Source organism: Amblyomma americanum, chromosome 9 (genome assembly GCF_052857255.1).
Source record: "Amblyomma americanum isolate KBUSLIRL-KWMA chromosome 9, ASM5285725v1, whole genome shotgun sequence".
NCBI lineage: Eukaryota > Metazoa > Arthropoda > Arachnida > Ixodida > Ixodidae > Amblyomma > Amblyomma americanum.
In genome coordinates, this window is record NC_135505.1 from 27399202 (window position 1) to 27471290 (window position 72089).

A 72089-nucleotide genomic window follows, 5' to 3' on the forward strand; every position below is an offset into this window, starting at 1 on the left:
CTTCCCGAGTACGGCCGCAGGAAGTTAGGCCGAAGCTGGAAGGCTTCGTCCCACCAAAAAACGTGGGGTGCAATAGTCCCGAAACCTGGGAGCTGCCTGGGAGATGGAAGACCTAGAACTCCTTTTTCGAGGCAGCTGCCAAACCTTGAGGCACTCTAGGTCCCTTCATCGCTCTGCCGGCCATAGCCGCCGACGTCAACCGTAACAAATCTGAGGTTGCTGTCGGCGACAGCCATTGGCACGATGGAGTATGTGCCCTGCAAGCAACCAGCACCATAAGAATTGCTGCTAAAATTGACAAATTACAATTAGTACCTTATAGTTGTAGTACAGGCTCCCATAGTGTGATGGGGCCTGGATTTGCACATGCTTGCCATCAACTGCACCGACGCAGTGAGGAAAATTCCACTTGAGGTGGAAACCTGCCGCCACCTCTAGCCACTTTTCGGTGGTTGGCATCTGAAACAGAAATTGGCCATGACATAAGGCGCGCAGTAATACGGGCCATAGTGAAGTGCACGCCATTTTCAGTATTAAATGAGGCAGCTAAGCATAGCAGATATAGGTATGCAAATAGCTAAGATACATGTATGACTAAGAAAGTAAGCACGGGCCTTAAATGGAACTGCAATGCCTCATACTTTTAAGCAGACAGGCTGCAGCCCCTTCCATAGCAGTCTGCACGTAAAATGGATGATCCCTGCTACAGTTGAAATTCCCACCCTAAAACAAAGGGCGACATCTTGCATTTGCATGCGAGATGACAAGTATCTGGAAACAGAAATGGAACAGACTTAGCGCAAATGCAACATTTGTGGCTGTGCGCAAAACAACAAGAAAACTTGTGTACCTCCCAATAAAATTAAAACTATTGTGGGCTATTCACGTGATTGTCGCGAAAGCGGTTATCTAATACATCCTGACAGCAGTTTCCCGGACAAAAAAAAATACTGAGAAGCAGGCACACAAGAATCCTGCAACCAACCGACTGACCTCAGAGTGATGGTCAGCCTCATCCGAGAAGGGAGCGGCTCACGAACGCAGTGCTCATTCGTAAGCGCTTCCTCAAGAAGCGCATGTCGCTCCTCGAATTGTTCCGTAGTCATTTTGTAATACTTCCAGAAAAAATCCCGGTCTCCGGAAATCAGTAGTGGCATCTGCAGCGAGCAACGTGCGCGTAGAAGCACATACGTTGAAAGCACGCTGTGCAAAGTATACACGCTATGCCAAATATATATTTCAACTCACGGCAGTATAGAACTCCGACTCCGACTATCGGTTCTCCCAGATAGGGCGAACCCACCAACGCCTTGCGCTCCGCAGGCTCTCAAGAAGCTTTTTTTTTCTCTCAAGCAGGAAGTACTCCTCCAGTCATAAGACGCCGATGGCGGAAGTCGAGCGGAGACGCGACCGCTGGAGTGTCGACGTCGTCGTCGCCGCCTTCCTGAAGAAGCAGCTTCTTCTTCTCCAACAAGTAATACTCTTGGAGAAGAAGCTGAACGCTACCGGGCCAGAGCGTTGATGCCATCGCAGAGGTTGAGGAACTTACGGAGCTGAGTTATCGCATGAGTGCACACTCCAAGCTCCGCCAGTGGAAAGACAAAGAGCGAGCAGACGCTCTGTTAGCTGGCGTTATTTACACGTCCCGACAGTTTGAAGCAGCCCAGCAACGTAATTGTTGATTAATACGAAATCATTTATTCCATTGCAAGCATGTGAAATGTTTTGTTATAACTAAAAACACGCATAACAATAACAACGTCGACACACACCCTGCTGTGTTAATATTGCAAAGAACCAACGGTTGCCTATGCATGCATCAAGCAACCCTGCCTGTCGTTCCAAACGAATTCGGTGTGTCGGTGTTGCATATGAAAGCAGTGACCGAAAATCGTACTGCGGCTACACCGACTCACCGAATATTTTCGGTGCAGTCGGATGCATGTGAAATGGGCCTAAGGTAGCAATGTTTAGTGTATTCATTTTAGGAACACGTTGTAAAAAAACAAAGAAGCAGAAACTGCAGTTGCCCGACAAGAAACGCCAGGCTGTGGGAAAGTGCTACAACGCAGGAAGAGACGGCAACAGAAACCTGGGCGCCCTTGGAGACGCCTGAACGGCGGCACCCAAAAGGGAGCGGACAAAAGGCCACCAGCAGCACGGCGCCTTTAATTGGCAGCGACATAGGGGAGAACCGCGCGGTCGGCAACAGACGTGGTTTTTCAGCAGCGCAGGGGACAAAGGACGTGACAAGCGCACAGACACGGCGCTGAACTTACAACTGGTTTATTGAGGTGATTTTCACTACTTAAATACAGTGGCAACCTATCTCAAATGAAAAGACAGATACACAAAACAGATTTACGAAAATGATAATTCCTGAGCACAGGTCTACAGTGGCACAAGACCAGCTGCGCACGTTTTTTTATTCTCATCAAGTAAACGTAGTTCTTTATCAGACAGAGCTATTGAGGCAACGCTTACGCATTCATCTTTGAATTTATGGATTTCATGAGCTTCAATGATTTCACGAGTGATTTTTGTTCTATTATCTGACAGCACTCGACACTGAGTGAAAACAGGATAACACGGCAGTTTTTTGTTCTTTTTTCTTTCCTCTGTGCAGTCTCTGCAATGAATGCCAAGGTGACGGGAAGCGGTGCCGCTCACGTTGTTGTTGTGTTCCCGCAACCGGTCGTTGAGGCAACGACCAGTTTGCCCCATGTAGTGCTTGCCACATGTAAGCGGAAACCTGTACACAACATTGCTGCTACATGGTACAAGGCCTTTCTGGTGTTTCTTATCGCAGCCAACCATCCTTTCATTGCTGCTGTTTATAATATGGCAGAGTTTGGAGAGCTTATCGGGCGCGGAAAAAACAACGTTTACATCGGCACGCGCTGCCACCCTTTTCAGATTATGTGAAATGCGGTGTAGATAAGGAATAACCACATACTTTCTTTTTTCTTCCTTGTGCCTTTCAGTGGAATCTCTGCGGCCTGAATTAATGATTTCTCTTAACAGGCCCTCTGATATTGCAATCAGAAGGTCGGAAGGGTATCCTGCTGCTTGTAAGCGTACCACCTGGTTTTGATAGCTGTCTTGCATCGCATGATGGCATGATTTTTCTAGGGCATTTCTTAAACACAACTTTGCGATGCCGCGCTTTACAAGCTTAGAATGTACAGAAGCGAAAGGCGTGAGGGGATTCTGGCATCGTGGCTCGTAACGCCAGCACACATGGCTATTGTTGAGGCACATGGCAAGATCTAAAAAACGTAACTTTCCTTCAGAAGGCGTTTCATGCGTCAAAACAAGATGGTCAAGACAGGTGTGAAAAATTGATAAAACTTTCGAGACCGAGGCCTCTGCGTCAGTAACTGCACATGCCATAAAAACTAAAAAATCATCTAAAAACCTAGAAACACGAGCCACGCTTCTGTCTAGTTGACTATCAAGGAGCCTGTCATGGCGCGCGAGATAAATGGCGCTCAGTATCGGAGCTATGCATGAACCAATGCAGACGCCATTGCTCTGGAGGTAAACAGATTCATTCCAGGTGGAAAATGTCCAGTTAAGGTAAAAAGTAAGAAGTTCCAAGAAGTTGCTATTGCTGATGCCTGCAGAATTCTGGAAAGCTACCACACCAAAGGAATCAATGCATTCTTCAACGCTTGCCAGGAGTTTATTTTGCGAAAGGGAATAATATAAATCTTTTATATCAATAGAGCAGGCCGAAAAGCCTTTCCCTGGGTTTTCTTGCAAGAAAGCGATTACCTGGTTAGAACTCTTCACCTGAAAAGGGTCGTCAATGGTTAATAGTTTCAGCTTGTCTAGCAAAAATAACGCGACAGACTTTTGCCATGTGCCATCCTCGGTGACTATTGCTCGAAGTGGGCAGTCCAGCTTGTGAGTTTTGGCTGTGAAGAATATCTTTAAGCAGGACCCCTTGCTTTTCTCTATACACTTGGCTAGGGATTCCGAATTCATTTGTGCACACATTTTCCGTGCTCGGGCTTTCACTTTACTTAGATCGACATCGCTTCTCAGCCGGAGAGTTGAACTGATAGCATTTTCTGTTTTCGATAAGTAGAGCACTTTTGGCATCACAAAACTCCAAAACTAACCAAGTTCTAACCATGTAATCGCTTTCTTGCAAGGAAACCCAGGGAAAGGCTTTTCGGCCTGCTCTATTGATATAAAAGATTTATATTATTCCCTTCCGCTAAAGAAACTTCTGGCAAGCGTTGAAGAATGCATTGATTCTTTTGGTGTGGAAGCTTTCCAGAATTCTGCAGGCATCAGCAATAGCAACTTCTTGGAACTCCTTACTTTTTACCTTAACTCGACATTTTCCACCTGGAATGAATCTGTTTACCTCCAGAGCAATGGCGTCTGCATTGGTTCATGCATAGCTCCGATACTGAGCGACAGTTATCTCGCGCTCCATGACAGGCTCCTTGATAGTCAACTAGACGAAAGCGTGGCTCGTGTTTTTAGGTTTGTAGATGATTTTTCAGTTCTTATGACATGTGCAGTTACTGACACAGAGGCCTCGGTCTCAAAAGTTTTATCAATTTTTCACACCTGTCTTGACCCTCTTGTTTTGACGCATGAAACGCCTTCTGAAGGAAAGTTACGTTTTTTAGATCTTTCCATGTGCCTCAACAATAGCCATGTGTGCGTTACGAGCCACGATGCCAGAAGCCCCTCACGCCTTTCGCTTCGGCACATTCTAAGCTTGTAAAGCGCGGCATCTCAAAGTTGTGTTTAAGAAATGCCCTAGAAAAATCATGCCATAATGCGATGCAAGACAGCTATCAAACCCAGGTGATACGCTTACAAGCAGCAGAATACCCTTCCGACCTTCTGATTGCAATATCAGAGAGCCTGTTAAGAGAAATCATTAATTCAGGCCGCAGAGATTCCACTGAAAGGCACAAGGAAGAAAAAAGAAAGTATGTGGTTATTCCTTATCTACACCGCATTTCACATAATCTGAAAAGGGTGGGAGCGCGTGCCGATGTAAACATTGTTTTTTCCGCGCCCGATAAGCTCTCCAAACTCTGCCATATTGTAAACAGCAGCAATGAAAGAATGGTTGGCTGCGATAAGAAACACCAGAAAGGTTTTGTACCATGTAGCAGCAATGTTGTGTACAGGTTTCCGCTTACATGTGGCAAGCACTACACGGGGCAAACTGGTCGTTGCCTCAACGATCGGTTGCGGGAACGCAACAACAACGTGAGCGGCACCGCTTCCCGTCACCTTGGCATTCATTGCAGAGACTGCACAGAGGAAAGAAAAAAGAACAAAAAACTGCCGTGTTATCCTGTTTTCACTCAGTGTCGAGTGCTGTCAGATAATAGAACAAAAATCACTCGTGAAATCATTGAAGCTCATGAAATCCATAAATTCAAAGATGAATGCGTATAAGCGTTGCCTCAATAGCTCTGTCTGATAAAGAGCTGCGTTTCCTTGATGAGAATAGAAAAACGTGCTCAGCTGGTCTTGTGCCACTGTAGACCTGTGCTCAGGAATTATCATTTTCGTTCTATTTGTTTTGTGTATCTGTCTTTTCATTTGAGATTGGTTGCCACTGTATTTAAGTAGTGAAAATCACCTCAATAAACCAGTTGTAAGTTCAGCGCCGTGTCTGTGCACTTGTCACGTCCTTTGTCCCCTGCGCTGCTGAAAAACCATGTCACACCAACTTGCCCAAGCTTCTACAGTATCGGCAAAAGACGGCGCTTCTGCTCTACACACCCGCGAGCGGTGTTTCCAAAAGGAACTCTAGGTGTCGGCCACAGCGCAAGTGTGGGGGCGGGGACGCGACCACCAAACCATGTGCACCTGCGGGGAAACAGAAAGAGTGCCTCGTGGATTGAGGGGAAAAAGGGGTAGACGGGGTCTGTGCGAAAAGAAGAGTCGTCGAAGGAAAAGGTGTGTAATGTTTCATAATATAGCCAATGTTTTTGTTATCGTTTTTTCGTTTTTGTCCCGGTGTGATTTATCCGCTATTATTCGAACCCTAAAATTAAAAGTTCAGATTTGTAACACGATCTCTAGATTCAGAAGAAGCTGTTATACATTACACATGTTTTTCGGTGGATGCTCCCACACGACATGGTTCAGAGATTCGTTGGCAGCTTGGGTCTTCCCGTGAAGGTACTTTTTGAGTTGCTCTGGGTGAGCTAGTCGATGGAAAATTGGCTCCATGGTAAGAAGGACTGCAGGGTACAAGTAATCCTTGCGCACAAATGGCTCCTATGCAAACTGCGCCCGGTTATAGGCGCACCAAGGGGCGGCGACTTTCAGGCAGAGCCCATGACCTGGGTTCTTATCGGTGGACAAAATATGAAAATATGTTGTTTAAAGAGCCTTCCGCATTGTTTTCAGATGTCCAACATTTCATCTCATTGCAGAGCCATAATAAGTTTGTATCCTGTAAACGAAAGAGCCAGTCTCACACGCGTCTCACAGTGGCAAGAACAACACGGTATTAAAGCCATCAGTGTTCAATAAATACTACCACGTGCATTTTTGTTGCCAGTCTGCTTTATAAAATACGCTAAGCTTCGAGAAAAGTGCAGCTTTTATTCTTGACAGTTTTGTTTGGAGCGGAAACGTGATTGACAACCACGTTGTACCAGGTACAAAAAATGAAGCGCTGCCGCTCGCTAAATGATTCCGAAAACTTGGTTGTGTTTGCTCAAAAAAAAAAAAACGCGCAGAACCACGTGGGGCACTGTGCATTGTTGAGGGAGGACTGGGAAATAAAATAAACACTAATAATTTTCTTTTTAATTGTAGCCTGCCCTGTGTCCTTAACGGGGTACTTAATGAACGCAGTTTTGTTCGCATATCGTTAGACTTCACTATTCAATATATAGTGTGGTCTTTTCCCGGGCGCTTGTAGATTTCTACCATTTATTGCCAAAAACAGAAACCATTGTTTTTTTATTTACAGTCTTTACTTCTCGGCACGAGCACAGGGCATACTTTAAAAGGCAGATTTTGCTACGCGGCGTGAGGTAAGACCGTTCGCGTCAATAGCTTCACAGCAGTATCCTAAATATTCAACAGTTGGCTCACAGTTAAAAGGGATAATTAGAAAAGCTAGACTTCAGAAGAAATTTTATTATTGCCGTTTCGTAACTAGACTTCCACGGATGCTACAAGACGCCCACTTCACGGTCCAGAAGGAACCCCGTTGGGCTCTACACTTTTACAAAGGCTGTGCATAGAAACGGGCTGCATTTTCCAACACGGCCATCTTTCGCTCGCAGCGCTGGCACAAGATTCCGTGCATTGTCAACTTGCTCACAGTTCCGTTCTGCCTCATTCGATCATTAACGTCATTCCTGCCATTATTGCCGATGCGATTCTTGCCATTCTGCTTGCAACATAGCGGCTTAGTGGACGTTGGCACTAATTAGTACTCGAGAGTGTTCTTCAGGCTACAGAGGGAAGAGGAGGTGAACATGACAGTTCTGTCGACTAGAAGGCCGCCTCTCTTAAGAAGCATATTCCGGAATAATTTTTCCGAAAGCTTGTTGAGCCTCGGCCAGCTGTTAGATAAGTTGCAGTCGCATTTGAGGAGGAGGAGTTGGTATGCGTCTACCTCCCGGCCTCTTTCTTTTTCGGCAAGTAAAAACAATTGGAATACCTTGGACGAGATGTTCGAACCTCCGGTAGTGTTGAGGACAAAAGTAAAAAAAAATAGAAGCGCCGCATTTTACTCTCGTGGAAAATTTGCTCACACTGCAAGTTTTCAAGACACAGATTTATCCGTTGAAGCATTCAACGCACGTGCTGCTATCGGCGCTACTGAATTCTATTCTTAGCAGCAAAATAAAGGGTTATTTTCAACGCTAGCCCACTCTCTCCACCTGTTGCCAACAGCATCCGCGCTGCGGCCTGATGTCGCCTTTTGTTGGCAGTTTTGGTGTTTGGTAACTCACAAATACGGATATGTTCCAGTGCGTATTTTGTCATCATCTGAGCGACTAATTCCTGCTTTGTTGAGTGGATATTATTGAAAAATCCACGCACAAAATTTTAAACTTGTGTTTTCTTATTACCTTCAAGACGCTTTCCGAGCCTTATAATAAGGATGACCCGCTGTCTGTTATGCATGTATTTAGCCTTGACAGGGAACGCAGAGGAGTTCCAACACTTTTTGCGGCCTTTTCTTTAGGCTACATATGTAGTACAAACGGGAACAAAACGAGAGATAAAGGAAATAATTACGCGCCGAGGCTAACCACACAAGTACTGCTTTCCTCAGCCGTCATTGGTGGACACCAACTGTAGCTTCTAAAATTGGTGAAAGATCATTAATTGTTACGGCAGATTTCACGCTTCCGTTTCCTCTTTTTCTTAAATACTTAGCTTCTGACAGGACATTATATGCGTCGCTTCAGAGGCAACAACAACGACAGGGCATGCGATGGGCCGGAACGTGCGCTGTTGAGAAGGAAGAAGACAACTCTCGATGGAAAACAAGGTTCAGTCGAACGAGCCTCCGCTAGCATCGCCGCCCCTGCCTGAGGCACAGCAACAGCCTTCTTCTGAAGTCGGGAATACTGCGGTTGGACGCATGAGCAACAACAAAGCGTTGTCGCCACCAGCGACCACGACGCAGCTGTTTTCGCCATTTGAGCAGATTGCAGCCGTATCCCGCACAGGCACTGCGAAGGTCCTGCTGGCATTCCTAGGCGTTGCATTTGCGGCCTCTCTCTTTGCCCTGGTGATCGTGGTCGTACTCGGGAAGCACAAGGCTCATCTCTCTCCCAACGGCTCCTTCTGCTGCCCGAACGAGTTCCGCATGGTGCAGAGGGTACTCAACCTGAGCGTCGACCCTTGCGAAGATTTTTATGCCCACGTCTGCTCCAGGGTGGACGCGGGCACTCCCGAGCACCTGTCGCCCATGTTCAGGGTCGCCTTAGAAATGAGGGTCTTGGAACCAGAGGCTGTGGGGACAGACACAAGCGCTGCTGGTCAGATGCTGGCCGCACTCAGGAAGCGCTTTGAGGAAGACAAACCGCCAGAAGAAGACATCGCCGATTTAGTGACCGGCATCGTACAAGTTGTAGTAACCAGACCACCGACGGATGCTGTTCATACGGTTCGCCTCTTTGCTGACCTGAGCCTCAAGTATGGCCTGCCATCTGTGCTTTCTTTCTCTATCTCGAAAGAAGGGACTGTCGTCGCCGTCGAAAGAAACGACGGCTGGGCTTCGGATCCGAGGTTCGTCAATTTTTCGGCCATTACGCTTCAGTCCGCTAACAAAGCCCTTAATACGTCCCTAACAACCAAACAGCTTCTAGAGCTTGAAGATGCCTTGCGCATTACCAAAGAAAGTAAAAATTCACAGGGCATGTCTCGAGATATTGCCATCTCCCCTTTTTCGGCTGTAGGGACAGGTGACTGGGCGGTGATATTGGGGGACATTGTCTTCCCTGCACATCCGAAAGTCACAACAGTTGAATTGCAGGAAGATGACGGCCTAGACGAATTTTTAAACATTTTGGTCAGTGCTGGTCGCCAGCGTTCATCTATAGCTTACGCAATCTCATACACCGCCTTGAAGGTTCACTTCGACATAGAAGGCGCTTCTGCGAGCAAGAGTACACCATCTATGGGCATATCATGTCTGCTGCTGGACGTCTGTGAACTTGAGGACAGATTCCTAGCCGAGGTAATGAGCACTGGCAGCATGAACGCTCACATCCGCCTCTTGTTCTCTCGGATACGCTTGAATGTTATCGACCAAGCTTCAAGGCATCCTCTGTTCAATGGGACATTTAATGTGGAGCTCGTCCAGCAACTGAACAAATTAAAGCTTATGCTACCGGAGGAAGTGGCCGTATCAGATCTTCCCGTCCAGGAAGTGTCGACAAGTTTTGCCAGGAACCTGCTAGCCGCCCGTTCTTACGGTTTCGATAGTCGGAAAAGCAAGGTTGCGCGAAAGGTACCTTTTACTGACAGCCCTTTTCTGCCCGTTATGGAGAGGCGTGGTGATGTCATTTTCCTGTCAAGTAGCCTGTACACCCTACTGAATCAAACGTCGAGCAATGCTGGACTCGACATTGCCATCGTGGGAGTGGACACAGCGGCTCTAATGTGGTCTTACCTCTTGAATTCATCGTGGCCGGCTGAGACACGCAGAAACATCGAAAGTCGCCTTCAGTGCTTCAGGGACAAACACTCCAGCAAGCACGACAGCGGCGACTTTCTAACGACGGCCACTGCTGCACTGGGCGTGGTGTCGGCGATCGACGCTATGATAGATCCTCAGTGGAACACCATGGTTGCTGTCGACGGCAGAAAAATGTCCATCGGACGGCTCATCTTCCTCATGTGGGCATACGACCGGTGTGCAACGCTCCCGGAAATGGTTTCGCGTTTAGACATCAACTTGGCGTTGCGAAATTCGCCGGCTTTTGGGAAGGCATTCGCTTGCCCGAATGGGTCGCCCATGTCTCGCCGTTTGTGTTGTTTTGAAAATTGTTGAAGTTTATTTGTAAAAACAATATCTTAATCTCTTTTCCCACTTAAAAAGTTCTGTCCGAAAAAAAACGCTCAGTTTGTAACGATAGTATTTTGTTAACGAGAGGAGCCAGAGAGCTTATTTTTTTCTGGTTCAGAGATCTGCATGTGAGTAAATGCATTGGGGTTAAAGTGTGTCACTTGCGTTTCATTAAAGATGCGACCTTTGGTACGTTGCGTTACCGGTTTGCAGTTTGCAGCAGCCAATTCTGAGCACTTTTTGATTATTTGCGAAAGAAAGACAACTATGGTGCATCCTGCAGCGGCGGTGGCGGCCTGCGGAACCTTGTTGCACCCGTGGTGTAAGAGGATTAGCGCTGGTGCTGATTTATCGCAAAGTGCTGTGATTGTGGTACATCTAAAAAGATCGAGGGCGTGTCACCCCTTACATGCGCGCAAATGGCAGGTGTCGTATTTCGGATGCCCGGGCATACGGTTATATAAACAAAGGTAGACAGGATTTGTCTGCGACACCTATGGCTTCTGCGGTGCTTTCCACATAGTGCACGCTAATTTTAGAACACCTGCACTAACGAAAATTGCGAAAAAGGTGGAGAATGATTGCGTCACCGCTTCCAGCGTGCATGCACCAAGTGCAAAAAATATCTGCAGTTTAACTACTGTTGAACCTCTGTAGAGAGCGAAAACTGTGTTATATCGGGCAACTTGACGCGGATTGGCCTCGGTAACGTTGAGTGCGTTCCGTATACACTGGATAGGCAGCGCGCCCACCCTGCCACCATGGCAGGTGGCAGTCAAATTAGTGGCTGATCGCGAGAGGTTGCTCATGCAATTCACACTGCGACCTACTGGTGCAGTACCGCGTGTCTGCCACGTTTCTTAGCGCTAGTTCGAACGCTCGGAGAGAATGGACGCACCTGAAATGCGTCTGTGTTTCTTCGAAAAAATTCCGTGTTCCCGGCAACTTAAAGTTAACCTTTTCTGCCTTTGACGTACAACTAGCGCTCCGGACCAGGTGGTGGCATTTTGAGACCCAGAGAGGCAATATTTCATGAATTTTCCACCAATTTCGTTTGGCCACGCCATCTTCGGCAGCAAAGCCGAACTGCTGTCGCATGTCCTCGGTGCGTTCGCGCGCAGCTACGGCGGCGACGCAGCACCCCGCCGAACCCAACTACGCCTCGACTATGCCGTACACTGTGGAAGGCAACGACATTGCCACCGCGGAATACCCGACGGCACTTGGACGGCGCTCGAGATGAAGCTCCGATACCAAAGAATATCTCCGGCTCACCAACAACCTGCCGGATCCCAGACCCCACCACGACACCGACTCTCCCGAATTCACGGCGTCGCTGACGCTGTCCCCCGCCGACCAAGAAGCGTCCGCTTCTCCTCCCGCCTGCCCTCAGAGGACCTCAAAATATCCTCCGTACGAAAGGCACACACAACCTCCACGCCGTCTGTTGCGAAAAATTTGTGTGGGAGAGTCGAATCGTGCGACGGTGAATATTCAGGAAACAGTGACGAATCGAAGACGCATTCTTTAACAAAAAGGCATGGAAAACTGCATTGACTTTGCGGATACACAAAGAGTGGTTAGACGGAACACCCGACACAAACGCTCTCTTCTTTGCCCTCTAAGAAGCCACTGTCTTGCCGAGAGTCCGAGGGGCCCGGCCGCTTTCAGCTGCATCCGGCCGTTTCGCCGCCCAACTCGCCTCCCGGGCGCCGTCGTCAAAACCCGATCCCGAGCCAGACACCGGGGCTCCAAACACTGGGAGTGTCACCGCACTGCTCCGGTCCCCAATGGCAACCCGTCGCGCACACGAGCGTAGGAAACACACACACACACAAACGCAAAGGTGGGCACACGGGCGACAAGAAACACAGGTAGCAAAAAAAGATGCCGTTCGTGGAAGACGCACTCTCCCTTCCCCCAAAAAAGACAGAATACACAAAACCATCGGCCCCGCATGACTGGCTGTTGCCATCTACGAAGCCGCCAAAATCCACAAACGGTTGGCATTCACTGCCGACCAGGTCCGAATCCACCCCACTAACAACACAATCACAGTGAGCACTCCACACCACTTACAACACAGTCACAGTGAGCATGCCCGTCCGTGCTCGTGCAGTGTCTCACGCCAAGGTCCACACCATGAACATCGACACCGCAGCCGTCCCGGTAGCCGCCTATACCCCTGCCACAGATATCTCCGTGCGAGGGATTCTGTACTGTGCATACAGCTATGAAAGTGGCGCTTAAATCCTCACCGAGCTTCGGTCACACAACCCCTTCCTCCCTAACGACACTTTGTCGCCACATTCACTGACAAGTTTCCCCGACACATGCGGCATACTGCGGCTTTACCTTCAATTTTTTTTTTATTTATACTGTTGACCATCGATGGGGGTCGTCACAGGGAGGATATACAATACAATTTACAAGAGACAAAACTGATATCTCATTGCGTCAATTTGGGCACCCTCGGTATGAAATATCGATTGAACGTTCTAACTTGTGCATTTTCGATTGCTCGCACAACCGCAACAGGCAAAGCATTCCAATATTCGATCACACCAGGAAAAAAAGAAAAACGAAAAACATCAACATTGCGTCATAAGTCATATGGAGGCGTGTTTAGACAGACGCAAGCAAGGCCACAGAGCGGCCGTGTGCCTTCAACCAAGCCAAACCATTTGACGCCACTGCGGCCTGGCCCATGAGCCCAAACCAGCTGGTCAACCACCCACCTGTCAAGCCACATGCATCGTGTGCAAAGGCCCACATCATTTCGGCATCAGAAGCTGCAGATACCCTTTAGCGGCCACCAGCTGGCCTAAATCATCCTAATAATCCACGTATACTGACACTGAATCCAGAAGCTTGTAACATGGCCGCCAGTCCCGTTCCCGAGGCCGCGGCATCCAACAACGACCACCAAGAGATGACTCCCGCCACTGCGAAGCAGCAGCTTCAGCCACAACAGCCGTAGCCGCTCCTGATAAAGCTCTCGGGATTCCCGGGCAAACTCCCAGATCAGTTCCGATAGGTAGCCCGACAATCAGGTCGGATGAAACACCCCTCCACCAGCTACATGCCAATTAACTGGCCAACCCACAGGTAAGGGCATTGGTAAGGCAGACATTGTCGTACAACTACATGTCCAGTTGGCACAGACCAATGCCAAATTCACAGTCTGGAGTCCGCACAGACAGACCCAAAACCGCAGCTGCAGTTTATGGCTTACCCGCTGCGGTGACTCAGTGGTTAAGGTGCTCGGATACTGATGCGAGTACTCGGGTTCGAACCCGACCGCGGAGGCCGCGTTTCGATTGACGTGAAACTCAAAGGTGCCCGTGTGCTGTCCGATGTCAGTGCACGTTAAAGATCCCCAGGTGGTCAAAATTATTCCGCAGCTTTCCACTACGACACCTTTTAATCTTTCTTCTCTCAAATTCCTCCTTTATTCCTTCCTTTAGGGCGCGGTTCAGGTGTACTTAACGTAGAACTGAGACAGATACTAGCACACCACTGACTCCAACATGGCCGCCGACACGCCCCCATGCACTAAGCGCAAGGCTTCCCACCCTTCACCTCCGACAGCATTTGACGCTCGCATCTCTAAAATAGAGGACGCCCTCCGACGGCTGACCCCCACTAGCGACCGTCTCATTATCGGCTTTGCCACCATGGCAGCCAGTATCCACACCCTCACCTACCGTCTCCACCCCCTTACGGGCACCTCGCAAATGATCGACCTCACTCCCCCCCCCCCCCCCCCCCCCACCCCGCGCACTAAGTCGCCTGGTCCGACTTCCGCGCCCGAGAGTACAGCCGCGCGCACGTGTGCTGGCGCTATTCTCAAAACCACCATAGCGCTCCTGCACTACCCTCGAGCCCTCCACGAAACCCGATAGGTAGCGCACCCATAACCGTATGGCAGTGGAACTCCAGTGGTTTGAAGACAAAGCGGAGAGCCTTTCAGCATGTCTTGCAGCCCCAGCCATACATATCGTACATAATCGCGCTCCAAGAAATGTGCACCGACACCCAACTCACCAGTTCTGCAGCCTTTAACCAACCGGAAGCACCGGATCTCCACCCAAGCACCGCCATCCTCGTACACCACAACCTCACAGCCAATCAGCTACGCCGAAGTCCAGCACAATTTCGTGCAGGTACTTCTCAACAGCCGAATCCAATCCCCGCTCAACGTCCTAAACGTGTACAGCCCCCCAAGTGACAAGAGCACTAAAGTATAGCCACTCTCCTCCACAAGGCCTGTGCAGCCGCGCGAAATGAGGTCCTACTTACAGTGTGCGACTGTAATTCACTGCACGCCGTGTGGGGCTACCCCCGCAAAGCCTGTGGTCGCAAAGGAGCCAAGGTATGGGAGACAGCCCAGACAATGGGTCTCCGCTCCTCCTCGACCCCGAACGACTCGCCGTTTCGACAACAGCGTTACGCAAGAGAGCTGTTCGGACTTCACTTTCGCCCGCAATATCACAGACGCGCGCAAGGAAAATCTCGGTATGAACACAGGTAGTGATCGCTATGTTGTCAGCACAACCTTTACCGCTACACACTGCAAGGCCTCCCGTCTCACAGTCGCACACACCAACTCGGACGCTTTCCGATACGTGCGAGCTCAGCGTCCGCAGAGCCCCATAAGCGACCTCGACACATGACGTCCCGCGACGCCGCCAACGCCACCTCCATGGCCACCCAGAAGGAGGATGGCCCCACCCCCGACACCAAAATCATGCCCATGTGCGGGCCCAGCGCCGCCTCCACGCTCGCTGGCTCTAACGCAAACACAACCGTCCTCTAAGCATCGCCTCGCACGCGCTGAACGAGAGATCGAAGCCTAGTCTGCCAAACTTTGTCAGGAGCAATGGCACCGGACTTGCGACCACCTCAACGAGCAGTTTGGATGCAAGAACACGGGGTTTCTGCTCAAGCCCTTGCTTGGCCTGACACGCACCAAGTCTGCATCTAACAAGAATCTTAACCGCGTCATACACGCGTTGGAAGGAACCAACGAAGAACTCCTCGTTACCTTGAAAGACAAATACATCAACACCTCCACAGACATACCCCTTCCTTCGGAATGCACGGGATCTAAGAACGCAGACATGGACAGAGACATCACGGCTTCAGAAGTCCGCGCCGCCCTCAACCACATCACGACTACCGCGGCCACCGGCGACGACCGCATCACCAACAAGATGCTCCGCAACCTCGACGACCAGTCCGTAGTAGCACTTGCAGACCTTTTGAACCACCGCTGACATCAAGGTCGCCTTTCAGACTCCAGGAAGCATGCCAAGATAATCTTCATACCCAAATCACGCAGACGACTCGAGCTGGGCAACCTCCGGCCCATCTCGTTCACGTCTTACCTAGGGATGGTTATGGAACACGTAATTCTGCACAGAATTCACACTCACGGAGACAAGGGGGAACTCCTCCACCCCACCATGAAGAGTTTTCGGGCTGGACTACACTCCCAGGACACCATGTAGCAGATACAACGCGACATACTCGGCCCGGTTTCCATCCGGGCCACACGCATCATTCTCGGCATCGACGTCAGTGAGGTGTTCGGCAATGTGTCTCACGCATCTGTATTGACCGACCGATTCCAGGTGAATGTACGCACCTGCAGCTACAACTTTATTGCGGGTGCGGCACGCACCAGAACATGCGTTCAAACTTGTTCGTCTTTGCTTGTCTGCAGGTCTCGCTCTTCGCCTTTGCTTCACTGCACATTCTAAGAGCTCATGACGAAGCCCACGTGCCTCAACGGACCCCTAAAGATGACATTTATCTTCACATACCGGCGATGGGAGCAACATGCGCTACCGACGACGATCTTTGCACGGGAGTTTCCGCCTATCATCTTCAACCACACCGCTACCCGTGCCCTTCATAAGCAAGCTTTCCGACCCACACGGATTCAGTTGCGGGTGCGGCATGCACCCGAACACGCCTTTAAACTTGTCAGTCTTTCATTGTCTGCAGGTAAGAAGGGATTACTCTTTTCTCCCAAGCAATCAGTTGTCTCTTATTGTCGTGCCGTGCCCCTGCACACAGTTATTGCTTTTGTGTGATTCTTGGTAGGTTCTGAAACTTGCAACTAGCGGCGATATCGACACAAGCCCCGTCGCTGTGGCTCAGTAGTTTAGGGCGCTCGGCTACTGATCTGGAGTACCTGGGTTCGAACAGGAGCGCGGCGCCCGCGTTTCGATGGAGGCGAAACGCTAAGGCACCCGTGCGCTGTGCGATGTCAGTGCACGTTAAAGATCTCTAGGCGGCCGAAATTATTCCGGAGCCATCCACTACGGTACATCGTTCTTCATTTATTCTATTAGTCCCCTCCTTTACCCTTCCCTTACGGTGCGGTTCAGGTGTCCGCCGATATGCGAGAGAGATACTGCGCCATTTCCTTTCCCCAAAAACCAATTCATCCAAATCACCAGGCCCTCCCACTCTTCATGACAAACTTTAACACATTCTGCAAACACTGAAATAGCGCACAAAAACACTTAGCGACATTAAACGCAACCAAAGGGCTACTCAGAAAGAAGTCAACGATAATGAGAATGCTATCCGGGAATTTGAAGATCTTCTTGGAAAACTAGAATGGTGCTAATCAAATTTTTCAGAAACAAAAGCCGAGGGAATAGTGTGGGAAAAGAAATCACAGTGCTTTCTATGAAGGTCGACGATCTGCAAAAGCGCCAAGGGCGTAATATTATCATCCACGGCTTGCCTGAGAAGGAAGACGAGACATATGATAACCCTTCAGAAATGGCAGAGCAGAAATTGTTTCCTGTTATCGCGGTAACTCCGAGAAGCATCGAGCGCATGCACCGACTCAGGGAAAAAAATCGAGGAAACACCCGACCAGTAATCTTTCGACTGTATAATTTTAAAGAGAAAATCCAGATTCTGCGAAACTTCTCAAAGTTGAAAAGTAAAAAGCTCTCAGTCAGTGAAGAATTTTCAAAAGGTGTGTTGCACTGTGGAAAACGCCTTTGGGAAAGGGCGAAAAAAAGAGAAGTTTGACGGAGCCAAGGACGTCTGGCACACGACAAGCTTTTTGTCGATAAGATGTATTACTGGGTTGATATCGCCGGGTCACGAAACTTGTGTCAAGAAAATACAAGCATTCTCGATATAAACGACACATCAGTCTCACCTGATAACGACCGAAAATCAAGCGTGGAACATGATGAGGATTCTTCTTGATATTTTGACAGTCATTAACCTGAATGCCTGTTGTGTAATCAATAAAACACCAGGCTTTGAAAGCATTTATCTTGAACATATATCCGAAATTGCTATCATTACCGAAACTTGGCTTAATGATGGCCTTGACGACGCCGACTTTCTTCCACCTAATTATGCAGTCTGCAGGAAAGACCGTGGTTCTAGAGGAGGTGTGACCATTGTCTGTAAGAGTAGTTTCACATGTGTTGAATTAACCTCTCCGTCGATTATTGGGTGTGTTGTTTGAAGCATGGAAATCGGCAGTTTTTGTTTCACGGTTATTGCGGCTTATCGTCCCCCAGCTACTACACAGGGGTATATGGAATGTCTTAGTGATTTTAGAAACGTCACATTTGCCGCTACACACGGGAAGATTAATGTTGGCGGAGGCTTTTAACTGCCGCATATAGACTGGAATAATTACACGAACGGTTCAAGTGATGCAGGAATATCTTTTGTGCTGATAGACGTAGCTTTTTCAATGAACTTGACTAAAGTTGTCAGCACCACAAATAGAAAAACTGGCTTAAGTGAATCACTCCTCGTTTTACTGTTCTTAAACCACCGTTTGTCTCACCTTAGTTATTCTTCTGAAGTTCTGGAAGGAACCTCGGGTCACGTGATAATAATTACTAGGCTACCTACAGCACGTTGTAAACCAAGTCCCGCCAAAATACTTTAATTCTCGATTTCGCTAAAGCGAACGATGTTGATGTATAATATTACTTAGAAGAAAACTATGAACCGCTCAGCAACCTTGTGTGCTCAGACTGAGTACCTGTAAATGAAGCTTGGGAGAGGTTGAAAGCATTAGTTAATGTGTGCTTTGAATGCTTCATAGCAGTGCGCAGAATAAGAGCGCGCAAAACGAACCCATCGATTTCCTGCATGATCCTTCATGTGAAGCGTCAGTTGAATTGTATACGCGTAAAAAGTAGGCAACCTGCTTTATATGTCCGACCCGACACTATTCGCAATAACTGACAAGCTTTTCAAACAGAAGTAATAAAAGCAACAGAAAGGTATATGACGGAGTGCTGATCCGAGTGTGTCAAAAATCGCCAGGAAAATTTTGGAAGCATATCCCAAACCAAGAAGAAAAAAAACTACCCTTCAATATTTCACCATTGGAGAATGCGAAACTTTAAGATGGCTTGAGCCTTTAATAAAGATTTCGCGTCTGTATTCAGCTGGGACGAAGGTGCAGCGCCAGAGTGTGAATTTTTTTATATTTCACGATAAACTGATGTTATCAATCACCGCAGCCTGCTTCAGACGAAGAAATACTACGGTTTTCGCGGCAAAGTTCTTTCTTTAATGTCTTCTTACTTACAGCATCCCACACAATTTGTCGACATTCAAAGACAACGCCCAGCTATTAAACCAGTAGTTTCGGGTGTCCTTCAGGGAGTATTTTAGGGCCCTTTCTGTTTTAATTTATGTCAATGATATTGTTAATATGGACAAATATGCTGACTATATTATATACGCCGACGACACAAGTGTGTTTTTTTCCTCGACAATCGAGCATCAGTTCAGCCGATCGAGAAAACAGGACATTAGGACATATAAACACTTGGGCAACAGATAATGATTTAAAGGTCAACGTTGCAAAGACAAAAGTTGTCATCTTTCATCCACGTCAAAAAGGTATTTGTCTTCCATCCCTTCCAATAAACAACACTACAATTGAAGTGGTTCCCCATTTTAAAATATTAGAGGTAGTTTTCTCAGAAAATATGTCCTGGGACGACCACATTACAGAAAATATGTCCTGGGACGACCAAATTACCTACCTCTCCGGGAAGCTCTAACGTACGACTGGCTATTTTCGTCGCTACTGTTCATCTGTTCCCATCTCAGTAAACGTAATATTATACAATTCCCTGTTTTCTCGGCAATGAGTTATGGCGCGCTTGTCTGGGAAACCACAACGCTTCACAATATTAATAAATTGTTGTGTTTGCAGAAATGTGTTATACGCGTTATTGAAAAAGTCCCTCGTTATTTACACACAGCCGAATTGTTTAAGAAATTGAACATAATTGGTATAGAGTCTTTATATTCTTATAGAATAATCCGTCATTACAAGTCCGAAGTAATTAAGCACGACAATTCTTTAGCAGCGCAAGCCGCACTTCTTACGAACAATCCTGTGTATTGTACACGAAATCCGGCAAAGTGGAAAGTAGATGTATGCCGCACAAATTACGGGAAAAAAATGTTGAAATATCGTCTGCCAGCTAACCCGAACGAACTGTCCGGTGAAGATAACCGAGATGTCTTCAAGAAATCGTTCAGGGATGTACGCAGTATGTTTCTATAACCTAAGAAATGTGGGTGGCAATATAGTTAGTTTCTTTGTTTTGTTTGTGAAATAAGCGCAGTTACAGCGATGTGTGTTATTTTGTTCTCGTTTTTTCTTCACTTTCCTGCCGTGCATTTTTTATTCATAGCCACTTCTGTACACTACAGTTTTTCATGATCCGGAAACCTCAAGTTAGTTTGCCTTTTGTTATCTGCATTTTTCGCTTCTTTTGTACACCTTTCTGCCTTGTGGGCAGCTGCGTTTCTTGCTATTCACTGCCTGTATTTTCATACATTCCTGCGTTTTCCACTGTATGCCTTGTAAGGAGCACGGACCTCGTCAAGCCACCTTTGGCTTTTTGTCCGTGCCCCTAGGTATCTCAGGGAGCTTGAATAAAACTGAGTTGATTTGAAATACGTGATCACCCACAAAATTAAAGTGCTACAGCGCGAAGAAAAGACCTTCACTCTGTCTGTAAAAGGCCGTGAAAACATGGTTGCAATCGACAGCGTGAAAGCTGCATACATGGCCAACTCGTGTGTGTGTATTTCACTCTCAGCTCGTCTCACGCACGATCCTTCGTTCCCCGCGATAGCGTGCCCCAAGAGTAAACGCGTGTCTTGGGCCTCAGCTCGACAACAGCGATCTTCACGTCTACGGAGGGAACCCGTGTAGGGAATCCGATTCCGGCGGCGCGGAGAACCTCTCCTCACCGCAGCCTCCGGATGTTTATGTTTTGGCGCCTGCCTCCTCGGCGCGGCAGGCACACGAAACGAAGGATCAGTTTCACCGCAGCCGGACTCCCCGGTGGTGGTCGTAACGTTTCGGCCTTGCCTTTCATGCGCGTCTGTCTGGAGTGACGCATCTCGCGCCGCTACAAGCACCAACTTCAACGGCGCTCTCGATCTGTCCGCTGGTTTACCTCAAGCCGACCGACCGGTGTCATATTTCGTTAAAAACGGCTCCGCATCAGCGTGTAACCCTGGCCAGTAGTATTCTTGCAACAGACGGTATTTTGTCTTTTTAACTCCTAGGTGTCCGAACCACGAACCTCCATTCGACGTGCGCAACAGATCCTGGTGCAATAGCAACGAGGCAGGATCAGCTGATAGATCTCCTTTCCCCAGCTGTCTGGATGCTTTCGGTACAGGACCCCACTTATTTCTAAAAAAACGGTCATTTTTCGGTGCGATAACTTCTCTTGTTGCAGCGGATGTTTTCTGGGGTGCCATCCTTTTTTTTGCATGGCTATCAATTCAGAACTACTGACTTTTACCCGCCGATTGAGTCCATCTGACACAGGCGCGATGAGCATATCTGCAGATAGCCGCTCTAGTTTACCCGTGTCGGGCATTTTCTCTGCCGTGTCTGGTGCCTTCTTTTATCTAGCGCGCATCTGCTCTGAATGTCAGCATGCTGCACCTTGTTATGCCATGGAGGTGGTCCCGTAGCGCTCGCCTCCCGTTTCGTGATTGAGCGCTGCCAGCTCTCTTGGCGGTAGCGAAGACTCCGAGTCAGGCGTCGGTGAGAATAACAAAAGGGATTTTATACACTATAAACAGGGCATTATACAGGACAAGATCGGCACGGGGACCGAGAGCTACCAGCAAAAGAGACTTTTCTCGCACAGCGACGACCGGCGAGACTCCAACGCGTCACACCAGCTCACTGCACTCGTGAGCAGCACTCGACTCACGGTGGGTCGGTGTAACCTTCCAAGCGGCCCGCTGGGGCTTTTAAAGCCCGAGAAACGGTTGTCACTCAAACGGTCCAATGCAAAGGCAGTCCGAGAGGTCCTACCAGCGACCGCGCTGGCCAAAACTTGCGGCGCGCGGTAACTATTGATGGACTTCTGTCGAAGTCCGCGAAGATTTGCATGTCCCACTCTGCACTTACTGTGCTCAATATGGCCAAGCTTGGAAGTCATGTAAGCTGCAAAATGATCCTTCGAAGGCTTGCTGAGCCCGCTTTGCGGTTTCACACGATTTGGCGGCCTACCCGAGCAGTGTCCAGGACCTCAGAAGCAAGTGTGCACCTTGCGCGGCTCCTGGTCACCCATCCGGTCATCTGCGGGGCATGTGTCTTGTTCAGTTTTGCGTGAAAGTGCGGATAGAATCCGCGCCCGCACTCATTATGGGCCTAAGTCCTCGTGTTAACTCGCATCTTCTGCCCGATCACATTTTGTTTCTCCAAGTTAATTTAGACCACACCCGTTGCGGTACTTCTCCTGTGGTTAAATTTATTCAAGGACAACAATATTGCAATAATGGCTGTGAGCGACCCATACATCTCCAACAATAATGAATTTTTATTTATTTATTTATAGATAGTGCGATCTAGTACAGATCATAGCAGGCTGGAAAAAAAACGAGTATATAAACACTCAAATTCATAACATTTGTAGCACTTTTAAAACATCACTAAAGAATTATGATTAACAGTCTCGCTATAAAGTTGATTCCATTAAGTAATTGTGCTCGGAAAAAAAGAATATTTAAAGCCGTTATTTCGTGCGTTCAAAAGGGTTATTGTTAGTGCATGCCTTTGTTTCGTGTTATAACCTCAGGAGTAAGCAAAATAATTAGAAGTATTAACTTTATACTGACCGTTTACGAGCTGGAAGAAAAACTTTAATCGACAAACACAATTGCGCTCCACAACTGGGGGTAACCCACTTCGCCTCACGAGCTCACTTACAGATGCACGGCCATATGAGTTAAAAATAAATCTATCTACAAATTTGAAGGAGTTCCCTCTACTTTTCACAAAATTTGCGCTCCTCAAGACCCTAGGTGTGTCATATTGCTTCATATTCCTTCTTTTGATATCTTTTCAACTTTTATCTCTCCTGAAGGGGTTGCTATCTTATGTTCCACACCGACAGATCTTTTTATTTTTATTGCAGTATAAATACCGCCTCGTACAGATATTAAAGCGGCTCTTGCTTTGCTTACCCCTTGTATACAATTTTTGCCCAATGATAACATAACCATTTGCGGAGATGTTAATGCAAAAAGCGTTTTTTGTGGCGGAAAGATCACTGACACTAGAACTCATGTTCAAGCTTTTGCGTCCTCCAATGCCCGGGTCGTTCTTAATAATCCGGACTCTTTACCTACCTACGAAACTCCGTATGCTTTAAGTTGGATTGACCTTAGCTTCGCGTCATCAAATTTGCCAACTCAAGGCTATTCTTGGCAATTCAGTGCTGATGCATCACTTTCCGAGCACAGATTTTTTACATACTCCTCCTCCTCCCAACTTGGGCCCCCGTTCAAGCGGCTCACCAGAGCCAGCTCGAGTCGTTTAATTTACCAGTTAACTTCTTTGCCTTGGTTTGAATATTTATATAATCATCAGTTCCATTCAGCGTCCGCCCTTGATCAGGTTCTAGGTAAATTTAACGACACTTTTATGGCACTATATAAAAGAAACTTGCGTTTGGTAAAACCCAAATTCCCCGAGGGTTCCATTTGGTGCACGGTTGTTTTGAGCATAGAGCGGTCCCATGTGCGGGCTCTTCCTCGCTGTTTCCAGCGCATTTCAGACCCTCAGTTAAAAATTATTCACCGCTCAGTTTATTATAGGGCTCTTGCAACGTATCGATCTAATATTCGAAACACCCATGATAATTATTTAAAGGAGATCTGCTCCGACGCTACGCGCAAATTCCTGTTTGGCAAGCCATACAAAAATGCTTTTTTGCAAGCTTAGGTGCCCTTCTGTAATTCCTCCTCTTCTGTACTCTGATGCCACATATACTGAAACGCTTCCTGACACTGCAAATTGCTGCTTTGTACTCACATCGCTACAGATATTTTTCCCACAATCTTCCTTTCCGTACTCACGTTCGTGACAATATAGCACAGCCTTACAATAGCTCAATTCAAGATTTACCTTTCAATGCTGCGGAGTTTGAAGCTGTAATCAATTCGATCGCTGTGACGTCTTCTCCTGACCCGGATCTAATATCTACTCGTGTTGTTCGCGCATTGTTTAATGGTCATCTCTTGTTTAGCCTCTCTATTTTTAATTGCGCTTTGCATTTGGGTTACTGTCCTTTGACTTGGAGAGTTGGAAGGATTATTTTTATTCCAAAACCGAATAGACCAGCGCACCTTCCCATTTCTTACCGGCCTATTTGCATTAATTAGTTTTTCGGAAAGTGCTCGAGCGATTTCTGTATGGTAGGCTGTACTATTTTCAGTTCCTGAATAATCTACTGCACAACAAACAGTATGGTTTCACACATGGCCGTATTTCTGTTCAGGCTCTCTATCGTTTGCGGGAGTTAGTATTTACATATCAGCAACAAAAGCTTTGTGGGGTTCCCATTTCTCTGGACTTCAGAGGTGCATTTTATTGTGTTTGGCACCCTTTCGTTTTAAATATTTTAAGACAACATCGTTGTCGCGGAAATTTATATTCTCTCTTGGCTTTTTTCCTAGATAACCGATATTTTACCTATCAATCTCCTTCTTGTACTCTTTCTGTGCCTTATTCTGTCGGCAGTCCGCAAGGTTCGCCTCTTTCCCCGTTACTTTGGAACGTTTTAATTTATGACCTTTTAAATCTCCCTGTCCGCTCACCTATCCGCATTCAGGCATATGCCGTCGACACTAATATCTTTGTCCCTGGAAAGACTAGCCGCGAGTTGTCAACATTGGCTTCAAATGTTTTAACATTAATCCAAAACTTGTGTGGCAAGTATTGTGTTCACTTAAACCCTGAAAAGTTTTCTTATGTCTTATTTTTAATGGAGTCCCGGCAAACGTAAACCAACTTTTCGCCTAGACAATTACAGTCTCAAGTGTGACCCCAATATTAAATTATTAGGAGTTTTTTTTTTACTCCCAGGTAAGCTTTATTCCTCATGTTATTCATTTGAAGAAAAAGTTATTGCACCTGCGACCAAGCTCCTTAGTTGGTTCTGTTTCCATTTTCGTGTTTCCCCATTTCATATGCGCATAATTTATCATCAGGTTTTTCGTCCTACGATCACCTATGCCGCCCGAGCTTGGAGGTTCCATTGTCCGGTTTCCGGACTCAGAGATCGCGTCTTATCGTTGCAATGCATTCCGCTTCTTGCTCTTACTTGTGCCTACAGTGCTGCGAGAACTGTTGTTCTTCATTTCTTTGCCAATGTTCTTCCATTGCCTTTTTTTTCTGGACCAGTTATGTGCAGAGTTTATGCTTTTTACATTACGGCAACCCGTTGTCTACGGCAAGACATTTTATAACCCGTCTGAAATTCCGCCTTTAATTAATATCTGGTCTGACCATCCCTCATTACAATTTAATATTTCTTTTGCTCAACTTAGTTACCAGGAATCCTTGGCCTTTTCGCGTCAACGCGCATTGCATATTTACACTGACAGGTCATTCACTCATCACAGTGCTGGTGCTGCTTTTGTTGTTCTTAGCTCCACACAAAAGCTTTTATATGTTCAACGCATATCCTTAAAACCACCTTCAAGTGCCTATGCCGCTGAGCTTGTAGCATTCAATTCTGCTGTTGCGTTTGCTATTAATAACCCTCCTTCAATTCCCGTTCATTTCTACACTGATTCTCTATCTCTGCTTTCTGCCCTGTCTTCAGTTACTTCATTTACCCCGACAATTATTTCCATTAAGAAAGATCTGTATCGTTTGTATTCTCTTGCCTCATTTCTTTTATTTAATATCCGGGGTCACTCCGGAATTTTTGGAAATGAGTTAGCCGACCAGGCTGCTGGTAGTGCTGGGCAATATGGCCATTTACACACTTCTACCCTTTCACGCCGTAGCGTGCGTTCCCGCTTACACCATTCTTCACTTCTTTTATGGCGAACTTATTGGCAAGAAAATAATGGCGGCACAGAATTATTTAAGTGGATCCCTGATACGCTCAATATTCCATCCATCCGTCTACCTAGGAGTCCTCTTATTACTTTACTCACTGGGAACGGTCGATTCCCTTTCTACTTTAAAAAAAATGGCTTTTCTTCTTCTTCAATTTGCTCATACGGAATTTTGTGAGAAGATGTCAGTCATTACTTCCGGAATTGCTCCCTTACTGCTCCTTTAGTTTCCCGTTTAAAGTCTTTCTGCTCATCTGACATTACACTGTCTACTTACCCCTCTCTTTTGAATAACTCAGCTGCTTGTGCTGTTCTGATTCAAATGGTTCATCTCATCAGAAGCACAATTCCTACACATTCCCGATGAGTTCTTTCGTCACTCTCATTTCTCCTGCATAAGCTCTGTACAGAGAAGTGACTTGTGTTCTTTGCTGGACAATGATGAATCTCTCTGTGTTTGGGCCAACTGTGCATGTGACTTTATCTGTGCTGACTTTATCTGTGATATTATCTGTGCTACTGACTGTAACAAGGTAACCATGTGGGCTAGTTGGTGTATTTCAGACAAAGTTCACCAGCGAAAGCACGAGACACCAGGAGAAGAACACAGGACAACGCTGGACTAACAACTGAAGTTTAATCGAGAAACAGCCAACTAAGGACACCAGAAGACGCATGCGTATCAGACACATTAAAGAGCTAAAAAAAAACAAATACGTAAGTCGCAGTTCACCAGGGAGTGGACACATGCTTCATAACTGGCAAACAACAAAAGGCACATATACTTTGCCTGTCAAATTTGCACACGCACACTTTTGCTTAGGAAGTTAAATTTCTTGTCAGTGAGATATAAGGACGGTGCAGTGACGCATGTGTCACTGCCTTGCAACCTAAAATGGTAGGCATCCAGGATTTCCCTCTCCTCCCCCCTTTTGACTGTCTGTGGTGTCTAGACCTACTGTGCCTGTGACTTTATCTGTGCTGACATTCTCTCTGACATTATCTGTGCTTCTGCTTGTCCTGTGCCTTTGGGGTTCCATGTTTTTTTTGTTGTTGTTTCTATTTTCCTGCTTTTCTCGCTAAATTAACTTTTTTCTAGCGTTTTGTTCCTTTTCTTTTTTTATTGTATTTAAGCCCGGTAAAGCGTTACTGGTCCGGACTCCTCTCTCTTTCATTCATGTTTTTTTAATTTTTTCTGAGAGGACCAATAAAAGGTTAAAGTGGGAAAGGGAAACCGGCGCCTCGCTGTCTCGCAGCTTGCTGCACGTTTGGCCATGTCGCTCACGATGCTTCTCCAAAGGGCGCCGCTGGCATGCGGCGCAGCAGCGTAGCTTGTCAAGGGAGCGTTAGGCGCCACTGCCATGAGGTGCAGCACCAGGGCTTGTGAAAGGGGCGTTCGCATAAGAAATTTTGCGACCTGCAGAATTCTCTTGGAGTCACCTGTAGCTTGAGCTCACGCGAACAGCGTTATGGGTGTTTCAGTTTAGAAAATGCCAAGCTGTCTCTCGATCAAGTGCGATTCGCTGCAACAGTTCAAATATTACTCGAAGCTGGCCTTCGTACAAGTAGCCGTCGCGGGTAAGGTCGCTTAGTTTAATCGATGGGCCAGCAAAGAAAGCCGGCAGGTTAGATGATTCGGCAGGCCTCCGATTCTCTTCATATATGCGCCACGGTTTCCGCTCGAGCTGGCGTTTGGCGCCAACTTCTGGGTGAATGACACTAAGCCTCATTGTGTGCTCGAATGGCCACTGAAGAACATCGTCCATGTCACCCTTGTGTAGCTGATAACTCAAGAGGAGCGTCACAGATTTACCAGTCCTTATGAGCGAAATTCCAGGTGACATGCAGTAGCCGCGCAGGTACACCTTCTCGCTTGATTATTTAGCATGCCCCTCAACCTTCGCTCTTCTTTGAAGTGATCTCACTCCTTTTACAAAAAAGTCGCAGTATCCTACTTGTAGCGTACTGTGCCCAACAACAAGGCCAATGCTGTCCAATGTCTTCTGACTGATTTCTTTCACTTCAGCTTTAGCAGCGTCGATGGCCCCTTTAAATTGCGAAAAGTTGTTTACTAACTCGCCTTTGAGTGCTTCTTCTAACACTCCTATTCTGCTTGAGAGATTGTTTTCAGTTAAAGTGTCGTGCCTTTGGCGTGTTGCTTGAGATCGTGCTTGAGCGTTTCTGTGAGCCAGTTTTGGCCGTGCGAAATTTCGCTCAGTCGGTCGCCTTGCTCGCTGCTTGCAGTAACCAGCTGCTCCAGAAGTGCCTTTATTTCACCAGCTTGCTCTTCTAACCCTCGGTTATGTGTCAAAGCAGGTGACTCGTCTCTGTGCAATACGTGTCCTCCGCTTCCAGATGCAAGAGGTGCAGTCGTGTCTGCGCAGTTCGATCTCAGGTGCGCGCACATGTCACGGCAAAGAACAGAGGCCGCGCACTTGGGGCAGTGAGCAGAGTGGTGTCCACAGTCACGCTGGAAATGTTTAAACATGTCCGAAGCAGCCATTACAGCAGAGCAGCCGATTTTTTCGTTCCAGCACACAACCTGGAAGTAATGAATATAGTTTTTATAAAGGTTGCGTAACTAAAATACAATTATACATAATGCATAGAAGACCACAAGGAAAGCGGCATGCTTTTCAGGATTTATTGGTTTGAACATTACATATTACAGATTGATAAAAATTGTGAATAAATAATTATACTGAATGCTATTTTGGAAGAAATATTGAAGTCGGGAAATTTTTTCCAATCGAAACGGAAGTTTGGCACACTGCGGGCCAGTGAAACACAGAATGTGCTGTTTTCATTGGTAACTCTCAGTTACCTGTACTCGAGCAATGAGGTGACCAGAAAATATATATAAGTAGACTGAAAACTCGAGATGGGGGGGAAGGGGATGATATTGTGGGCGTCTCGCACGGTGGGCTTTCCGGCTATAAGAGTTTGAGTTCACAGTCGCCTACAAGAGCAGTCGTCTGCACGCTGACGCGGTCTGTCTTTCGTGGTTGTCCCTTCCTAAGCCGGAGTCTAACATCGATAACTTCCACCACTGCGTCGCGTCAGTGTCACCCCTTTTCCCCCCTTTCACCACATTCAATGCAGAACACAGAAAGATTCAACACTGCGGTCTCTCCTTGTGGAGGCTGAAAACCCCTCCAGTGCAAACCATTTCTGAGTGCGAGATGGTCTCCTGTGGAAGAAAAATTATTCCTGTAGAGACCAGCGCTTCCTCCTCATAGTTCCAAAATGCTTGTACACCTCTGTCTTGCAGGCCATGCATGACGACCCTACATCTGGACATCTTGGGTCGGCACGCACGCTCCACCGTATCCAGGCACGCTTCTATTGGCCGAAAATGCGGGCTACAAACGAGCGGTACGTCGCCAGCTGCACTCAGTGTCCACAATATAAGCACACTACCAGCGTTTCATCTGGTTAGCTTTAACCTGTGACACCACCTGCCGCACCTTTCGAGCAAGTGGGCATAGATCTCATGGGCCCATTTCCCAAATCCTATCATGGGAACCGATGGATAGTGGTTTGTGTTGATTACCTCACTCGGTATTGTGAAAGGGCCGCCCTAACCTCGTCTACGGCGTCTCATGTGTCCTTTTATGCTACGCTCCATAGTTCTAAGCCATGGACCCCCAAAAGTTATCATCAGTGACCGTGGTCGGCAGTTCACCGCTGAAGTTGTCGAACAGCTTCTCCGTTCTTACGCATCGCATTTTCGCTATTCCTCGCCTTACCATCCCCAGACGAATGGGCTAACTGAGCGCCCGAGCCGAACGATCACCAACATGCTGTCAATGTACGTTGATTCTATGCAATAAAACTGAGATAGAGTCCTACCAGTCACCACTCAATTTTTCAGTACCACGCGCCATGAGAATACAGGCTTCAGGCCCTTCTTTGTACTATATTGTTACGAGGTGGCAAGCCAAGGAAAGCACGACATGATGACAGAATGAAGATATGATTTAATGGCTCAAGGGCCTAGCGCGAGCACTCCGTCCCGCGCCACTGCACTCTTCTTCGTCTTCATAACATGACCCCGGTCCTCAGAGCGATCGTCCCGATCGATTGCTTGAATTAAGAATGGTGAGGTGACGATGAGGATGATCAGAAAGGATAGAAGAAGATGAAAGGCTTGCCACCAAGATGAAGGAGATGATCTGGTGGACGGTTGCCCCCGGAGCTTCAGGTCCAGCGGTCGGTCACCCACAGCCGAAGGTCAAGGGTTGAGGTATCGCCGCACAGCCTGGGCGGGAGTGCCGTCTTGGTTCTGGTCGTAGTCGGGTCATGGTACGTCAGGTCCTGGTCGTCGTGTCTTGTGGTCGGGGCTGGGGACGGGGCGGGGTAAAGCGGCTGGTCGGTTCTGGTCAGTTCGAGCTGGGGTTGGGCCGGGCGGCGGAGCCCAGGTCCCCTCGGTCGACCACGAAGGCGAGCAGAAGGCGGCGATACTCCGGGGACTAGGATGACGATGAGAACCCCGCATCTCACACCAAATGTTACGAGGTGGCAAGCCAAGGAAAGCACGACATGATGACAGAATGAAGATATGATGTAATGGCTCAAGGGCCTATCGCGAGCACTCCGTCCCGCGCCACTGCACTCTTCTTTGTCTTCATAACAATACGCTCGCCCTCCACACTACACCCTGGACCCCATACTACCATCTGCCGTTGCGCCTCATGAAGATCTCTCCGTCTCCGAGACACTTTGTCTCGGCAAAGAGGCCCGGCGCCTTGCCTGCATTCGTATTCTCGCCTCTCAAGATCGGTCCAAAGCGCGCTACGGTGCCCACCACCGTCACGTCACTTACCCCGGTGATTTGGTCTGGTTGTGGTGGCCTGTCCGAAAGCGGGGACTGTCCCAGAAGCTGCTGTACCACTACGATAGACCTTATGTTATTATTGAGCAAATTATAAATTACCGCATAGCGCGTCTCACGGCAAGGGGCCGTTGTTCTGTACGAACTGCAGTTACTCATGTTTGCTGGCTGAAGCCCTACCATTCGCGCGGTGCTTTTTAACTCGCCTTCCGGGTTTCGGCTCCGTAGGGGGAAGTTTGACGCCCATGAAGAGGCGATGCCTAGTCTATTTGGCCGGCATCGCTCACTACGCAGATGATGAAGAGAACGAGGTGGATGTGTCTTGTGCTCGGAAAGTGGTCCCAGCTGGTTCTCAGTCACCCGTCGTGGTCTGAATACACCCCTGGTCGTAACGATATATCATATGGACGTTTAAGTTCAAAGTGGCACTTGAGGTATTGGAAACCTAAACGGCTTTCTTATAATTCCTGGGTTTATTTAATGTTTTTTTTCTGTTTTGCAGTTTCTACTAACATGTTAATTTTATAATCAGACGTGAACGTAACTAGCGTGTTCTTTTCTTAGAGCGAAATATCTACTTCATGGCGAAAGTTGCACAGCTTCACCGCTCAAGCCTAACCATGATTTGACCTTCAGAGCCTAAATAAAGTAAACAAAGAAAGCTGAACTTACAGCTTTTTTCCGCTGTCCCTCCGTTTAGGAGTGAAAAAAAAAATAATATTTTTAGTATTTTTCTTTATCTTCGTGCCTGGCACAGGGCATTGTTCTCCGCAGGTTTCTATTCTCATTCTATATTCACGCTCTTTCCAGTAACATCCCCTTCAATATCCGCCTAATCGCAGATACTGTGTGATTTACTGCCCTCTTAACAACAGGTCATATGTTGCCCATTTTCAGTAAGGCGCGAATCACATCGAAACCTGGTGAAAAAAAAAATCATAATCATCAGCCTGACTGTACCCACAACTGAGCACACACAATTCTGCCGTCAATTCCCTCGCAGCCCTCTTATTTCACCAAAATATCTCCGCTCGTTCCTTTTCGAACATGAAAGCATCGTAGATCCACCCTCAGCTTGTTCATCGGCCCACCTTCCCTCATAATTAGCAAGAACATCCAAAGACTGGAATGTCCGTCCGTCGGCTGCTGTCGTTAGATAGCTTTGGTTTAGCGTACAAGCAGACATAACTTCACCAGCGAAAGAACGGGACACCAGGAGAAGAAGCACACAGGACAACGCTGGACTGACAACTGAAGTTTAATCGAGAAACGGCCTGGGTCACCAAAACGACGCATGCGTATCAGGCTCACAAAAACCCCTAAAAGACAAAAACCTATGTGGTGAATCACCTAGGAGAGGATGCACGCACCATAATTGGCAAACAAAAAACAAACAAAAGGCACAAAAGCACAAAAAACACATAATTTGCCGGTCAACCTTGCACTCGTACACTTTTGCTCAGGAATCTAAATTCCTTGTCAGTGAGATATAAAGACGGTGCACTGACGCATGTGTCACTGCCTTGCAACCTAATATGGTAGGCCTACAGGATTTCCCTCTCCTCACTGTTTTTTCCTTTCCCGATGACTGACATGTTGTTAAAAGCTGGAACGCAGTCTTTGCAACTCCTGCAGTGACGTGGGAGATTATTCTGATCAGATAAATTTCTCAGGGAATTGTTATGTTCTCGTGCCCGGTCATTAACGCATCTGCCAGTTTGGCCCGCGTACACTCTACCACATGATAGGGGTAACTTGTAAACGACACGAGTCGAACAAGCAACGAACTTGTTGACATGCTTCACAGTGCAGCTCTTGGGCTTCCTCCCCTCACTGGCCATCGCGATACGTGAACATAAACCAGACAGCTTACAGGGTGCAGAGAAAACTGCCGTCACGCCGTGCCGTTGTGCCACTTTCTTCAGGTTATGCGAAACACCGTGAAGATAGGGCACCACTTCAACTTTCTTCCCCTCCATTCTTTCATTTCCAGAATCACGTTTGTTCTGGTTTTTTATCTTCTGAAGCATCGACTCACCAACTGCGGTCAGCAACGTCAGCCGGATAACCCGCGTCACCAAGGCGGCGGATTTGCTGGTAGAAATCCGCCGCCTTGGTGACGCGGGTTATCCGGCTGACGTGCTGACCGCAGTTGGTGAGTCGATGCTGCAGAAATAAAAAACCAGAACAAACGTGATTTCGGAAATGAAAGAATGGAGGGGAAGAAAGTTGAAGTGGTGCCCTATCTTCACGGTGTTTCGCATAACCTGAAGAAAGTGGCACAACGGCACGGCGTGACGGCAGTTTTCTCTGCACCCTGTAAGCTGTCTGGTTTATGTTCACGTATCGCGATGGCCAGTCAGGGGAGGAAGCCCAAGAGCTGCACTGTGAAGCATGCCAACAAGTTCGTTGCTTGTTCGACTCGTGTCGTTTACAAGTTACCCCTATCATGTGGTAGAGTGTACACGGGCCAAACTGGCAGATGCGTTAATGACCGGGCACGAGAACATAACAATTCCCTGAGAAATTTATCTGATCAGAATAATCTCCCACGTCACTGCAGGAGTTGCAAAGACTGCGTTCCAGCTTTTAACAACATGTCAGTCATCGGAAAAGGAAAAAACAGGGAGGAGAGGGAAATCCTGTAGGCCTACCATATTAGGTTGCAAGGCAGTGACACATGCGTCAGTGCACCGTCTTTATATCTCACTGACAAGGAATTTAGATTCCTGAGCAAAAGTGTACGAGTGCAAGGTTGACCGGCAAATTATGTGTTTTTTGTGCTTTTGTGCCTTTTGTTTGTTTTTTGTTTGCCAATTATGGTGCGTGCATCCTCTCCTAGGTGATTCACCACCTAGGTTTTTGTCTTTTAGGGGTTTTTGTGAGCCTGATACGCATGCGTCGTTTTGGTGACCCAGACCGTTTCTCGATTAAACTTCAGTTGTCAGTCCAGCGTTGTCCTGTGTGCTTCTTCTCCTGGTGTCCCGTTCTTTCGCTGGTGAAGTTATGTCTGATACACACCAACTAGCCCACATGGTTACCTTGTTACAGCGTACAAGCGCTTACGTACGCTATGCGCTAGAACTTTGCGGGACGTTACGTTGTGTGTAACACCGGCGCTTTTAGTTTAACGTACGCAAAGGCGATCGAACCGCAGTAACAGCACCGGGTGCCGAACTAAGACAATATTTTCTGCTTTTTGTTTAGTATAAGCCAGAAACAGCCAAGTCGTCCCGGGCTGGTAGTCAGGTCGGCCTTCCTGAATCCAAGACAAGACGATCCACTTCAAAACGACGCGTCTTGTTCGGCTTAGGGATGCCGCAGTTGCCGAACAAAACGATAAAGAGGTTAAATTTTTCACTAATCATTTCTGTTGCAGGTAAGATGAGGCGAAGCGAAAGCCCTCCGCGGAATTTGTAGGTATTAGCACGCCAAGAACGGCAGTAACAATGAAGAACTCACTCTGAAGCGGGCTACCTCATCACCGCTGGTCCTTAAGGGTAACGGAGCGGAGTCCAAGATAAAGCAAGAGTTGCAGGGGGCGGCAGAAGGATACGGATAATTAAAAAGGCATGGGAGAGGCATTCGATCTGCGCTGGGCGTAGTCAGGCTGATGATGTTGATGATGACTTGGACGCCGTCATCTTATATGCATCAGCCATCTGGGATCCCCATCAAAACTATCTGAAGGCTAACCTCGAAAGAGTTCAAAATCGCGCTGTTAGATTCATTCATTCCGCATATTTATACGACATCAGTGTATCGTCTTTGAAAGCTGAAATTAACTTGTCGCTTCTTTCCCATCGCCGGCGCATTGCTAGCCTCTGCCTTTTTCACAAATTCTTCAACGGTTCATTGCACGAAGCACCCTACATCGTACGCCGCATGCACATATCTCAGCGCACTGGTCATCCGCTCCAAGTTGTCCGTCCACGCTCCCGTACTACTACATTCTCGGCCTCGTTTTTTGCCCGAGCAGCATCTGACTGGAACGGCCTTCCCCACCAAGTCGCCGCCATTACCTGTCCATCAAGATTCCACCAGGAGATAACGCAGATGATGTTAGACTAGAACCTCATGTTATATCCGTAGCCCCACCCCTTATGTAATACCCCTGAATTGGGGTCTTTAAGGAAATAAACTGAACTGAACTGAACTGAAACGTTAATCTCGCAGCGTACGTAAAAGCCAGGCATGCTAAACTCAAATTTTAGCGTACAGTAGCCTAACGTACGCAAAATCTTGGTCTCTGTTAGCGTTTAGCGCATGCGCACTGCGCACCGTGCTATTTTTCACGTACGCAATCACTTTGCGTCTGTCTGCGTGCGCTGTATTAAAACGGCCTATTCATTGCATCCATGACCACTTCAAGCACTTAACAACTCCTACGTAAGGATAAACACCAACCGTCACCTGAAATCTCTTCACAGGAAAAATGAAGTACTTAAAGTAAACAAAATAAACAAGTACGAAATTGAAGACTACGCTCGCTACCTCCCTCCATATGGTTATAGACGAACTGGAAACGCATGCCCCACAGTGGCGTTAGCAACAGTTGCAACTCGAGGATGAGACTCCCCGGACCTGCAACATGCACTACCTGTCCCGTTCACTCATCTGTCTTTTCAGCAGGTCGTCGGCAGCCCATTCCTTCCATTCGACGTCTTCTTCCAGGCACTGCATGCCATCCATAGGACAGACGAGCCCGCCGTCCGGCGCGCACTGGTCGTAACAAGACACACACAAGGCGTGCATACAGGAAAGAAGTGCCGTCTTTGGGCGCACCAGAGAGCAGGCACTGCATGCTCTTACACGTGGAAGCGGCCCCACGAAGTGCAGCGGCCTCCAGTCGAGCTCTGGGGTGAACCCGACAACTGTGTATAGCCTACCTTCAGTAGCCATCTTGTCTTACGTTATTCTAGCGCTCTGCCTCGAAAAAATGCTCCGCCACATCGACAAGGACCCTTCGTTATCAGCGTTTTTCACCCTCTCTCTTCTTCCCGTCGTCCGCCTCGAGCGCTGTTTCCGTTTCCTTGCCTGTCGAAAGGTCTGCTTCTCCGAGCCGGCCTTGTCGTTGCTAGCGTGTAGGCGCGCAGATATCGAATGCTGTCCATTACAGACCGAAATGGAAATTGTTGGGCGAGAGAAACGCGGAACTCCCAGTGCTGTGTCCAGCACATTTTTAAAGCTAATCTTTACTACTCCCCCCCCTCCCCCCCCCCCCGTATAGCTTCTTCGCCGTGTGCGCTGTGTGCGCGAGTTTGGCCATGAACCGAGGATCAGCGGTGAGGCGAAGCCCTCATGAGGTCGACCTCAACCTAATGTCGTGAAGTGAGGTTATGGTGATGTCAGCGATGGCTCAAAATTTTGTGAGTGAGGTCAGCAAATCAGACCTCAACCTCACGCGTGAGCTTGAGGCTGAGTGAGGCCGTCATTGAGTGATGACGAATTTTTCACATCGAGACTTTTTGCAGTTGCCACGCCTTACTCCGACGAGTGCCGCTGCCGAAGCGGAGTTGCAGCGCATCACCGCAGTGTTCATGCGATGACGCTCGGTGTTCGGTTTCCCCTGTTTGGACAACCGGATGCCACAGTTTCCTCTTAGCTTCCGGTGCTGCTCCTAAATGTCCGTTCAGTTCAAGCCTACAGGAAGACGCAGCCCTCTGCTCTTCCCGGAAGGAGTGCTACTGTCACAGCACGTCGCTCTCCTTCCCACTTGCCCCGCTGGCGTAGCACCCGGCTGAATGCCTGTCGGCTCAAACTCCCGGGAGCGCGGAAAGCAGGTAACTCACGTTGACTCGCGGTACCTTTGTTTGATGCCGCAATCAAATAAGTTCCGTCCAACAAGCGCGCAATAAACCCGTCGAAGGACTGATGGCCCCAAGCAAGACTGCTTCGTGTTCATGCTCGTTGCCGGCGCTGACATCTTATCTCTTGCCTTGGAGTCGAATTAAGGTGATCCCGCTGTACATTACAAGCCTACTTAAGAGAAACTGAAGTAGTCGGCACAGGCGAGAGAATGTGATTCAGGTGGTTCCAAACAAGGGCGCCCGCAGATTTGAGTAAAAAAGAACGAAGCTAGAAAAACCTGTATAACACCATAGAACCTTTTGATCGGAGACTTTCCCTTTTGAATCTCACACCAATTCGGTATACTCCCTTTCCATGTTGCAAGCAGTTGCAAATATAATTTCAATTTTTAATGCTTCCGAATAACCTATTTTTTGGTGTGCGGCTCCCTGTTCCTTCTCAGAAATTCACTTATTATGCCGAAACACCGAAGCACGAAGTGAACGTACCAGCATAGCGGTGTTGCAGTCGCAAAAAAAAGCAAAACTACCTTGAATGTACGTTGATCTGGTAGCTGACTTCTGTTCCTTTTTTTTAATGAAGATGCGTGAATGAAACTGATTACATTCTCGCGCTGTGCTGCTGAGTCGCTGTTTCAAACCTTGTGATATGACGTTTAAAGGGGCACACTGTTGTTCGCTTCTGTTTTTAGTGTGCGCTTTTTGTTTGTATATTTCTAATCATTTGCTTTTTTCTTTTCTCGTATGGGATCAGTTAGGTTGGCGGCCTGCCTTGCAGACGGCCAGGCACTACACGTTATCTTTCCTTTAACTATTTAGCAGAGACCCATCGTTCTCCTTAAACGGCTTCGCAGAATGCTCGCGCGGCGCTCGTGGGTAAAAAGCTTCGAGGATGCCGGCGTACACCATTGATTATCTTTTTGAGGTTGAGGGGAGGTCCAGATTTTTGAGGTCCAATGCCCACCTCTGATCCGCAGTATATGTCGCGCGAGAGTTGAGATGCGGACGGGAGGGAATATGCACAGCAGCAACTCCCCGCTTTGCACTACATGATGCATCGGCGTAAAATATGCTCCCTTCTGGGAGATACGCAGCTGATACCGAAGGTAAAACAGTAGAGCGATTGTCTGTGTGCTGAAATTATGTCCACGGAGGGAGTGTCTTTAAACGATGAAGTTGTAGAGACTGTTTTCGAGCTCTTTTTGTCACCTGTTGGTCGGTAAGTTCGCTGAGTGTATTATGTTGGGCGAACTCCTGAAGCTCGGGTATTGGTGTTAAACGAGACAGATATCTTGCGGCGCGCATAGCCTCACGATTGATACATTCAAAGGACACCCACTGCCTAAGGGTGAGATCTTGAAATTATGCCTGTTATGATATCCGTAGCTCAAGTATAGAGCACACAAGCTGGCGATCCGTAAGAGCACGCGCGCCACCAGAGCGCATAGCTGGGCGAGTAATCGTACCTAGAGTAGTGTGAGCCGCCGATTTACAAGTGGCTGTCAGCCACGGGGCTCCCGTCCCACATGTATGAAAGAGAAGGCCAAGAATACGAACACTTTTTACCTGAGGAATCGGAGAACTATCTATCGTGAAATGTAAAGGGCGAGCTTTCCGTGAGCAGGCTTTATTTTCAATGCGATTGAAGCATGACTAATTAGGCGTGAGGGTGTTAGACCCAGTGGTGGGATGCAAGCTGTCGGCAAATCCAGTGCCTGCTGGAAGATCGACTGATGCGTAGACGCATCTGGGTGACAGCACCGCAAGGTTATATTATCGGCATACGCAAGTACACTGTGGCAGCTCGACGTTGCTTGAATGCATCTATAAGATATTTTAGAGGCCCATACCATGCTTAAACCTACTAAACAGCCTACAGAACACGAACTGTGGTGGAAGTACGTACAGATGTATTAAAGACTTCCTGGCCAAAGGCACGGTCAATATGAAGGTAGGCACGACCAAATCACAACCCATAAGGATGGGCGACATAGGTACCCCCCAAGGTGCAATGTTATCCCAATTTCTGCTTAACAGAGCCATAGTGTGGCTCTTACAGAAACTCTGCGCCATACAACGCATCAAACATACATGCACTCTACCCTGACCACATTACAACGTAGACTAAAAGCCGCAAGAGAGGAGAAATACGACAGCGCTGCAGGAAGCTGCAAACACAGCATGCAGAAGAATGCAGCCTGACATGTGCCCCGAACAAGTGCCAAGAAACTATAAAGCCTTTCGGAAAGACCGCGACAGAACAGGTGGCGGAGTGGCTATACTGTTCAAAAGCTCACCTCAGATTTTAAAACTGCCTGATGTCGCTACAGTTGAAGCTGTCTTTTGTAAAGTATACGCTACAAATTTCCGATATATCCTTGGACCTATCTATAGGCCTCCCGGTTCCTCTGTCGCTGTCTTGGATGAAGTTTGCTACACGAAACCAGACAAGTTAATTTTAGTTGGAGATTTCAACTTACCGAAAATGAACTGGGCTACTTTTTCTGTTCAATCTTTGCGCGCAGTAGGAGATGCACTGCTTGATATCATGTTTCATTGCGATCTTTGAAAGGTGTTTTTCCGTGTGATTGGAAAACTGCTAGAATTAAGCCTTTGTATAAAGTGGAGAGAAGACGTGTATTGAAAATTATAACCCTATTTCATTACCCTCTACAACGTGCAAATTATTAGATAATATCATTCATAAGCATCTAACTAATTTCCTCGATGAGAATAATGTACTGACAGATGTTCAACATGGGTTCAGACGAGGGTATTCAACATGCACTCAGCAGGTCGAAACCAGCTATGGTTTTGCTATAGCAATCAACAAAGAAAAACAAGCAGATGTTATCTTCATTGACTTTCATCTTGGACGAAGACCTAGTGGGTGGCTACGTGTCTGCTTCTAGTCTGTGTTTTCGCTCTTCGCTGTCTTCTCGCGTGTGGCGTGGGTCGGATAGTGCCCTCCGTGAGACCGAATGCTGACGACGCCCCTGCAGAGAAATTCCCGGCACGGCGGGCACATTCTCAAGTGATAAAACCCAACCGGAACCCTCAGGGGCAAGCTAGGCTTAGCTTGGCGCTGCCGAGCGAGGCAGCGCTATGCGTCTGCATGGATTCTGCGTTGTCGACGACGGCTACGCGGATGCCCGCTGTGTTGCCACCTGACGCAGCCTCCACGTCCACGCAATCGTCAGCGCCTCTGGGCCTCCAGCCTGCGCCGTCTTCGGATGCTACGACTTTGGCCTGTGACATGGACTGCTCTGCCGCCTCCGTGCCCGTGGCACTCCCTCAAGAAACTGTGCCCGTCGCGCCAGTTCAGTATTCCCACCAAGGGCCATCACCAGCGTCTGAGCCTCCTCCACAGATGCCTCCCGTGAGTCAAGGCTCTCTTCCGCCTGCTGCGAACTCGCTCCGCGTTACCATCAAGCCTACATTGCGCTTTGATATGACTGCCATCCCTGCCCGGAATGTTCAAGCCACAATTGACCATGCCCTTGGCTCTTCGAACTACTGCGGGTTTGTGGTCCATCGCCCATCGAACACCATCACGGTAAACTTGTCATTCTTGATGGACGCCCAGAAACTTTGCGCAGTTACGCGGATCCCCCTGGATGACAGCAAGCATGTCCCGGTGCAAATATATTTTGCATCTGGCCCTGACACACTCCGCTGCATGGTTTATCATGTCAACAGCACGAGCCCTCCCGAGGAGGTGCGCGCAAATATTCGCTGCTCAACTCATGTTGTACTGCAAGCAAGGCCTATGGGTCGCCGGGGCTCATACCTGCTCATCCTGCAAGGCCCGTTGACTCTCCCGAAGTACCTTACCTACTACGGTGCGATCGTCAAACCACAGCCCTTCCGACCTCGTCGTATTTTTTGCTATCACTGCCACAAAGAAGGACATATGCAAAATACCTGCCCTAATCCAGCAGCTGTGGCCGACATGAATGAACCAACAGCTCATTGTGCCCTGTGCAAATCGCCGGACCATGACATTCGCTCCCCCGCTTGTCCAAAGAAGAAGCAAGCGAAGAAGTTTCACAAGTCGCCTGCAAAAATGGATGTTCCTACAAGTAATCTCTTTGCAACTCTCGCATGTGACGACAACGACTTCCCTGAACTTCCTTTATCTGAGCCTGCTGCTCACCATACGTCTCCTCGCCAGCGTACATATGCACAAGCAGCTCACCTTCCCGGATCAAATGGTACGCCAAAACGTCCAGTGCATCCATCACATGTGGATACCACAGATGAAGACACAGCTTTAGACAAAGCAATCGCGGAGGCTCGCCGCCGACTAGACGAACTGACCCCGCGCCGGGAACAGCGTCGTTCTCAATCCTCTCGAAGAATTCTCATAACTCGGGAGCAATCATCAGAGGAATCATCTAGGGTATGCACTGGCCCACAATCAGGTGCCGACCACCTGTTAGCCGTGACTACCCCGACAGTGGATAAGATATTAGCGCTGATGAAGCAGGTGACATCCCTCATCGTGGAAGCTCTTCGGCCTCGTCATGGATAGCGCATCATCATCGGTGGTGGTGCAGTGGAACTGTCGAGGATTCGCTATTAAGGCCTCTGAAGTGAACATCCGCCTTCGCGACGGAAAGCTGAGGCCATGGGCGTTCCTACTGCAAGAGCATAATGCACTCCCACGCCTTTCAGGTTTCTGCGCATACCATTCACCATCTATCCCTGATCGCCGTTGCACCGCCTCCTCCCTCAGCCCTGGTAAATCTGCAATTTATATCACAGTTCAGTTCCGCACACACCGCTCGACCTTTCACGGTGGTGCAACACACGTCAAGAGGTTGTCGCCCTTCTCGTAAAACCTGCACGCACACCCCTTATTTTAGTTTCTTTTTATAGTCGTCCTGGCTCCGCATCTCCCAGTCTGGGATGGGTTCGTTTTCTACGTTCTACCAGCTCGGGTATCCCTATTCTAGTTGGTGATGACTTCAACGGCGCACACACTGCGTGGGGTTATCCATCGGATTCCTCAAGGGGTTCACACATCCAAGGGAGCTTTTCGGATCATTCCTTTCAACTTTTAAACCACCCGAATACTTCTACCCGCCCATGAGGTGGCCCGTATTCACCTGATTTGACTTGGTGGTTAGGCCCCGGTAGCCCTCGTGGGCTGTTGATTCTGATACTTGGGGCAGCGATCACAGCCCTATTTTTATCTCCCTCACGCCTACGCGTCTAGGGAAAATACGCCGCACTGTACGAATAACATCATGGGGCTCTGTACGCGCAGACAATCATTTATCTACATTCAACCCCTCTTCAGCATTGTCTACTCTATCTGCTGTTCTCGCTACTCACACTATTACCACTACTGTAAATGAAGATGACCCAAACCCGGACATACATCTCTTGAATCTGTGGGCTCTTCGTCGCCAGGCGGATCTTTACGCTACTCGTCACCCCGATGACCCTTCGGCTCTTCCTACTCTTCACCGCGCTACCGCACGGGCGCGGCGCTATGCAAAGCGGCTAGGCAGGCAACGCTGGGCTGCATGGTGTGCCCGCCTGTCCTCTACGCAGGGCAATCGAGATCTTTGGAGAGTGTTTCACGCCATGGAACGCCCTTCTCAGGTTGCAGATTACACAGAGAGCATTCGCCTCGCGCTCAATGTGGATGAGGACACATTTGCACAACAAGCGGCCCGTCAATTTTTTCCAAACCATGACTGCACCACTACGTCTCCACTTGACTTATCGGTAACAGAGCCCCCCGATGGGATTACTTCTGACCTCACCATGGCAGAGCTGCTGGCCTCCATTGACCGTTTAAAAACTACTACTACTCCCGGGCAAGACGGCATACCTAACTCCTTATTCCGTAACTTGGAAGGGAGGGCTTTGGAAACCCTACTTGATACTTTTAACGAAGTGTGGCTTTCTGGCGTCATGCCGGGAGACTGGAAGCATTCTATTGTGGTTCCAATACCCAAGTCAGGTCAGCCTCCAGTATCTCTCTCGGCTCTTCGTCCAATTTCCCTTACCCCTACCATCTGCAAGCTTTATGAAAACATTCTAGCCGCACGCTTATCATGGTGGCTGGAATCCCATGATTGTTACCCAGATTCCCAAATTGGTTTCCGCCCGCAAATTGGAACGGAGGACGGCCTTGCTACTTTGGCTGCTGACGTGCTTGACCACTCTCCACAGAGTCACCTTGTACGAACCGTAATCGCTACAGACATAACAAAGGCATATGACAACATCCTTCACTCTGCCATTCTTGCCTCCCTTCAAACTCTTGGTCTCCCTCACCGGTTCCTCCTCTCCATTCACGCCTTTTTAGCAAATCGAACCTTCAGCGTGCGTGTCCACGGAAAGCCCTTTGGTAATTTCACTTCCAATAGGGGAGTGCCGCAGGGCTCCGTTCTCGCCCCCACATTATTTAATGGGGCGTTAATTCCTCTTGTTCGAGCCCTAGAGACCATCCCTTCTATCCGCGTGCTTGCATATGCCGATGATATCACCTTGTGGTGCTGTCATCCAGATGCGTCTATTCATCAGGCGGTCCTTCAACACGCGCTGGATGTATTGACATCTCGCCTCCAACCTCTGGGTCTAACACTCTCTCCTACTAAATCATGTTTCATTCGAATTAGAAATAAAGCCGCCTTACGGAAAGCTCCCCCTTTAAATTGTACGGTGCATAATTCTCTGATTCCTCAGGTAGAAACTGTTCGTATTCTTGGTCTTCTCCTCCATACATCTGAGACTGGCACCCCGTGGCTGACAGCCACCCGTAAATCGGCTCACGCTACTCTAGGTCTGATTCGTCGCATAGCTATGCGCTCTGGTGGCGCACGTGCTCATACGGCCCGCCAGCTTGTGCGCTCTATCCTTCAGCCACGGATAGTATATCAGGCTCAATTTCAACGTCTCACCCGCAGCCAGTGGGACTCCCTTGAAGCTATCAATCGTGAGGCTATGCGCGTCATAACATATCTGCCTCGTTTAACACCCATACCTGTGCTACAGGAGTTCGCCCAACTTAATACACTCAGTGAAATCATCGACCAACGGGTGGCAAATAGAGCTCGAAAACAGTCTCTCAAACTTCATCGTTTAAAGACACTTCCACCGTGGTCCTATTGCCAGCTCACTGACAATCGCCCCACTGTTTCCCCGTCGGTATCAGCAGCGTAGCTGCCTGAAGGGTGCATATTATACACGGATGCATCTCGTTCTGCAGAGAGGGAAGTTATTGCTGTGTATAGTCCATCTCATCCGCATCTCAACTCTCGCGCGACGTATACTGCGGATACGTGCACTCCCCTGGCATTGGAACTTGAAGCCATTTACAATGCCATTGCTTCCCTTCCGCTCGTTCCAACATTCAATACAGTTCACATTTACACCGACTCCCGCGCCGCCCTTAAACAGCTTAAGGCTGTTCGACGAACGTTCCAGATTTCACAATCTATTCATGTGCTCTGCGCAAAGTATCCATGTCCTGTGCGCATACACTGGATTCGCGGCCATGCCCAGGATTCACATAACATTCAAGCGGATGCTATGACTCATCTTCATACATTAGACGATCCGCCACCTTCCCCTCTTCCCCCAGATCCGTTCCTGTCCCACGTTTCCGATTCCGAAGTTCTGCGCCAGCGAACACGCGCTCTAATTCCTCCGTGTTCGCACCCTCTCCCCCGTAGTCTTACTCGGCAGGAGGAGGTATCCGTGCGCCGGATTCGGGCAGGGGCGGCTCTGACACCATCTGTCCGTCATCGGTGGCGTGCCAAAGATCTGCCACTACCTGACAGATGCCCTCACTGTAGCGCTGCACCGGACATATGTGATGTGCGTCACTTGTTGTGGACGTGCCCAGCGACGGCTGCTATCTGAAAACGGCTCCTCAGGGAGGTGGGCCTGCGGTGGAACCGCGAAAGTGACTTCTTGAAGTGGACAATAGACAACCGTTTCATTAACAACCTCTGCGACTACCTCAGCGCAACGGTTCTTCACTCCTTCTTTTAACTTTCAATCCCGTGCATTCCTTCCCCCCTTTCATTTTTCAACTTATGCCTCATGGCACACTTCTCGAATAAAAAAAAAAGAACCGTCTTCTTTATCGCTACACTGCTAATAAAAATTTTCAGCATGAAGTTACAGGATATAAGTATCTACGCCTATAGATTTTTGATAACCTCCCTTGGACAAAGCATGAGGACTATGCTTCAGCAAACGCTCTCCGAAAGCTTTTTTCTCACAACGCTCGCTTCAGTTAGCAGCTCCTGGTACACGCCCACCTTGCCTATAACACTATTATTAGACCAATCCTAGAATATGCAATACCTATTGTAGCGACCCACGCGGTGGCCACTAGCGAAATGCCGAAGAGGCCGAAGTTTTCCCCAGCAGCTGACCGGTTGTTGGACGGTGCTGACGTGTTCTTGCTGGTGCTTGGCTTCGAGCTCAACTGTGGTGTCCTGGTGGTGCCTACGTGGTCATCTCTGTGTGGTATTGTATTCTGTAGTTATGTTTGTATAAACTAGGTGGCGCTAGGCATGCGCCCTATCTGGTCAGCTGACTCGCACATCTGTATATATATTCATGATTGAACTGGAATAAAGGGGAGTTGGTCGAAGAGGTAGGTGGCGGGTGCTTGACGTGGTGGTGCTCCGGCTGCTCCGGGCAGTCGGACCGGGCAGTTCCCCAACGGTACGGGATACAACAGTTGGCGACGAGTGGTGAAGTAACCGAACGCGGAAGCAATGAGCCTGCATCAACCGCCCGAGTTCCTGCCGACGCCCGGGAAGCCCGCCATTCCTTGGACGCAGTGGCACCGCCTTTTCAAGAACTATCTCCTGGCGTCCGGGAGCGACGCTCACCCACCTGCGCGCCGTAAAGCTTTGCTGCTACACTGTTTAGGTGTGGAAGGCCAACGCTTGTACTACGCGTTGCCGGAGGAGAAATCGTCGACGCCGCCTACAGAAGGAAAGGAAGGAAGCGGTACGAGCGACGAGTACGATGCAGCGGTGGCTACGTTGGACGCTTACTTCACTTCTAAAACGAACGTCGTCGTGGAGCGGCATCGGTTCGGACAACGCACCCAACTGCCCGGGGAGACTGCAACAGCGTTCGTCACGGCGTTGCGTGAGCTGGCATTAAGTTGCGACTTCGGTAAGCAGGCTGACGATTTTATTCGTGACCAACTTGTAGCAAAAACGTGCAACCCTGTTCTTCGGGAACGCTTACTGCTTGAAGGCACTTCGCTCACTCTTGAACGCGCACTGGCTATTGCAAACAGTATCGAAGAAGCCACGAAATACTCACTTGAGCTGCAGTCATCGGCTGCGAGCGTTCAAAAGGTCGAAAAACATCGGATGCCATGCCGCTCAGAAACGCAGTTACCGCGTTCGCAGCAGCCGAAGTCCTGTTTCCGTTGCGGGTCTTCAGGGCATCTTGCAGATTCCAAGACATGCAAGGCGCGGGGTAAAACTTGCAGCAAATGTGGCAAACGAGGACATTTTCAGCGTGTCTGTAGAAGCGGCATGCCTGACGAAAGGGCCCTTGCTGTCCGAGAAGTCGACACCTGCAGTGCATCCGGCGATCTCAACGTGTTGCTTCTCGACCGGCAGTGCAAAGGAGGGATACACACAGAAGTCTTCGTACAAGATGTTCCTATACGTTTCCTCGTAGACACGGGTTCTGCTGTCTCCATTCTGTCGAACGCCACGTATTCAAGGTTGAAACACTTCCCTTTGCAGCCAACATCAGCGTCACTCTACGATTTCTCTCGCCGCAGAATAACCATCGAGGGGTGTTTCACGGCGCCAGTCATCTTCCAGGATCGGCAGGCCGACATTCTCTTCTACGTCGTCAAGGACGGTACTGACATTCTCGGCATCGACGCTGTCGAAACGCTGCGTCTGCAAATCAACGGTACGTCATTGCAATGCACCCATATTACGCAAGCGCCAGAAGGCCTTGACCGTGAACTGTTTTGCCAGTTTCCGCACTTGTTTGATGGCAAGTTAGGGCTTGCAACAAATTTTGTCCATAAGGTCAAGATAAGAGAAGGAATCACGCCTGTTGTTGCTAAGTTGCGGCGTTTGCCATTTTCAATGCGAGACCGAGTACGCGAAGAGCTGCAGCGCCTTGAGCAAGAAGATGTCATAGAAAAGATTGACACGTCTGAATGGGTGTCTCCAATCGTAGTAGTAGCAAAGAAAAACGGCAAGATAAGAATTTGTGTCGATCTGCGCGAACCAAACAAAGCGATTGTCGTTGACAAATTTCCACTGCCGCACACGGAAGAAATATTGCACAAACTTCATGGCGCAAATTACTTTTCAAAGATTGATTTAGCAGCTGCATATCACCAAGTTCTGCTAAGCCCTGAAAGCAGGGAACTGACTACCTTCATAACCGATAGTGGACTGTACAGATTCAAGCGCGTCTGTTTCGGTCTTGCATCAGCACCGTCTGCGTTTCAGAAAATGATGGCCACTATTTTGCAGAACTGCAAAAACACTTTGTGCTACATAGATGATGTCATTGTGTACGGAAGCACACGTGAAGAGCACTTCAAGAATTTGAAACAAGTTCTGCACTTGATTGCAAAGGCTGGATTGAAGTTGAATGACAAATGCATTTTTAATGTGCAAGAAGTCGACTTCCTTGGTCACAGGATCAGTCACAAGGGAATACGCCCTTTACAAAGTAACATTGACGCCATCAAGGCTGTGCCAGCCCCAACAAATGTCGGTACTCTGCGCTCATTCTTGGGCATGGTAGGCTACTACGCCAAATTTATACCTGACTATGCGGTGGTTGTCGAGCCTCTTCGAGAGTTGCTACGTAAGAATGCCACATTCACATGGAACCCTGCAAGACAAGCTTGTTTCGAGCAACTGAAATGTTCCCTGGCCACAAGATGTTTACAGCTATTTGATCCTGCGGGTGACATTATTGTCACTACGGATGCCTCATCCATTGGCTTGGGAGCAGTGTTGCAACAGACAAGGAATGATGAACTGGTGACGATTGCTTTTGCTTCTCGCAGGCTTACTTCACAGGAACAGAAGTATTCTGTAGGGGAATTGGAAGCCCTTGCTTGCTTGTGGGCATGCGAATATTGGAGAGTGTACCTTTGGGGTCGTTCATTCATATTACGCACCGATCACCAGGCTCTGGTCACACTCCTTAGTACAAAGGGAGTAGGTCGCCGACCGTTCCGGATTGCGAGGTGGCACGCCAGGCTGTTGGCATACAACTTCACGATTGAATTTCACAAGGGTGACAAGAATACTGTTGCTGATGCTCTTTCAAGGATGCCCCTTCCAGGTCGTGTGGAGGAAGAGGAAGAAGAGACTGTTTGTGTTGTCTCAACATGCATTACTCATGAAGAGTTTGTCATTGAAACGATGCAGGACCCGTTGCTGCAGCAGGTTATAAAGTGGGTGACATCGGCATGGCCCGCAGTGAAGATGTTGCCTGCCGAAGCAGTTCCGTTCTACCGGGTGCAAACTGAGCTCTCAGTCGTTGGAGACCTCCTGCTTCGTGGTGACAAATTTGTAGTACCTTCGTCCCTCGTAGCACGGCTTCTTGACGCAGCCCACGAGTCTCATCCGGGAATAACGAGGACAAAGCAGCGACTACGTGAGCAATACTGGTGGCCTGCTATGTGCAAGCAAGTAGAACAATTCATTGCATCCTGCGCGGTATGCCAATCTGTTGACAAGTCTGCAAAACCCGTGACACCACCTCTGCAGCCAGTTGCATTCCCATCTGCACCATGGCAGAAGCTAGGCATCGATATTGTGGGCCCTTTTTCCGAAGTGCCGGCAGATTGCCGTTTTGCCATTACAGCCATCGATTACTACAGCAAGTGGCCTGAGGTTTGTTTCTCAGCAAGGGTGACAACTGCAACAGTCATCTCCTTTCTGCGAAGCATCTTCAGCAGGGAAGGATATCCAGACGAGATTGTGAGTGATCATGGTGCTCAGTTTACAGCCTTGGAGTTTGACAGTTTCCTCAAAGAACGTGGCATCGCTCATACGTATTCGGCAGTCTATCATCCGCAAGCTAACGGGCAGGTAGAGAGGTTTAATCGAGTACTCAAAGAGTACGTTCAAGTCTGCGCACAAGAACATCGGCCTTTGAAGGAAGCTATCACCGAATACCTGGGAGTCTACCGTTTCACACCGCATGCGACCACAGGAGTGAAGCCTTCCGTCCTTCTTCACGGCCGTCATCCCAGAACAAAACTTGATCTTGTAGGAGCGCCAGGTAAAGAGTTTTTTCAAGATCCGCAGGCAGCGATGAAGTCCATCCACAGCAGAGTAGCACAAAGGCAACAAGCAAGTAAGACTTACACTGACCGTCGACGAGCTGCAAAGTACTCTCCATTAACAACAGGTCAACCGGTGAGAGTCAAGTTGCCTGGTCACGTGCCTAAGGGCGCTCTGAGCTACTCGAGTCCATTCACCATTGTGGACCAATGTGGTCAAGATACCTACAAGCTCAATGATGGCCGCACATGGAATCGGAGTTGGTTGGTACCTTGCCCCCAACCAGTTCCACCACCTACAGTTCCGAAAAGTTGTTCGCCTGAATCAGCAAAACCACTTGGCGAACCACAGCAGGAGAACCACGACCCACCCCAGCAGCCATCTGTTCAGACGCCAGTTGAAAGGGACGTTCCAGGACTGAGGCATTCGACGAGACAAAGAAGACCACCAGTGTGGTTTAAAGACTATGAAAGACATTGAGTGTTTATTGTGTTTTTCCAGTGTTAGTTGCTAACTCTTTTGAGGGGGAATAATGTGGTATTGTATTCTGTAGTTATGTTTGTATAAACTAGGTGGCGCTAGGCATGCGCCCTATCTGGTCAGCTGACTCGCACATCTGTATATATATTCATTATTGAACTGGAATAAAGGGGAGTTGGTCGAAGAGGTAGGTGGCGGGTGCTTGACGTGGTGGTGCTCCGGCTGCTCCGGGCAGTCGGACCGGGCAGTTCCCCAACGGTACGGGATACAACACTCTGGTGAGGCCGTTCTGCGTGGGGGATTTGGCCAGGTCTCAGGTTAGGTCTGTACGCCAGGTTAATGTGCATTTGAGGGTGCGTTTGGCTCAGGTATGTCGCTGACCTCCCCGGGTGGAGGGTCGGCAACCTGGTTTGCCAGCTTGCCCACCCAAAGCTTGCCGCTAGAAAATTTTCGTAAAAATGGAATTGACATCATCCCTGTGGCTCTCGTGCCGATCGGTGAGGGAACGATCAAGATGAAAAGCTCCAAGGTCCTTCAGCAGGAGCTAAGATCTCTCACTACCCACTACCTCCAGATCTCTGAGGTGCGACCGTTCGGCCGGAGAGGCATTGTTTGCAGGACCGCTGACATTGATTTTGTCACAGACCTGCTCCAGTGCAAAATTTTTCAGTCATTAGCGGTTAAAGCCTTCATCCCGGAACAGCTCGCATGTTCCAAAGGTATTGTTCGTGGCGTGGACCCAGCATCTTCCCCGCAGGATATACTGGAGGAGTTTCAGGATGCAGGTGTGGGGGTTCTTTCTGTCTACCGGTGCAGTAGAGAATTCAATGGTGTGCGTGTTGCGACAGAGTCAGTTATAACTACGTTTGCTGGTTCCTCCTGTCCTTCTGAACTCAAGGTTTGGCCGATAGTGTATCGTGTGGACCCTCTGCAGCCCCGTCCTTTTCAGTGCAACAACTGTTGGCGTTTCGGGCACAGTGGTAAAGCGTGTGAGTCGGCGAGCCGCTGCCGTGTTTGTGGAGAAGGGCATTCAGATGACAGCTGCGCCTCTGATCAGCCCCAGTGTTGCCTATGCAAGGGCAACCACTCAGCTGATGATGTCAACTGCTCGAAACGAGCCGACGAACAAAGCCTGCTCGATATCATTCAAGCGAAACGATGTTCGAGAGCAGATGCTTATGCACTTCTGGATCGGAAGGATACTACATATGCCAGCCGTGCGCGAAGCTCTGTTGCTGATATACCGTCAAGTTTGACTACTTCAATAGTGTCATCAGTAGAACAGGCTCTTTCTGTGGTGGTCGAGCGAATGCTGGGCAGTTTCACCGAGGCTCTATCTCAACTTGTTGCTGGCCAATCTCTGCCTACTGAATCACATGTTTCGGCGGCTACGTCGGCATCACTCCCAAGTGCTGCTAGTAAGAGTCATTCCATGTCGCCTCCTACCGTGCCCCAAGTACCGCCTGCCAACAGCGCTCCTGACAGTGTCGCTCACGTAGATACTTGTAGCATGGACGTTGAAATGCTCACCACTTCCCAGAAGCGTCGAGCTTCTTCCTCACCCTCGAAGTCAGCTGTTCCGCAAGTCAAAGCAAAGAAAGGACCCCCCAAATTAATTCCCCAGACTGATGTGCTGAAGGAGGCTATTGATGCCTCTTTAACCAGTCGATAATCATGGCGGGTCTAAAATTTATGCAGTGGAATTGTCGCTCCGTACTTTCTTCTTTACCGGATCTTGAATTTCTTCTTCATAAATATAATCCAGATATTGTGATTTTACAAGAAACGTGGCTCTCTCCACTTAAATCATTCACATTAAAAAAATTTCGTGTTTTCAGGGTAGATCGCGTTAATGGCAGGGGTGGTGGGTTAATAACTATGATCTCTACGAAAATATGTCACCGGGCATCAATCTCGCTGACAGTTATGCACCCTGACTGTGAGTTGTTGGCGGTTGAAATCTCCCTTCCACAGTGCGCCAAAGTCACTATTGCTAACGTCTACTTCCCAATCGGTGTTCACAGGACAGACTGTTTGGATACCTTACTGAGCGGCGCAAACAGCACAGTCTTCGCAGGAGATTTTAATTCGCACCACAATGTCTGGGATAGTCGCTCTGACTCCTGCGGCCAGCTTCTGTGGTCCTGGATGTCAATGAATGTAGTGCGCTGCTGTAATTCCGGAGCAGTAACCTTTATGCGAGGAGGATCCCGGTCAATCATAGATTTAACATTAGCATCTCGTGGGGTTGGCGTATCTGCATGGTCAACTGAAGACTCAGGTACATCTAGTGACCACTTTCCAATAACCTTTTCTATTATATCTTCGCCTGTCAGAAAAGGTGGTGCAACCATGAAATTTGTAAACCACATTATGCACAAAAAATTGATATCTGCCTTACTCCCTTCCATAGTTAGCTCAGGTCGAGCACAAAGAGCTCAGCGGACAATTACCTTTCTGCAAGATGCTGCTGAGAGCTCTGTATTTTCGGTGTGCACTACTGCTCCTGCCAGACAGCCGTCTCCTTGGTGAACGGAGGAGTGTGAGAAAGCTTATCGTCGTAGAAAAGCAGCCTGGAAAAGCCTTTCCTATAATCAGAGCCCAGCTAATTGGATAAATTATAAGTTCTCTGCATGTTTCAAAAGAACTGTTAAAAAGGCAAAGGAGGATTATAATCAAAATTTAAACATGTATCTCTCAAAACCCCAGAATAAGAAGGCTCTCTATAGATTCATGGCGCAGAATAACAGCTCTCCGGCCTCCAATCGCATAAGATCAATGGTAATGTCTCCGCAGGAGGCTAAGCAAAACCTTGAACGCATCGCGCAGGGGCTGGCCTTACGTTTCCAGGTACAGAAAGCAGAACCTTTGCACACTCTCACCCCCAGCTCGGACTATCCTGAGGTCGACGTGTCGGAGCTACTGCAAATTGTTTCCTCGATGCACTCTGCTGCTCCGTGATCTGACGCGATTACTGTGGGTATGTTAAAGATTTTAGCGCACGACTTTCCACCTCACCTTCTAGATATTGTAAATGCGTCATTGGAAACCTCTTGGATTCCTCACAGTTGGAAAATTGCGAAAATAATTTTACTTTTAAAAAATGCAGATAATGGATTTCAATTAGACAATATTCGGCCAATTGCTTTAACCTCACATTTAGTAAAGCTAATAGAAAGAGTAGTACACAGTCGCCTCATTAAGCATGTTCATCATATTAACGGCCTCAGCCCCGCACAGATTGGCTTTCGTCGCGGTTGTTCCATATGGTCCGCGCATGTGGATCTCGAGACCCGAATACGACTCTCAATGCGCCAGAGAGAAGTTTCGGCCTTGGTGACGCTTGACGTTGCGAAGGCCTATGACAGCGTGGAGCACACAGTCCTCATTAACAATCTTGCTCAACTACAACCACCGCATTACCTCTACGCCTGGATTTGTGAATTTCTAAAAGATAGATTTTTCTTCTGTACAGACGGATCTTTTTGTTCTAATACCTATGGTCAATCAAGAGGTGTGCCGCAAGGCTCTGTTCTTTTTCCGCTGCTTTTCAACATATTAGTTCGGGACAACGCCATTCATCCTAACATTACAGCTTTTTTCGCATCAACAAACGATATTCATGTGCTCTACGGGTATTTGCAGGCATATCTGAATGCTCTTGAAGTCTGGTTGGACCAAATCAATTTATCACTTAATGTCAGCAAATGTGGCGTGCTGGTATTTCCACCCGACGCTCCTATGTACATCTGCTAGCCTACCGCTCCACTCCAATTCCGCAGGTGGAGTCGGTTAAATACCTAGGTGTTACTTATGACCAAAATTTGGACTGGCGACACCATATTAAGAACAATGTTATTAAAGGGGAACGTGCACTGGGTCGTTTTACCCGATTTGGCAATAAAAAGTTTGGCATGCGCCGTGACACGATACTGTTGCTCTATAAGGCTTATATGAGACCGATTCTGGAATTTGGTTGCCCCTTGTTCTCTGGTAGCGCGAACTACAAGCTGCAGCCATTAGCCTTACTGGAAAGGCGTGCCCTACGGCTATGCCTCGGGCTCCCAAAATCAGCTTCCAGCGCTGTCCTTTATCTGGAAACCCGTATCCCCAACCTCTATTCCCGCTTCCAACTTCTAACAGTGCGTACTTTCCTCAAGTCTTTTGACCCGGCCCCAGGCGTTAGTATTCCAATTTTTGTATCCCAACCACACCTTTTTTTGACTAATCACTGGCCACGTTATCAGCTTCCGCAAGTTAGGTTCACGCAGAATCTGTTAGCTCCGCATCAGGTTGATCTGATCTCCTTGCAACGAGTTGCTGACACGCAGGCTGATCCGTCTTCTATTACGACTTTATTTTCCCGTCCCATGCGAAGCATATGCCCGAACATACCCTAAATGGTCTTCTTTCTGAACACCTACAGAATTTTCCACATCATACTGTTCTCTCCACTGATGCCTCCGGCAGCTGTGAGAAGGCGGCGATTGGCATATATTCGCAGGATCTAGCTTGGAGCTACTCCGTTCGTATCCCTGATTATACTCCTATATTCTTCGCAGAGTTATTGGCCATTGGTTTGGCTCTTCTCAAAATTCCCAGACATGTCGCACGGGTTCTTATTCTTACAGACTGCCTTTCAGTTGTTGTCTCTCTCCAAAATTCGGAAAAATCTTTCTTGACTCGTTCACTTAGGTTTTTTGTTCCGAGCACAGTGCGCGAGATCCGTTTGGTCTGGGTACCTGGGCATTCAGGCGTCTATATTAACGAGGTGGCTGATTTATTGGCAAGGTCAGCTCTCAGCGCACCTGTAATATATCCCGTCCCTCACCTCATCCTGTTAGCAGCTTCATGTTTCCAGCGGTTCCAACATATTTCAGCCACTTTGAGTGATCCGTTGCTCAATACCGTGGACTTTCAACTCCTAAAGTACCCATGGAATATCCGGTGGTGTAAGTCAAGGCTTTGTGAAGTGTCCATGACGCTCCTGCGATGTAGAATCCCTCACTTAAACTTGTACTTATGCAGGTGCGGGTTCGCTGCGACAAACCTTTGTGTATCATGTGGGCAAGTTGAATCAATCGATCATTTTCTCCTCTCTTGCCGGCGGTTCGCGGTTCAGAGAAAGCAATATCTGGAGGTGCCTCTTTCGAGACTAGAACTGCCTCTGTCTCTTAGAGTTCTTCTATCGTTCGGTGCGAGCGCCAAGGGATTCCCGTTAAGCAGTGTATGCGGCTACCTTCACGATTACATAAGTGCAACTAATCGATTATCTTGTTAGCTATATACAAAATTCTTTCGCATTTCCAAAAAAGGCTAGATTGATTCTATTCCGGATGACTCATACCTCTTGAATTCATTAATTTTTCCAATTTTTTTATCTTGATTCAATCTTCTGACGTTTCGTTCCCCGCGCAAATGCTTCATTGGCATTCTACTCTATACCTTGGCCAATCCCCCCCCCACGTGGGTATGTGCCATATTACTTGAGGAGAAGAAGAAGAAGAAGAAGCTCTAGAACGCTCGGGAGCAATTAACCGCCTGTGTCGTGGCCCCTCCCTCGCAGTGGGTAGGTGCCAGCATTGTTTGAAGCCTACCTACCTACCTTGGCTACTTCAATGTCTTCCAGACGGTGGCGGCCTTGATACCTCGCAAGGAACCTGGTGTGCCACTGGTACCTGCGGAGTAGCGGCTAAGTACATGGCGGTGTTGGGCTAGCTTGCTCAATTTCTCCTTCTTCTTGTCTGTGCCTGCTTGCTCCTGTTCTATGGTGACTGGGCGCGGGACGAAGGCTTAATGTCTACTTCGTATCCCAGCCAGGGGTTTCCCCTTGGTCCGCATCTCTTCCTCAAAGCCAGCTCCTAATTGATCTCTCTTTCCGCAGTGTCGTTACCAGCCTTCCGATGGAGGCGCTATCCGATTGAACAACCCGGAGGCAGTACAGGTGGCTCTTCAATCCACATCGAAACACTTCATGCGCATTTCTGATGTCCGGCAGTTCTGCAGAGGTGGTATTTTGTGCAGGTCACCAGATAAAGACTGTATAGAAAACGTGCTGAAGTGTACGTCCTTCGCCAACCACCCGGTGAGCGCATTCATCCCGCCTCATATAGCGTGGTCCAAGGGCTTAGTCCGAGGGGTCGACTCTTGAGTGAACTCTGTGAAACGCTTGAGAACCTCTCTTCTGCAGGAGTGATTGCGGTCCATCGATGCAGCAGAATGGTCGACGGAGTAAAAATACCTACAGAGACCGTCATTACCACATTTGCAGGAATATTCTGCCTGTGAGAGATAAAAGTGTGGCCATTAGCATTTCGAGTAGATGCTTTAAACTCTCGGCCCCTTTCAGTGTCAAAACTGCTGGAGATTTCGCAACAGCGGCAAAGCCTGCAAAGCGGCCTTACGCTGATGTGCATGTTGGGAAGGTCATGGAACAGAGGAATGCCCCGAAAAGAAATAACAATGTTGTTTGGGCAGTAGTCCTCACCCTGCTGATTCACCTCACTGTCCTGCACGAACAGAAGTTCAGGTGCTCGAGCATATTGAGAAACACAGATGCACGCGGAGAGAAGCTTTTGCCGCAGTCAAGGAGAGCCTCAAGCTACTCTAGTGTGGCCGCCAAATGCCCACCCAAAATGGATGCCAGTTGGTCACAGTCTATCACAGCGGCAAATGAGAAAGCTGTGGCGAATGCAATCGATCGCATTATAGAAATCGTATTCACATGCATTTCGCATATCGTAGCTACCCAGATGACCAATCTGCTGCAGGTGCCCAACCTTCCGTTCTTGCCTTCTTTGACTTCGGAATCTGCTCCTCCTTCTGTGGTCATCAATTGCGCTTAACAGAGCCAAAAACAATATGAGCAACAAAATACTTCTGAGGTCTCTCTTTCGAACAGCGTTATGGACGCATCCTCAATGGCCTTTGTGGGTATGGAGTCAGATATCCGCTCCCAGAAACGAAATGCGTGTCATTTGAATATAGCAGGTCCATCTTGCACCCAGCGAAGACAAAGAAAAATATCGCAGGTCAAAATCTTACGACCAGCATTCTAGAAAAGACAGTCGCGGCTGCGGCACTCCCGCCAAGATAGGGTTCTTAAGTGTACTCCAGCGCAATAACCGTTATAAATTCTCAGCTTTAACAGATTTAAATTGCCTATGCAATCAGCTTCCACCCGAATTATTTGCATTACAGGAAACATGGCTAACTACAGATTTCAATTATCATCTCAAAAATTACCGTCCGTTCCGGTTTGGCCAGTCATCACGAGGGGAAAGGTTGTTAGTACAAATCTCTACAATGTTTTGTCACAGGGCATGCATTTCTTTCCAATATGCGGACAATGAATGGGATATCCTTGCTGTGGACCTTAGTGCCCCAGATCAACAGCCCTTTACGATAGCTAATGCATATTTCCCGTCAGGTGTGTAGGACACTCGACCCCTTGACTCACTCATGTCTAGTAGCCGTTCTAAGGTTTTATTAATTGGTGGCTTAAGTTTGCACCATGTGACATGGGGTTTAAAATAGACAGCTTGGGTTCTAGATTATTTGATTGGGATTCTGACAACAACTTCATCTGCAATTATTCCTCATTGCCTACGTTTGTTCGGAGTCAATGCCGCTCTGCCTTAGATTTAACTTTTTCCTCCTCAGGAGTCCCTGTTATGCCTTCGGCGCCTGTTGATTGTGCAAAAAACAGTGTTCATCTACCGATTAGTCTCAACTTTACATGTAAATTAACTCCTTCCGAGCGACATCAGCACACGTTAATAAATTACAGTTGCTTTAAAGACACGCTAAAATCAGCTCTCAAAATCACTTCAGACCCATGCGCTTCGACAAGTACCGAATGCAAGGCTAGATACCTTTTTGGTGTTAATAACGCGCTACACACTAACAAAAGCGACAGCTGGAACGGGAGGCACAGGACAAGCGCGCACTAACAACTGAGATTAATTCTGGTTCGAGGGTGCATAAATACATTTCATGCACATGCTCAAGAACAATGAATTCATTGCAAACGGCTGTGTCGCACGGTACTTCTTTTCTGATTAGATGCAACTCCTCACTTCATAACAACACCGAGGATGCGCTTGCACACTCATCTTCACCTGCCTCCCATATCTCAGTCTTCTTTCATTTCTCTTTGTGTCTTGTCCATTGCTCGAGCTAAAATTGTAGTCCGTTCAAAGTAAGGTGAACATGAGTGATTTGCGCAAAGGAGGTCAAGGTTTCCAGGACTTGTTATTTTTCCTGAGTTATTACTGTGCCCTTTCAACCTGGTGTTTAGACATCAGCCTGATTGACCTATGTAGCTCATGCCGCATGACAAGAAACTTTTGTAGACTATACCGGTGGCACATTCTGCGAATTTTTCTTTGTGTACGATACCACATCTTTTGCTACTTTTCTCCTCGATTTATTCATTTTATGACAAAGGCCTAATAATTTCTGGGGGTGCGGTATACACGAGGGGAACATATTATCTGTTTGCTACTCTCTTTAAGCCGTGCGAATCATTATGTACATAAGGAATGAAAACCACTCCAGCAGCCCGCTCTGCATGCTTCTTTTACGGTCTTTTGCTATCCAGTACCTTTTGTAGATTCTTTTCAGCCACAGACGTTGTTATCGCGTCAGGGTACCCACTCATCTATAGCCTATCAACTTGCCTCTTAATGCTGCGCTCTACCTGACGAGAACACGATTTCTTAAGACACTGCGCCAAACAGTACGAACCGAGAAAAAGCTTCTTAGGTTATCATTACGCGCACTCAAAGTTGGTTAAAGGGAGTTCAGAAAGTAACAGTTTAGTTTGGCGCAGTGTCTTAGGAAATCATGTTCTCATCAGGTAGATCGCAGCATCAGAGGCAAGTTGATAGGCTAAGGATGGGTGGGTACCCTGACGCGCTAATAACGTCTGTGGCTGAAAAGAATCTACAAAAGCTACTGGATAGTAAAAGACCGTAAAAAGAGCATGCAGAGCAGGCTGCTGGTATGGTTGTCATTCCTTATGTACATAATGTTTTTCACGGCTTAAAGAAAGTACCAAACGGATATGATGTTCCCCTGGTGTTTCCGCACCCCGGAAATTAGTGAGCCTTTGTCATGAAATGAACCAATCGAAGAAAAAAAGTAGCTAAAACATGTGGTGTCGCACACCAAGAAATGTTCGTAGAATGTGCCACCGGTATAGTCTACAAAAGTTTATTGTAATGCTGCATGAGTTACATAGGTCAATCAGGCTGATGTCTAAACACCAGGTTGAAGGAGCACAGTAATAACTAAGGAAAAATAACGAGCCCTGGAAACTTTGCCCCCCCCCCCCCCCCCCCCATTGCGCAAATCACAAATGTTCACCTTACTTTGAACGGACTACAATTTAAGTTCGGGCAATGTACAAGAGAATGTTCAGCACTGGAACATGCGAGGCAAAAGTCTGAATTTTTGGTCAAGAGAACCAAGGGTGCGATCGCCAACAATTGGTGGAATGCTGAGTGCACGCGTGCATATAGACGACGCATAGAAGCTTTGAAGAAACTTCTCATAAATCAATGCCCACAAAATTGGTCGGATTATAAGTATGTTGCCGCCACAATTAAGCGCACTGTCTCCCGCGCAAAGGAGTAGTATAATACAAATCATTATGATTTCCTTTCGCAATCTGGAAATAAACGAGCTTTGTTTACATCTCCTACTACATCTCCAAAGCAGAGTTGGGCTCTCGTAAACGATATCCTCGGAAAAAAAATCAAACAATGTCCTCTCTTTACTCAACCTTAATAACAAAATACACAAGGATTGACTTGGCAAATAAATTTAACGAGCTTTTCCTTACAACTCGTGTAATGGGAAATGTAGATCCATTCCGTAAGGAGCATACAAGTTACATAAAGAAGAGATACACAAATTCAATTTCCTGGAGCCATGTACTGATAATGAGATTGTAGACATAATCAACTCACTCGGAAACAATAGCGCCCCGGGAATAGATGACATCCTAACAAGGTCAATTAAATTTGTTGCAGATATAGCCGCCCCCCTAACACATATCCGTAAAATCATCCTTAGCACTGGCGGGTGCCCAGACTTCATGAAAGGGGCTCGTGTAGCTGTAATTCACAAGGGCGATGACGCCAACAACCTCAACAACTACAGACCGATTTCTGTTGTCTCTACTTTTGCGAAGGTTGCTGAACATGCAATAAATAACATCCTGTATAATTATCTGGCAGGACACGAAATTATTGCGAAAGCGTAGTATGGATTTCGAAATAATAAAACAAGAGAATCTGCTTTGCATAATATAAAGGAACAGCTAATTGATAATATAGAAAGAAGACTAGTAACACTAGGAATTTTTCTCGATTTAAAGAAAGCTTTAGACTCGGTAAAACACGATATCGTTCTTCAAAAGCTGGAACGGTACGGGGTAAAAGGTCTCGCTCTTGAGCTTCTAACAAGATATTTGAACAATCGTTTTCAAAAAACACAAATAAACGCAGTATCATCAACACCAGGTTAAATTGTAGTTTGTGTACCACAAGGTTCTATTTTAGGACCGATACTGTTCCTTCAATATATTAACGACATAGTGAACATACCGCAGACTAAGAATATTATTATTTATGCAGATGATGCTAATGTGTTCTTTTCAGGAAATAATATGGCTATATTAGAAAAAGAGGCAAACTTATGGCTACAAGAACTTTCTTCTTGGCTGGAATCTAACCTATTGAAACTAAATGTTAAAAAGACTAAATATGTCGTATTTAGAGCCAAAAACAAGGCCATTACTGAAGGTTTTCAACTAAAATTTCAAAGTTCAACTCTACTTCGTGAAAATTCAATGAAATTTTTAGGAGTAATTCTCGAGCAGCACTTACTGTGGAATGACCATTCAGACTATCTGCGCAGTAAAGTATCGCGGTCAGTGGGCACAATAAACAGACTGCGAATGCTTTTACCTGTAAGATACAAACTACAGATATACTGCTCTATAGTTCACTCCTATATACATTACGGGCTACTTGTGTGGGGACTAACAACACTTATGAGTATAGCAAATTATTTTCGCTGCAAAAAGGGGCTATCCGGGCTATATTCAATATTACACTCAGCCAAGACACAGGGGAGCTTTTTAGAAAACACAAGCTATTTAAAATACAAATAATGTATGACAAAAAACACTATATACACAAAAAATCAAATCAACTACAGTAAAGAAACAGCTAATTTCCATGTTTGAAAGTACCGCACAAATTATGGCCCCCAAATGTTGACATTTGTAATACCGCGAGTTCTAAATGCTTAAACCCCGCTACTTTCTATGGCAATGGAAAAACGAAGTGACCAAAGTTATAAAAGAGCCGTGCATGATATGCTACTTTCGTGACAGTGCTGTATAAGTAAACACCTTTGTTTCTTTTTTTGGTAAGCAATTCTGTGTATTACTACCAATTTAACTTGCGTTTTCTGTTCGAAGTCGGTCGCTGTAAAATGCTTTGAATGCATGTTTTCTTTTTCGTTGTTTTGTTTTTGTATAGGAGGGCAGGCCTTGGTCAGGTGTTGTATAACGCCTTTTGCCTGCTCGCCGTTTTTTTACATATGCATTGTAAACCAAAAAAATAAACCAATAAAAAATATCATGAGGAGTAAAGAGTGATTCCATCAGCGGTCAACATTGAACCCGTCGTTCAGTACCTTGGTGACATAGCCAAGGCATTAGAGGACATTGCGTGTGGCCTAGAGCTTCGCTTTACATCTGATCTACCTTCTCCAGTTATATTCACATGCACCTTAAGTGATTTCACTGAGGTCTTTATGCCTGCGCTGTCCTACCGCCAGATGAGTGGCGCCCGATCTCACCTCAGGACCCATCCCGAGTACAGCTGTGGCCATTCCGCCCGCACAGACCTATTGCCTGGTTCGCGCAAGTGGAGGCCCAGCTCTACGTCCACGGCGGGTCGTCCCAGCTCTGGCGGTTCCTCCTTGTCAAATGGAAGCTGCCCGCCAACGTCTTCGACCAGCTCCACCTTCAGCCTCCGGACGATCACCTGTTCGATGGATTCCTCGGGTCCTTCGTTGCCAAGCTTCCCATTTTGCCCTCCGTGACGATCTTCTGTACCGTCTTAGCTATCGTCCAGACGGCCGAAAGTGATTTCTTGTGATTCCCCGACATATCAGATCTGAGATTTGTAAACACCACCATGCCGAACCTCAGAGCGCTCACACTGGCTCGCTGAAAACGTACGAGCGACTACGCCAGAGGTACTATTGGCGGGGCATGTACAACCTCGTTCCTCGCTACGTTCGCTCCTGCACTGCTTTTCACCAGCGGAAGTCGACACCTCGCCCTTCTACTGCCCCGTTACAGCCAGTACCTTGTCCGGCTCGCCATTTCGATCGTGTGGGCATCGACATATATGGGCCACTTCGCTCCTCGAGAAATTCTCAGTGACCGCGGCCGTGTTTTCCTGTCTGAAGTTCTTCACTAGCTTCTCGCTACCTTCCACACAGTTCACCGCATCACTACTGCTTACCAACCTCAAACCAACGGCCTCACCGAACACTTCAACCAGACTCTTGGGTACATGATTGCCATGCACACTCGCTCCGACAACTCTAATTGGGATCAGGTTCTTCCGTTCGTCACCTATGCGTATAACACCGCCTCTCAAGCAATCACCGGCTTTTCCCCGTTCTTTCTTTTATTTGGGAGCGAACTTTCTTGTATGTTAGATACAATCCTTCCCTACAACCCTGACAGCTCGGAATATACTTCCCTTTCTGATATTACCTGCTATGCTGAGCAGTGCCGCCAGTTTGCTCTCTCCTTCACCACCGAGCGTCAAGGCTTCCGCAACCATGATTCCGATCAAGACACGCCCGCTGTTCAGTTCTCCACTGACTCACTGGTCTGGCTCTCTGTTCCGGCTATGTCCAAAGTTTCGGCCAAGCACATCGGCACTTACCGCATCTTAGAGCGTACGTCGCCTGTCAACTACATTATCGAACCGGTGAAACCTTCTTTGGACAATCGCTGCCGTGGCCGCGACGTCGTTCACGTCAGCCGCTTGAAGCCTTATTACAGCCCCCTCGTCGTCGTCTCTTCGCCTTGAGTCGCCAGGATGGCTTCCTCTTTCCACCGGGGCAGTTGGAATGAAGATGGTCCAACACCGACGCCAATGACGACTAAGCGCTTGCACCGCCCGTCGGATGCTCGTGCTGGAACGCTGCCGCTTGTGCCCCAGTCTCTCGCCTCGCTGGCTCGTAGATTACGTGTGCGAAGGTCTTCGTCGCCAGCGCTTCCAACGTGCCAATAAACCGCTCTACAGAAGCATTTTTCCGCTTCTACGGCACTCCACTCCACCATCCTGCTGCCAGCACTGCACCCAGTTAGACAACGAACGCAAGTACCGTTGTTAGCACCTGTCCGACACCGACTCCAGCCCAGGCCTCCTCGCATACTGCCATGAGTCATCCAGCGCTATTGGCGGTTGGCATACCACGCATCGAGCGCCCCATATCCGGCTGGCTCTTCGCCCTGTGGATACCCTTCGTTGTCGCCACCGCCTGCTGGCGACAATTAACGCTCTGAAGCAGCATGCGCGTCGCGATTTTCGGCATCTCCGCCTGTCTCGCCACACAATCCAACAGCTCAAGAGGCCTCTGCAACGCTGTCGCAGCCGCGGCCAGATGTTCCGAACGCGCTCTCGGCAAAGCCAACGCCTGCCAGCTACTCCCCCAGCCCACGAATAGTGCGGAACTAATTAAAAACTAATTAAAAATCTCATGACGCTGGTTAAGGAAGCCAAGCCGGTGATAGCAGTGCCAAGCATGGCGATTCTCACTCAATGTACTTTGCTTGCGAAGGACCCCGCACCGGTGCCAACGCCTGTCCTCCAGCCAAACCAGGCCACCGCTATGGGCCCTTCTTGCTCCCCACCGTTGTTTGCGTCTTCAAAAAAGCCGGACACAAGTGGCTCGGCCAACGCCAAACGCAGGTTCAACGGGAGGTCACCGCACGCAACCTGTCACCCACTGCAGATTCAGGTTCCACTCACGCTGCAGTGTTATCAGCCGCCGTCTGCCAAGCTGCTTAGGCTCACCAGGCCAGCGGTAGTGTCCCCGGTTGCTGTAGTGGCGCCAAAGCCACCTCCAATTACTGCTATCTGAACAGCGTTCCCCTTCGTGAACGGCTCGGAGAAAGTGACCAGGGCACCTCTCGTGCGGCAGGCCTCCAAGTTGAAGCCAATCAGTCCACCACTGGCGGTGCGCGTGTACCAGCAGCCTCATGCAGCCCACCTCAGCTGTTTGTCCGCCACGCACCTCGCTGCATCTCCCGGAGCCACCCGTCTGGTCACCGGGCAGCTCGGACCGGCAAGAGTTGCACGACTCTCGGGGCCCCCGACACACTGGGCAATCTCTGCTGCGCCGCACCTTATCTGCGAGCCGGCAGCTGCTGCACCAGAACCTCTGGCGCTGGTTCCGCTTAGCAGGGCGTCTCACCTTCTTCCCCTGCTCCTAAGCGTCCCTCTACGCCCCCCGAAAGCTCGGCCGCAACGCCACAGCCAGGGTCGCCCGCCTGAGCCTGGTTTTCGGACCCCGGACACCCTGCACGGACCTTTTGATTCATACCGACTACTCGTTTTGGGGGGGGGGGGGGGGGGGGGCTTGAAGCGACCCCCGCGACCGGCTCTAGATAAATGCCGAAGAGGCCGAAGTTTTCCCCAGCACTCGCTAGAGAACGCTCGGGACCTTCCAGGGCCGGACGCTGCCGCCGCCGCTTCGCTGCTGTCTCCTCTTCGGCGCATTCCATAAATGTGACCGCGGTCGCCTTCGTTGGCGACCTCCACAGTATATAACACTTACGGGCGAGCATTAAACGATGACCTCCTAAAAAAAAGCGGCTTACTCTCTATTACTAACAGAAATCGCATATGTCGCTTAAAGTTTTTCTTTCAATTATTTAATAATAGTTTCGAAGTTGACACCTCCTATATCCTTAATTATTCCTCGGAGTACCAAACTAGAAATCGCCATTCTCTTTCCATAACACCATTAACTTCGCGGGTTAATTGTTTTAAATATTAAATTTTTCCAAGGACCATCACTGTTTGCAATAACCTCGCGGATGATGTCAGGCAGACATCATTGCAGGGGGCTCGGCGGCGCTACAGAACTGGATCGCCCTAACTTCCTTCGCTTCTTCGTTACGCAGTTCACCCCACTTTCCTGGCCCCGTCTGCTCGCGGTTCTCGGAGTGCCTGCACATCATCGACAGTCGTCCCGTGTCTATACTTCCCTCTGCGCACGCCCATACCGACATGGAACAACCGCTGCAAGATCAAGCTTGGACAGCCAAGGGCGGGCCTTTGCCTACAACTACGGATACTTTGCTTCCGCTGCATTATCTTCATAGCCCCTGGCCACCGTCATCGCTATCTGCGACAATCACCGTACCCTCCCCTGGAATCGGCTACATAAGGCCCGACCAAACCATCGCAGCGCTTAGTGGACTCGGCGGCGCTACAGAAATGGATCGCCCTAACTGCCTTCGCTTCTTCGTTACGCAGTTAATGAATTATCAGAGCTTTTACGCCAAGTGCTCCAGTAACAGCTGTCTGTCTGTGCTGCCGGGCCCACGGCGATCTATTGCTGTTTTACGAGTGTTCTCACATGTTGCTGAAACTACTATTGCTGGCCGGGGATGTGGAAACAAATCCCGGCCTCCCTCCTCCTCTGCTCCTGACAATTCCAATGATATACTTGCCGCGCTTACAGATTTACAATCCGGGCAGTCAACAATCCTTGAGCAGCTAGGCTCTATCAAGTCCACCCTTGAAGAGCATGAGAAAGCATTTGCGCACCTAAACACTAGGCTTGCGAAGATTGAGACAGATTTCCAGTCTATTTCAAATATAAGATCTCAAATTGACAGTATACAAAGCACTACCGCCAACTGCTCAGCTCAGATATCTACTTTGACTACCCGAATGGATGACCTTGAAAATATGTCTCGCCGAAGCAATTTGGTGTTCTACGGGCTCAAAGATGCGGAAAACGAAAGCTCGAGTGATTCTGAAAAATTAGTCTTTGATCATGCCAGGAGAACCTGAATATAACCATTGAAAGCAATAATATCAAGTGAGCGCATCGTCTGGGCACATTGAAAAGAGAAAAGTACCGCCCAATCTTAGTTAAATTTCTGCAGTTCAAGGACAAAGAACGCTTTTTTTCATCAACTTATAAGCTTATATCGACTGATTACGTAATCAGAGAAGACTTCTCCCCTAACACCCGACTCGCCCGTAAACGCCTTATTGAATTTGCGAAAGCTAACCACATCCCCTACAATCTCTGTTGCAGCAAGCTAGTCTCTAATGGTAAAACATACACCTCTGATCACACCGCTGAGAAAGTGCTCGAACGTAAAACATAGCAGCCACCAGTTCCCCTCAGCAGTAACGTACGGTCCAAAAACGATCATCTGTGCCGTTTTCACACTAACATTCGCAATAAAACACCCAAGCTTGATTCCTTGTGTAGTGTTATAAGCTCATCATCCAGTAACTTCGTTCTGCTGACTGAAACATGGCTAAATTCATCAATCTTAGATTCCGATATCCTGTCCGAATTTCCTGACTTCGATATATTCCAGAAAGACAGACCTGACGGCTGCCGTGGCGGCGGCGTTCTTATCGCTGCCAAGCGCCCTCTAAATTGTTCCATTGTTAACGTAGCAACCTCGTTGGAAATGATTTGGGTGTGCTGTCATGCTTCTTCCTCTCGCGTACTCACCGCTATATGCTATCGACCGCCTGATACGGACAGTTCCTTCATAACGCTCTTTCATGACACGCTCGATTCGCTAATCTCATCTTACCTACGCACCCCTATTTTGCTTTTCGGCGAATTCAACTTTCCGTCCACAGTTTGGAATGATTTGTCCCGCACCCTAACAAAATGTCAGGCATCTAGTGAATTCTTAAACTCACGCTTAACTATCGGCCTTTCTCAAATTGTTTCTGAGCCCACCCGCACGACTGACCATGCATACATCGAACATTCTTGACCTTTTTTTAACTACTCACCCTGACGAATTGAGTGCTCCTTCGTACATTACGGGCCTTAGTGACCACGTTGTACTTCACACTACCTTTTCTACCAGTGTTACCAAAAGTACTATATCCAGAAAAGTACTAACGCTGTACGACAAAAGAGACTACATTAACATCAGTCGTGACCATCTTGTTTTCCATAACCATTTTGCGTCTACCCATCACTTACGTTCTGCTGAGTCGAACTGGTCTCTCTTCAAGTCAGAAATACTGCGTTTGATTCGACTTTACATCCCCACCATCAGCATAACAGAGCGAAAACGTTCCCCATGGTTTAATGTTACACTACAGCGTTTAAATAATAGGAAAAAGTGCCCTTTCCGTTCTTCCAAGTTATCTAACACCAAATGTGCCTGGAACAAATACCACACCACTGTCGAGCAATATTCCGATCTCGCTACCCAATAGAACTCCGTTTTTTTTCCACTACCCTCCCTGAAATATTACAAAGCAATCCTAAGCGCTTCTGGAAAACAATCATCCCTGATGTTGATAATACTATCTGTCTTATTGACATCACTGGCTCACCAGTCGGCATATCCGACGTACCCCATGTCTTAAACCATGCATTCTATTCAGTTTTTTACTCATGAAACAACTCGTGATGTCCCTGATACCGTGCATTTGCCGCATCCACCAATGGATGGCATCACCTTCAACGCACATGGTATTGTTAATATTATCAACTCGCTAAAATTTTCATCTTCCTGCGGTATCAATGGAATTAATTTCAAAATCTTAAAGAATACTAAACATGTTTACACTCTTATTCCTTCCCTCATTTTCAACATTCGCTTGATACAAGCTCCATTCCACATGACTGGCGAATTGGGAAGGTGACAGATCATCCTTAGTTAATTACCGACCCATTTCGCTTACCAGTGTATGCTCTGAGATCATGAAACACGTCATTTACTCTAATGTTGCCACATTTCTAACATCGGTCAACATTTTCATCCTAACCAACACGAATTCCGGAAAGGCCACTCATGTGAAACCCAATTAGCTTTGTGTCTGCATGACATTCATTCCTATCTCGACAGCAATATCCAAACTGCTGCTCTATTTCTAGATTTCGAGAAAGCTTTCGATAAAGTGCCCCATTCTCGCCTTTTACTTAAAATATCGCTGTTAAACATTCATCCTTGCGTCATGAGCTGGGTTCGAAGATTTTTAACTGACCGCATGCAATTTGTTTCCGCTAATGGCCTGTCAACATCTTACTGACACCTTCTTTCAGGAGTACCTCAAGGCACAGTTCTTGGCCCCTTGCTCTTTCTAATATACATTAATGATTTGCCTTCCACAGTAACATCTAGCATCCGCCTTTTCGCGGATGATTGCGTACTCTACCGCCCCATAACTATCGCCAAGGATGCTTACATCCTCCAAAGTGACCTGGATAACATACAGCAGAGGTGCACTACGTGGCTAATGTCCCTAAATTCTACCAAGACTGTACAAATTTCATTTCACCGCCGCTGAAATTATACTCCGCGTACTTATAAAATTAACGATACTGCCATTATTTCCACTAGGTCTTTTAGGCATCTTGGTATTAACCTCGCTAGAGACTTATCATGGTCTTGCCACATTAACCACATAATATACTAATCTAATCGAGCAATTAGGTGTCTCCGTCATAACCTGCCCATGACACCTTCTTCCTTAAAATTACTAGCTTATAAAACTTTTGTGTGACCTAAACGAATACGCTTGCGCAATATTTGACCCGCATCAGTCTAACCTTACCTCAGCCCTTGAATCTGTTCAGAATCGGGCCACTCGCTTCATTCTTTCAAACTGCTCGCGATACTCTAGCATATACGCCTTGAAGTTCAAACTAAAACTTCCTTCTCTCGCTTCCCGTCGCCAAATTTTACGTCTCTGCGTTTATCACAGGTTTTTCCATTGTCCACCCCATGACAGCATGCTCATTCTACCAGTACGTCGAACACCCCGCACAGGCCATCCAAACAGCGTCATCCCGCATCGTGCCCGCACTACTACATTTCAGAAATCATTTTTTGTCCACACAGCTCGCTACTGGAATGACCTTCCCTGCGACTTAGCACTAATCCCTGATCCAGCCTATTTCAAGACTGCCATCGAGGAAGCCATGTCATCGTCATGATTCCCGTGTAATATTCATTTTTAACCGCTGTTCTTGCGCCCACCCCTCGTGTAATGTCCCGCCAGGGACCCTGGAGGTTCAAATAAATAAATAAACATTTGTTTGAAGAGCGCCTTTAATTATTGTTCTTGATGACTTTGCCGCGGTATTTTCTTACTGGCTTTCTATGTGCAATTCTGTCTTGTTTGTATGTGTCTGTATTTTTGTACCTCAACACAGTTTCTCACCTCCTATGATCTTGAGTACAAGATCGCCTTATCCAGAAATAAATAGTAATAAATAATGAGTGTGGTGCTCACGTCGAAATATATATTACAGCAATGGCACTGCATCTGATATACAACGAACAAGCGTGGTCGCACAGCTCAGTTAGAACGAACAAAGAAATGCCACAAAATCGGCCCCAAAGTCGAAAAACCTCGCGCTTCCTGCGGGGCGAGAGACTGAAGGACGCCTCCCAGTCCCTGTGACACAACACCTCCTCTTCCTAGGAGTGGAAGTGGTAATAAAGGCTTGATGTGTACAATGGAAGTGAAACTGCTTACCATGCAGATGCGGCCGTCCATATGTTTGGCTGGAAACCGAGGCTTGCGCTGGTATGAATAACCCTAAGCTTGGCGTCACCGTCTTTCTGCACGCGCTCTTGGAGAGCAGGGACCAGCGGTTGCCGTTTGCCACCGGCAAGTCTCGCATGCAGTGGTGCTTTGAAGGCTGTGCTCTCGTACGATATAGGGCCTAATTGAAAGGTTTAGATGGCAAACGACTTTTCGTTATTCGACGAGTGTGCCACTGGGCATTAGTTTAGAAGGGAGGTATAAGAATGGCGCTTGACTGTTCGCTAAGTGGTTTTACTCATTTCGAGCACTATATAGCAAAAAAAAAAGAACTTCCTTTTTCTTCATCTCGACAGCTGTGCCGAATACCATGTGCTACCTTCTCTGACTGGTGACCAGCTCTTCCGCCCCCGAATGCGGCACAAAAGACAATCCATTTGTCACGGGAATCATCCACACACTCTAGGTGCCCGATTTATGCTTGTTCGCCACATTGAGGATGATTTAAAAACGCTTGGATGAAACTCTGATTGCATCGGGGTGTATGACGAATTGCTTCAACGGGGTAGGATTTACGCATCCGGAATCGATGACGGACGCAATCGAACACCCAAGAGCTCAGATGCTCTTGAATCTGTGCCACTGTGTTATTCATGAAAAGCTGGCCGGGTGTAACATCATTTAAAGTGAATTGGTTTGCGCGGGTGATGACGCTGACATACCAGAGCCATATACCGACGAAGCTTAACTACGCGAAGTATCAGAACTAGCCAACGACCAAGCATATTATAAAGATGACTACGATGTCGACGTAGGATCAGCTGTCATGAATGTTTCAACCGCGATTCGTTAAATCGCATCCCCAAAGCAGCGTGTTAGCAGCAATTGTGTCGGCAAGGAGCACATGACCGCGCTGGCGAGCTTGTAAAGCACCGTGGTAGGGTATACCTTGAAGTATCAAATGCTCATAAGGAACTTCTTTATGAAATCAACGCAACTTGTGTCTCGCTGTAATATGAGAATTCCCCTCGCTACGAACCTCGGATACAACGAACGTAATATTTGTGACCGTCATGTACGTTACAGGTGGGCTCGACTGATTCAAGAAATGGAGAAACATGTACCCCATCTAAGTGGCCTTTAGCGGTATCATAATTCATGAAGTCCCATGGCCCAAAATACTTGGCCTTTCTATCACAAACAACAATTATCAGGAGGCAATAAGACGACTAGCGGGGATGACAGAACACGGCGCAAGAATGATCGGCAGAATAACCAACAATAGAAGAGACATGAAAGAGAAGGAAGGAAGGAAAACTTTTATTGCGCTCTAGAGAGTAGGTGAGGAATTTGGCGGAGTAAGATGGTCTCTTCTGTCTTCTTAGCAATGGTCATCTGCCCCTAGTCCAGGCTCCGCTGGATGCCGCTGCCAGCTGTGCTCGCCTGATCAGCTCAAGTTGGACGTCCTGACGGTCGCTGGAGAGCATTCCTTTCCATTGCTCCGCACTCGGGTTTGGTATTTTTGGTGCCACCTCTATTTTCTGCAGGCCCACGTTATGTGATAGAGCGTGGGTGTTTCACGGCACCATTGGCATTTGTATGTGTATTGTGTGGGCTGTATTTTGTTGAGTGTATTTTGATTCGGGTATGAGCCCGTATGTAGCAGCCTCCAGTCGACGGCGTCTTCCCTGGAGAAAGATTTATGTGGTGAGGGGTACCGTTTCTTGCAGCCCTTGTAGTGGTTTAAGATTGCCGAGTAATTTCTAGGGACAGGTTCGGCTTCCTCGAGGTCGCTTGTGGGGGAGCTCGGTAAAAAGTGTACCATCGAGCTACCCTGTCGACCGCTTGGTTGCCTTCCACTCCCGCGTGTGCCGGCGTCCATACTATCGTTTGTTTCATTGGTTCTTCTTCGGCATTTTGTATCGGTCGGTCCCCAGAGCGGAGTATGCGGAGCGCGCTGTGACCTATTCTGCCTAACATGAAGTTTCGGCATGCCGTTTGAGAGTCGGTTAGTACTGATAAGGATCGCTTAGTCCGGTAGCCCTCCGCTGCCGCTAGAGCGACGGCCACTTCTTCTGCTCGACTACCGTGCAGTCCCGTAGCGGTGTGCTGATGATTTCCCGCATGTCCGAGTTTATCACAGCCGCTACCGCGGTGGGGTTGTTTTGTACCGTCCTTCTGGAGTATGTGGCTGCGTCCACATACACCGTTGTTGCTGGGGGGGGGGGGGGGGGGGGTGCTAGTGATTTTTGGATGTACTCGGCTCAAGCCTTTCTGCGTTCTTCGTGTAGGTTGGGGTCCATGTTCTTTGGGATAGGGGTCACTCTAATTGTGCTCCGTATGCCGTCCGGCATAATCGCGGTTCGCTGGATTTCTTGTATTTGTTCGTTGCATCCCAACTTCTGCAGAAGCTTCCTTCCAGACGGAATCTGCTGTAGTCTCTGCAAATGGGCGACGTGGTGTGCCTCTCTCAGTTCTTTAAAGTGGTTATAAAGTCCTAGTGCTAAAAGCTTCTCTTTGGATGTGCATTGTGGTAGACGGATTGCTGTTTTGTATGCTTTGCGTATAATCGCATCAATCTGTTGGATTTCGCTTTTTATTGGGTTGTAGTATGGGAGACTGTAGGTGACTCGGCTGATCACCAGGCTCCTGACCAGCTTTAGCGTGTCTTCTTCTCGCATGCCCGAGCGTTTATGGGAGACGCGCGTGATCATGCGGGCAACTTGTAGGGTGGAAGCTTTGAGTAGAGCAAGTGCATGTGTACACCGTTGGTTTGATTGTATCCACATGCCCAAGATTCCTATGAGGGTTTTCTCTGGTATGGGTTTTGTTTCCCTCTAGGTAGACGTTGAGCCAAAGCTCGTCGCTGTTTGGGACTGCGCGGTTTTGTTTCCCTCTCCTGACTCTGAGCAGTTCTGATTTTTC

General features: G+C 48.0%; 1 protein-coding gene across 1 annotated transcript; it reads right to left on the reverse strand.

Moving 5' to 3' along the window:
- Positions 1-21760: 21760 nt before the first annotated feature.
- LOC144103260 (uncharacterized) lies at positions 21761-35681 on the reverse strand. The gene is made up of 5 exons (XM_077636025.1): positions 35550-35681; positions 28091-28487; positions 27901-27992; positions 27490-27810; positions 21761-21838 (listed from the first exon to the last, which is right to left on the reverse strand). The coding sequence occupies exons 1-5, from the start codon at positions 35679-35681 to the stop codon at positions 21761-21763; spliced, it is 1020 nt and encodes a 339-aa protein (XP_077492151.1).
- Between the last annotated feature and the right edge of the window lie 36408 nt (positions 35682-72089).

Bases quoted from the DNA above. Each gene is read 5' to 3' on its own strand.
- LOC144103260 (XM_077636025.1), bottom strand. From the start codon at position 35,681: ATGGCTACTGAAGGTAGGCTATACACAGTTGTCGGGTTCACCCCAGAG. The intron at 27,993-28,090 runs GCACGACACTTT...CGCAATTTAAAG, and splicing joins TCTCAAGCAACACGCCAAAG to GGGCCATCGACGCTGCTAAA. The intron at 27,811-27,900 runs GTAGGATACTGC...TCAAGCGAGAAG, and splicing joins TTGGGCACAGTACGCTACAA to GTGTACCTGCGCGGCTACTG.